This window comes from Girardinichthys multiradiatus, chromosome 6 (genome assembly GCF_021462225.1).
Source record: "Girardinichthys multiradiatus isolate DD_20200921_A chromosome 6, DD_fGirMul_XY1, whole genome shotgun sequence".
Lineage (NCBI taxonomy): Eukaryota > Metazoa > Chordata > Actinopteri > Cyprinodontiformes > Goodeidae > Girardinichthys > Girardinichthys multiradiatus.
Window position 1 is genome coordinate 5162325 of NC_061799.1, and position 70819 is coordinate 5233143.

A 70819-nucleotide genomic window follows, 5' to 3' on the forward strand; every position below is an offset into this window, starting at 1 on the left:
CAGGCCAGGCTCCGCCCCTTCAGCATGCTCAAAAATTCACAATTTTGATAAATTTAGATAGATCCCCCATCCTTTCTGAGCAATCTTTTAAGCCGATTGCTCAAAATCTCTAGGAGTTTGAGCCATTTTTGAAACTTTAAAATACTTAAATTTCATGCACGAATGATGACTCCACCAAATTTGTTGAGTTTTTTCATATGTTAAAGCCGTGAAAAAGGCAGTTCATTCATTGCCTGAATAATGATAAGAAGAAACGGAGCAATTACAATAGGCCTTCGCAGCGCCTAGCTGCTCGGGCCTAATTAGTTTCAAGGTCACATGTGAATTCTCTTTGTGGTAGAAGCAAGTGAACAACAAGCAATAAACTCTCTACTGCTTCCCTCTAGAGGCCATGACTGTGTATTTTATTTTTTCAAGAACATGAAAAGAAAAATGGGATGAAAGTGTGGGTAGAACCAGTTTAACTGAAATTAAATGAGAATTTGCCATATTTCATTCTGTTGTTATATCAATGAAATAAAATGAACTGCAACACAATGGCATTGAGTTTGCAAACATCCTGTCACAGCATCCTTATTAGATACCCACATCATAAATATGACACATTATATAATTATGACATACTGTCATGGCTATAATACATTCAATTCACCCATATAAAATAACTGCTATTATGACAAGCAATATTTTTTAAATTACAATTTCCATATTGTATCTGATAATTGACTCTGTCCCATTATTATGATTCTGAAACTAGAATTCATAATTCATAACTAATAATTATCACTATTTATGACCTATTTATGACTTCTGTTTAAGTGGCTGAGAGGATGCTGCACCTAAAATTATTCAACCAGCCAGTAAAAAGTAGATAAGCTGGCAAAAGTTGTAATTGTTTATGTGTTTACAATAAAAAAAAATAAACAATCAAAATAAAATTCTTTATTTTGAGGTGTGGTTTGATCACAACTAAAAAATAAGCAAAAGAAGGATTCTGTTCTGTGCAATGATGAATCAAAACTGGAGGTTTTCAGGCCTCTGAATTAGCGGTGTGTCTGAAAGAGAAAGAATAAGGCATTTGCCGAAATAACACAATGTCTACAGTGAAGCATGAAACAGGACAATGATTAAAAGTAAATAAGAGTGGCCAACATAGTCACCTGACTCAAATTTCATTGGTGGGGTATGAAAGGTGGTTGCAGCGCAGAAAACCAAGGGTATTAATGAACTGAAGGCCTTCACCCATGAGATGTGGGTTGATTCCTCAGAAACATTGTCAGAAGCTGGAGCATCATGTGTGCAGCTCATCATAACAACAAGAGGTGCAATAATAAGCACTAAAAATGATTGTAATGAAGAGGTTAAATAATTCTGAGAGAATCAGCCATTAAAAGCTGTGTTTATTTTGGAGAAACAACGTGTAACTCTGTAAAAGCGCTGAAACCTTAAGTTGCTTCAAATCAAGATTGTTTGAAGTGGCCTTTGACTGTGCTATCTAAACATTATTAGTTAGTTTTTAGGTCCAATTTTCCTTTCATTTTCTTATCAATCATTTTATCATTCATTCTATTTTTTTATTATCATCTTAAAGAATAATTGTTTTTCTCTTTAATTATTTGTGTTTGTAAATTATTTATTACCTTTATGCCACTGTAATGTACTTGTAAGGATTATGATTATTGATTATTTAATATTTATCAAAATTATAGTTAAAAATTATAATTCAGAAAAATAATTTTCTCAACCAGAAATCATTACTTATGAATAGAGATCAGATGCTCTGTGATGTTGTGATTATTGGCTCAAAGCACTTAATAATTACAAAATTTTCATTAGTAATTGATAATTATTAACCAAAACCACGCTAAATGTTACCGTTTAATCAACTGTTGCACCGATTGGCGGAGAACACTAACCTTATTTTGACAGATAAATCACTCTTGCTTAAAATAAACATAAATGCTTTCTCTTCATCTACGTGAACATTTATTATATCAACAGCCCGGATACACCTCGCTATTCTGATTCAATAATCTTCACCGAATCAAGCATGCACAAATTCTACACAAAGGGGTAAAATAACTAACCAATAAAAAATAAAACAACATTGAGTGTCTAGAAAAGTCAAACCAGCATTTTATGGGCAAAAATTGTAAGAGGTTTCTGGAATAAGAAGGCCAGAAATGTCACTTTGCCGATTGAAGACGTGAGTTTAACACGTAACAGAAGAAAAATCCCTCATAGTGGTTTCAAGGAGACGGATTGCCACCTTGTTTTGTTCTAGTCGACTGCTGACGGTCAGACCATATTTTTCCTTTTCGCCAAGGAGGCCAAAAGACGGAGATTGACCACTTTCTTGGAGTTTAACTGCGGACGCGCAGAGACTCTTCACCCCCCTCACTCTCCCTCTGCTCAGAGGAGACAACGACAAGTAAAATCCACCTTTTATTTTTATTTCTTTATAAGGAATAGCTTGGGCAGGGTAGAGGAGGTTTTAGTGCGATGTAGAATCGCCACTTAGAGTCTAATGTGTTCTGAATTGTATGTGCATGCCATTGTTCTTTTGAAACGTGATTACTGTTGTTTTCTGAGGCCGCCGAGTCTCGCAAAATTGTGCTTTCACTGTGCGAACACCTGAGAGCCGGTGCGCTGTGAAACTGGACTGCTATAATAACCTTATAGTGAAAATCAACCATTTTCTTTGTCTTCAACTTCATGTTTTATGAGTTGCCGCCAAAGGTTTTATAACCCTTTGTGCTCTTGAACATCCCCAGCAGTTGGGGGATGTTTCATGACTGCCTGTATCTCACTGAGCTACACTTTCTGGCGGGCTGCGCTCCCAAAGCTTCGTTCAACCATATTCCCTTTGTATTTTGCCATAACTGCCATAACTGCTGGTTTGATCTCATACACACACTGCTGTTTTTATTTTGTGTAGTTAGATATTTTACCCTTCTGTGTAGAACTTTGCATGTTTGATTAGGTGAAGATTATTGAATCGGAATAGCGAGGTTGATCAGGCAATTGATTCAATAAAGATTCACGTAGATAAAGAGAAGTTGTTTGTGTTTATTTTGTGCAAGAGTGATTTGTCAGTCAAAATAAGTTTGGTTTTACACAAGGTGGACGTTTGAGTGTAAATCAGTTGAATAAAATAAAACAGTTGATGGATGGAGATTGGGAGAAAATAAAAAATGAAAAAAGGATTAAAAAACAAGATTTAGATCAGAGAGAAAAATGGGTAAAATGTTGGAATGAATGGATTACGGAGTCTATGCGTAGGGAAAGAAAGTCCGAATTGAAACAGATGGCAGGGGGAAAAGATTTGTCCAGGGACGTTGGAAACAGGTATGACAATGCTGGTCGTGCTGTTGATGACCCCACGTTTCCACCTCCATATAGACCTAGTGATGCTTCACCCTCCTGTCTATATCCATCTTTACAGACGGAGTTACGGGCCCTCCAGATGGCAGACCTCGATCTAGACTCCCGTCCTCCTCCAGCAGCGGGCCAACCAGCAGCGGGCCAACCAGCAAATCTGCCCGCAAGTCAGCCAAGACAAATCGCCAGTCCGCTTCAGCATCAGCCCGTGAGTCAACTCACACATCCACCTGCAGTGCAGGCTGACCTCACCGAGCACAGCGGCCCCAGCGGAGCGGAAGGTGTGATTATGCACCAGCCTACAGATAAGCAGCGACCGGGATCATCAAAGGACCAGAAAATACCTTTCCTCTCCTCTCCTGTTAGCTTTCATGAGTTTACATGGTTACGAAGTGGAAGACAACGAGGAGAAGATAAAAAAGAGGAAGGAGAGTATCAATGCCCTATGTTGGAAGTAGCCGGAACAAATGAGCCTCAGTTGGTGTTTCGACCGTGGACTGCAGCAGACATCCAAGCCAGCGCTGCGTTACTTCCAGATCCCGTAGAAGACAGAAGAAAGTTTGCTACGGAATTTAAAGCTTTATGCCATGAAATGAGACCTACCGGCACAGAAATTCGCCGACTCCTTGCAGCAAAAATCAAACCTGGAGAGTTAGTTGGTCTGAGATTGCCAGATCCTGCAGTGCGCCTTGGCGTGACAACTGGAGATGAAAATGGTGATTTAAATCATCGTAATGGGCCATGGTATAATGCCATAGAACATTTGTGCACTGACTTGATCAAAAAATTTCCACAGATGAGTGATTGTGCCGTGCTACAAGTCAAACAACGTCCTGATGAGACTGTCGCTGATTTTCTTTACCGGATGGAAGAAGCGTTCAATAAACATTCAGGTATGGAGCGCCCCGCTGACTTTACTGTTTTGGGGCCTTGGGAAAAGATGCTGTGTGGATATATTATGGAAGGACTTCTACCTGAGATCGCAGCACAAACTAAGACTCTTTATGTTGGTTGGAGACATGGGGTGCGTTTTGAGGAGCTGAAAAGACATGCTTTACACAGCGATGATGTTATCAACGACAGGAAGAAGAAAAAAGCGGACAAAAGAGGGACTGATTTGCATAACGCTGCCCTGACCCTGTATTACAGCACAAATCAACGTGGTTCTTTTCCTCGAGGACGAGGCCGGGGACGCCGGGGCAGAGGTCGGGGAAGGGGACAGTGGTCCCGTTCCGATGCTTGCCATAACTGTGGAAAGTTGGGACACTGGAGGAATGAATGTCCAGAGAAACTGCAGCGGCCGGACACCGGTAACTGACGGGGGGAGGACGGGACCCTGGATCTGGCTGTCACTCGCATTGAGGAGGGGTCTCTTAAGGAGCGTGAGGTTTTTCAAAAACACACACAGTTGCATGATGATACTGATTCACATAGGTTGCTTACAGAGGCCATATTACACTTAGAAGGTGCCTCCGTAGTTTTACCAGGCACGTATCTCCATACACAGAACACTGCTTTTAAAAGAATGCCTATGTTTTCTATGATGGTGATAGATGAAGAAATTTCTTTTGTTGTAGAATCAGGAGCGACACACTCTTTTATCAGCTAAATGTTTCAAAGAGCAGCCAAAACTGAGTGGTCGATATGTTCATTCTGTCTCTGCTTCAGGTGAAACAGTTAGGGAAAGTTTTTCTGTTCCTCTAAAGTGTTCCACTCCACAGGGAGTGCAGTTAAAACACTCTTTTTTGGTGTCTCCTTTGTGTCCTTTCAATTTGATGGGTAGAGATTTGATGTGCAGATTAAATATTGCTATTATTTCAAACCCTGATGGACTGACAGTTCACACTCAGAAGGACTTTGACTATGACTACACTGCAGTACATTGGGCCCCAGATCAACAGTGGAAGCTTCCAGTTGGTCCTGTACCTCAACATTTTGTCACATTGGCAGTAAATGCTATGACACCTGACAGTGAGATAATGAGTGCACATGATCTGATTTTGATTATGAGGACAGTTGGTACAAAATTACAAATGAGAGAGTGCACCTCTCTGACATGTACTGGAATGATTGCACGGCAGTTTGTGACTTTGACCTCTGAACAGCTGCATTCAATCAGTAGGCCATAACACTGAAGTTACAAACGCTGGCGCAGCGAGAGTCTGGTGTATAACCCTCCTTCGCTTCCTGCACTTTCTTTTCCTCAAAACAATTGCTTGTTGCAGTTTTAAATAGTCTTTTTAGCAGCAAGACTCTGAAAACAGCGCTGGTTCCCGCTCTTTTTGATGTTTCAGTTACGGTGCGGAGGTGCAAGTAACCCCTTCTGTCCCAAATTCTCCAATTTTGCACGCTTGTAACCTGCGCACTTCAACCCCTACATGCACTTGTACAAAGTACACACTTCATAGAGGGGCGTAGGGTGTAGTGTTGATATTGGGACAGGGCTATAGTATGGTCCGCCCCCACTTGACCAGTATGTACGGAAACTAGAGACCCTCACCTTTCGAACGAGGCATGTCACGTGTTTGCTCAACGTTTTCCTGTGGCGTAATTTCCCTGCACAACGGAGGTTATAAAATCGGCATTCTAAGCTGCTTTGCGCACAGGCGTCATTACGCACAGCTGTAGTCCAAGTCAGCTTGTTGTTCTGCTTCGGCGGTGATTTTTTTGTTGGATTTCTTTTATAATAATGCCGCAGAAGAGGCAGATGACCACTCTGGAAGCGTTGGAGGAAATTACCAGGTTGAGCGATATTGACATAGTGGATTGTTCAGATTAGTGAGTCAAAATGAGGCTTTTTGAAGCATAGAATCATTTTGAACCATTGTGTCATAAAGTGGTTCACAACCCGAAGGTTCATTCAATTCCCTTGCGTGACATCTACTGGCAGTAGTGATTGTTGCACCAAATTAAGCCCTGGGAATATGATGCACCTCTTGTGTAAATAATAGCTCTTATGTATGTATATATGCATGTTGTACATATGTGTTTTTAGTAACTCATTAAAGATTCTGAGTAATTAACTCATGAAAAAATAATAATTTAAAAATAATATGAATTGTAGGGGATTACATATGGAAAATAGCCATTAGGCTAATTCTGGCTTCTTTAACTTGAATTGTCATTTGTTTTATGAAATTCCACTGTCCCATTTTAAATAAAAAACAAAAAATAAATAAATAAATGAAGTGACAATTTTTGATTTGTCATTCAAATTTACTTTGGGAGTGTGTTTGGTTTACTGAGTGTTTTTGGACATTGTGCTTGGTGTAATAAAGAGGGAGCTTGTGTTACTTCAGGTGTTTTTATTCAAGAAAAGTCATTTCTGCACAGTAGAAGGGCTCAAATGGTTTCTTTTTTTTTTTTTTGAGACAATTTCTCCAGCTTTGGAAAATACTATTTCACAGGGAACAAAGGAGGCTGGTGTGACTAGGAACTGTTTGGCTAGGTGGTATAGGTTTGGATACAGTGAAAGGCTGGGAGTCCTTCACTATGAAGTCCACAAGAGCTTCATCAAGCTCTTGCTTTCTGGATCCTAAATAAAATACATAAAGAAAAGTAACTTCAATTTAACTAACAAACATTTAACTGTCATTCTTTCTAATTCTGCATGTAAATCTATGTTATGCTGACCTTGATTGGTGGCACGAGGCTGAGGGTTCTCGTGTTTGGCTCAATAATGCCTCAGCATTGATGACGTATTATTATTATACGTCAGCAGCTGCGGGCAAAGCAAACACTGCACCTGTAAAACCAAGATAACAACCAGTGATACCATAACTATAACACTATTGCATAGTATAGGCTAAAGGCTTTCTAATAAACACTTTGATAGTACATTACCTTATTAGGTGGCACCAAATCTAAATATTCCACACTTGGGAACGCTTCCTAGATGGTTGCTCCATGACAGAATAATCCACCAAAACTCCGAATATCCAAAAACGAGAGCTATTCGTAACGTATAATACGTGTAGAACGGGGATGTGAACCGGGGCTTGAGAGCATCTTAAATACACTGAATCGCACCAAATGTTTGAAACTCCGCCTGTCAACTCAAAGCAGTCAGCTGACTCGGTCTGAATGAAGCAGTGAAGTGGTTCACACGTCATCGGGGACGTCACACGAAGCAAGCTCCGGCCCACTGCTTCACCATAACTACCCTGTCGAGTTTGAAGCGTGCTTTGAAGCCTCGGTGTTGGAGGTAACATCACTACTTCAGATACAGCTGTGGATTTTGATGAGGAAGAAGATGAGCAACGTCTGCTCATTGACCCGATTCATAAATAAGTAATACCGTTACTTTTTATTTCAAGCGTCTTTATATTACATGGCTATTATTTCAGAAAGAGATGATATGGCATATTTATTTCAGTTTTGTAACCAGAAATCTTAGCAATGACCCTGCGTACCTCCCCCCACTCCAGCACAACAAAGAAATACATACCAGTCCTGTATGGTGACTGGCTGAAAGTTTGTTATGAATCTGTTTTATTATTTAAACTTTACCAATTACTCTACTGTTTTATAACATTGCTGTTTTGTGTTGTTTGTCTATTTTTGGAGTACAGTAGCAAATAATTTATCATCTTGTAAACAGAAAACTTAGCTATGAACTAATCTATTTCTATATTTTTACAGCCTATATTTCTATTTCAATATTTTTTTATACATAACTGCTTTTTGTACATTTGTTGACATTGTTTTCCATTGAAATTTTTTGTTTTCAAAACTGACAAAACTATACAATTCAACTTGTTTTTTATTTATTATATTGATATTATGCTCTGCACAATGAGACATTTTGATGATACACAGGGTAAATGTCATGCCCAAAGGCTATGTCGTATGCAGAATGACTCCTACTATGGTAATCAGTACTTTTATTTGACCAGATTCCCTGTTATGAGGTGAAAAACACATTCGGCCCAGTTTTGGCACATTTGGCTAAATTGTGCCGAAATCCCAGCTCCGCTTGCCACATTGCCCACTAAAACCTTTGTGGAACATAAATGCTTCAACTGATTCCGTCCAAATTTGCTGCAGTTATAGCCACGATGTTTATGAATACAACCTGGGGGTTCTCCTAGGATTTCCAAAAGACTTTCATGTTGTTTTGCAATGTTTATTTAGAAAAAAATTAAAGCGAGGGCCAAAAAATAGAAAATTTTCTGTGTTTAATCATGAATAAATCAGACGGTTGCAACAGTGGTTCCACTAAAATATATTCATTTATGTCTTACCTTTACACAGGTACCAAAAGTTCGCCTGTAGTCCTCGTAGTTGTGGAGCTATACTTGATTTATTTAAGGTATGTAATTTCAGGCGGAAATTGCTCTAAAACCCATTAGGACTTAACAGGTTAACTGCAGTGCATGCTGGGAGGTGTAGTAGCAGAAGATACTGGGAGGTGTAGTAGCAGACAATCGTTCAACACACGTTTCCTATTATGTCTCTTTTTCTTTTTTCATTTACAGCACTTTGAATTGTCTTGCTACTGAAATGTGCTACATAAATAAACTTGCCTTTTAATATTTGTCATGTTGAGCTGTTTACCAACAAATCCACTATGCAGAGGCTTTTAAAGATTCTCATATTTATGCCTTTGAAACTACAAAAGCCATTATGACATGCCGTATGACACGTTTTCCCCTAAGTAAAGAAACTAGCTTCAATAGACTCTCACAACTATACATTTGAAACTATGACTTATATCACATCGTTTGCCACTAAACTGTTTTTTTTTTCTTTTAAGTGATGAAAATTAGCTTTTAAAGCGACTGGTACTAAAATAACTCATTGTTCCTACTTCAGATATGAAATAAAAATCTGCTCCTAGCACCTGGGTCTGGAAGAAATATTATTTGGAAAAACAAATATGTCAAAATAATAATGGTTTGGGGAAGTATCGCATGCATTCCGAATAATCCGTTTGTAAATGAAAATACCCGTTGATAGATGGTATAGAAATACAACAAACATATTTAGAATAGATTTATTTGAAGCGTGAATAATTAGAATAGACATGTCATTTATGAACCTGAAGCTCGCACGGTGTGTGTCGTCACCCAGTCACGACTCGTGCGCAGAACGTGTACATGACATGTTTATGTTCCACCCCCTCCTCCTATACTGTTACACATACCAGGCTGTCATACCAACAGCCAGCAGCCATGCCTTGAGCAGGCTCTTCCGTGCTCTGACGGCGGTCTTCCTTCACCTAATGGAGCATTTGGGCACCAGCTGGCAGACCGCGGGCATCGCAGCAGCTGATGCTGACTCTGCCGCAGACGTCGACGGCAGCGACGGGGCAGGGGGGAGGATGGAGAGGACGGTGCCCAGCGAACACCAGGACAGGACCAGCAACCAGCAGCAGCAAACGTCCTCAGCGCCGTCCGGGGTGCTCGGTGAGTTTCCCAGAAAAACGATGTAAAAGTAGTGCCCCCGCTGTGTGTACGCTGAGAATCAGAGGAAGCTGGAGATTTGTGTTCGATATGATGCAAAATGAAGATTACAAGCCACTATGCAAGGGTATTGTGATTGTGAAGCATCACTAATGCTAGGCAGACTTGGCTGAGGTGTTTTGTTCTTGGGCCTCAGCTTTCTGTCAACCACAGGTGCATTTAGAAAGCATTAGGTCCATGTCCTGTTGGCTGCTGCTGCTGCTGCAGCTGCTGCTGCTTTGAATAGTAAAAAGAAGAATATGTTGCAGCTCTTTTGCCTTTGCTGGTTACAGAAATAATACCAAGTGGAATTGGTTTTCTAACCTTTAGATGATATGTGTTGTGTGATGTTATGTTTCAGAGTCCTACCAGGTCATTTCTCCTCAAAATCATAAGATAGACAATTATAATGTTTGTTTTTTAATGTGTGTTAAAGTTTATTTCTCTGATTTATTTTATATCAGTAATGTCAATTCTGTCTATTATATCACTCTGATTTACCAAACATTATCTTGAAGTATTTTACGAACAGGTCTATTTCTGGATTGAATCAATTTTAATGCAATCCAGTCCAGTCAATGGTCAGGTCCAGATCCTGTTCTGTTACAGTCCAATAAAATCCGTCTACACTGATCAGACGTGACATTATGAGTATTGTTTTTAACATGCTCAAAAGTTGTTTCCCAGCTTGCTGCAAAAAGTGTCATTGAGGCATGGACTTCTCTAGAACCCTGAAGGTGTGCTGCAGTATCGAGCAACAAGATGTTAGGAGCAGATCTTTTAAGTCCTTGAAGTTGTGAGGTGGGGTCTCCATGTTGTTTATCTAGCGCACTCCACAATTTCTCATTGGATTCAGATCTGTGGAATTTACCAGCTAAGTCAACCCCTCAAACGTGTACTCCTCAACTCATTCTTGAAACTTTTCTGCTTTGTGCCAGGAAGTACTATGCTGCTGAAAGAGACCAGTGCCATCAGGTAATACTATTTCCAAGAACAAGTGTACATACTCTGGAACAATTCTTAAGTAGGTGGAACATCTGCATGGATAGCAGGACCCACTGTTTCACAGTAAAACATTGCTCAGACCATCCCACTGCCGGCGCTGGCTCTTCTCATTGTGCATCCTGGTGGCACAAGTTAACCAGGTCGGCGATGCACACTTCGGGTCATCAGAGTAATGAAAAAGACAACGTGAATCATCAAGCCAGGTCACCTTCATCCATTGCTCTGTGGTCCAGTTACATGTCCATTGTCGGTGCTTTCAATGGTCAGCAGGGGAACGCTGACTGTTCTGCAGCCCCATATACAACAAGCTGTGTATATGGGGCTGCAGTACACAGTGCAACCTTTGTGTACTGTTTATCAGAACCAGCTTTAAATTCTTCAGCTGTAGCCTATCTGTTGGATCGGAGCAAGTCAACCTTCACAGCCTTGCCATGTGAACCAAGTTGCTGGTTCACCACTGTTCCTTCCTGTTCCACAAATGATCAACATCACCACAGCCGACCTGGACACTGGTGCCCACCTTTCCAGCTTCCAACACAAGCACAGGGAGACAGTGGAGTGGAAAGGTTCCCTTTTAACTAGAAGAAATCTGTGAACCTGGCTCAGGATCAGCTCCCATTTTTACCAAGCAGCTGGGGTCCAGAGGACAGAAAAGAAACACGGAGGTAATTAGTATCAATTCTGAGCGAGAGTAGGATTTTGTATGAGTAAAGAAGAGAATAAAAAAATGCAAATGATCAAGGTAAAAGAATATTTTGCTCTTTTTGGTCCCGGTCTGAAAAATTAAACAATATCATTATAACCAAAGCAAGGTCAAAAGAAGACCTAAGGTTCAAATGGATCCATTCTAGCAAAGAGAGTTCTATGTCCAAGATATTCATATCATTGGTAGACAACTGTTCATATTTTATAACATTATTGAGCACTCATGTTTTGTGTAAAAGTCAAATATTATTCTGAGTTGGTTTGGTTTGTCACAGCTCCTGTACCCTTTCTTGTAGCCAGAAGTTTTCCAATGGTAAAGGAGTAAATATGAGTAATCAGTAGCTTACCGTTTTCTATCTCTTTAAACTGTATACTTATTTCCTATTTAAACAGGTCTTTATTTAGGAGATGCAAATTACAATACAATACAATAAGTCATCACAACAGCTCTACCAAATCTTTTTAGATAAAAATTTCACAAAGCCAGAATATTTTGTTTTTAAATAAAATAGATTTGATTTTTACAATTTGTTGCAACAAGTTGAAACAAAATGGGCTGCACAGTGGCGCAGTTGGTAGCACTGTTGCCTTGCAGCAAGAAGGTCCTGGGTTCAATTCCCAACCTGGGGTCTTTCTGCATGGAGTTTGCATGTTCTCCCTGTGCATGCGTGGGTTCTCACCAGGTACTCTGGCTTCCTCCCACAGTCCAAAGACAGGCTTGTTAGGTTAATTGGTCACTCTAAATTGACCTTAGGTGTATGAATGAGTGTGTGCATGGTTGTTTGTGTGTTGCCCTGCGATGGACTGGCGACCTGTCCAGGGCGTACCCCGCCTCTTGCCCATAGACTGCTGGAGATAGGCACCAGCTCCCCCGCGACCCACTATGGAATAAGCGGTAGAAAATGACTGACTGATGACTGACTGAAGTTGAAACAGCTGAGTAAATATTCTTCAAAGATGTTATTCCGTCCATTTTCCCTGGGATTGTAACCATGGGTCTATAGACATAACATGAGCACAGCTGGCTCTCAGCAGGAGGGATAAAACAGGCTACAAGTAGATGGATTTGATCATATAAAATTCCAGCTCATGCACACACACTGAGAGGGTCAACCTATAATTCAGTGAACATTTAGGAGAGCGGTCAGTCACTGCAGCTACAGTGCCAATAAGAAGCAGAGTTTGAGACACTGAGGACCACAGGCAGCAGAAATGGCTGTAGACACAGATGTATTTTGGGATTTTAGCGTTTCAATTTGTTTCTTCTTTTTTTCACTTTTCTATGGTACAATTGAAACATTTCATGATTCAAAGGAATTTGTTTGCAAAAACATCAAATTTGTGTGAAGAGATGATTTTTAAGTTTTGATCGTTCATTTTCCCACTTTCTGTAATTCGCTCTGACCTGCTGGAGATCAACTTCAGTGTCATATCCGGACTGATGGTTACCCGTTCTTGTCTTCTTCACATTAAGCAACACAGGTTCTTAGTTGGGTTAAGGTCTGGTCACAAATTCAAAGTTTAAATCTTCTGATCTTTGACATCCTCTGTTATGTGCCCCACCAAGCTGGAAAACACCCAGATCAGCACCAAATTGTTCCTGGGTTGGAAGGAGTTGCTCTTCTGCAGTGTTCTTGGACAGAACTGTGAGAGACAAGCTCTACTAAAAGAATTGTTTCAGGAAGTTTCACTCCTTACACAACGCAGGGCTAGCCATGGACTGGTTACTGGTATCAAGATTAACCCGGGTTTTATCCATCTATGGTTAGGGATGGAAAATGGATTTTAGTTTATTTATTGTCATAACAATAAGGTCTAACAGATGATGTTAGCAAAACCCCCAAAAATTGCTCTTTAAAGTATTTTTTCCACTGTTGTTTCCATAAAAACATTAATACATAAATACATTTAATTTTAAGTCCATCTTCCCCACCCCCAAATTGACCATCGAACTGTTGTTACGGTTTAAAGTCCTTTTAACGAATTGTCAGACGAAGTGGTGGAGTAACTTGTGTTTTCTTCAGCTGTATGCAGTGCTGGCTAGCTGGCTGAAAAGATGTTGTATTCAAACCTTGATACAATGAAACCACAGTATTTTTCTCTGGGGTTATATCGTGAGAATTTCATACTGGCCCATGGCTACACAGGATTTGTGGTACCTCTCACCTTTTCCTCTCCAAACTAAATATTTTCCAAAAGTCTCAAACATTCAGAATAAAGTTTGATAACAACAATTACCTTTGCCGCAGTCTGTCCATCTCTCCGTTTTTTAAAGCAATCGGTCTGCTAATTAGAACGAGGCAGGGATTCCACCTGGATGGTTTCACAGCTTCACCTGACCTAAAGTTAGCTAATCATTGTGCCTTAGGGCAGAAATGCAGCGGAAAGGATTTTTTTAGTAAAGTTGAGTAAACCTTTCAAAGCCTATATCATAAGACATAATGTGCATCTGATCACTTCTAAACAATAATCTAAAGACAACAGGAATTGACAGCACACAAACTGAAGCTGGAATGTTTGCAACCTGCAAAAATAACACCACTGATGTTATTTTAGAGACAGACTAGTTTGTTTGGGACTGCTTGCACACCGCTCAGTTTGCAGAGTTTTTGTTGGTACAGTAATATTTGCTCAGTCATTTGACCAAAGCAGCAGAATCATTATCTTGGGTGTTTCTGCCATTTTGTTTCAGAGAAAAAAGTAAGGATAAAAATATTCAGAAGAAACAACATCATTGATGAGTTACTAACAACCACCCAGTCATCTGTGTTCATGATCATCACGATGATAAAATACCGCCATCTGTCTCACTTTCTCCTTCATCAGCACCCACTCAGACTTTTCCTGGCCCTGTTTTTATTTTCCTTATATCCTTCCCTGTCAATCTCATCTTTTTTTTTTTCTTTTTTTTTTAGATAAACTGTTCGGGAAACAACTTCTGCTGGCCAGACACTATATCAACTCTCGCAAGTCCTGGTTAAAGATGGTTCCCACAGAAAACTGTGACATCCTCATGACCTTTTCAGGTACAGTATGCTCTGCTCGTCTCTGCTCTGACATGTCCTCCTATGGTAAAGCCCCTGCTGCAGAGAGAACGCTGCACACTGAATGGCGTTGGTGGCCAGCCAGCAGCTTATTTACATGCTTATAACCTAAAAGGTCCTTAGGGAATATTAGGTGCTATCCATTAACAGAAGCTGTTCTTTCTGTTGTATCGTTCAATGAAGGGGCATGCAATGTGAACCTGAAGCATCTCAATAAACAACCATAAACACACGACGTGCAAAGAAGCACATCCTGTTCAATGTGTAGTGTTTAAACAGTGTGCTGTTTACCTTTGGGCTGCTAAAGTCAACATGTATTATTTTAATCAATTGCTGTCAGAGTATATGTCAGAATTGGCTTCATTTTCTCTGACACTCTCTTTAAAGGGGCTATGTGTGCAATCATTTATTTTTTATAATTTCATATGAAAGAGAGAGGGATTCTGGACTAACCTTTAACCCTCAGTACCAACTCCTAGCCTGTTAGTATTCATTGTAATATTATAGTATCAGTGGCGTTATAAATTGCCTCTGCTCAACCGTGTCAGCAGCAGCTGTCTTATGATTGTTCACTTTACTGCATATGAACAGAAGAAAAAATACATGCACTGATTGGAGACTTGTTGAGACCAGTTTTAGTCAATTCTGATGTCTCTTTAAAAACTAATAATATAATACTTTTCCGAATCAATAATAATTCAGCTGTCTCAGCAACAAAATGTTTATGGTAAAATACATTTATTACACAAATAGCCCAAACTTAGAGAGCTAACAGGTCATGGAACAGATGTGAATGCACATAAAAATAAAAAAAGAACAGCATGCCCAATTAATTTCTTTAAAGGATTGATTCTAGTTCACTTTTATTTGCATACATCAAACTGTAGAAGCGAGCGTCATATAACAAGATATTCATGCTTTTCCACAAGAATAAATGGAACCTGTGTCCAACTTAGTATTTAATAGCCAAAGCCTCTCAGACAGGGGCCTAAAGCACACTTTCTGTTCTGATTGATCACTAAGTATTTACAGTTTGACCAGAGGCGATGTCCAATGTGTGTGTGAGAGAGAAATGAGTTAACATTACCCAGCTCTGGACCAAAACAGCCTTTTCTTAATATTTCAAAACAAACAAATGCTTGCAGGGTTGAGACTTCTAACTGTCTTCAGCAACTTATCCTAGTAGTTAGCATGATTAGCGCAGTCAGCATTGCTAACTGTAAACACCAATCTTGTGAAAAGATAAGACACATCAAAGTTGCTGTAATATTACACATATAACAGCAATGTTGATGTTTATTATCTAAATTATCAAGCTTCCTGATATGTGCTGAAGTCTCTGTTGTGGCTTCCTGAACGAAGAGCTGTAATGCCTCTATACAAAATACAGTTTCCTTCAGGAAACTTCTTATAGCTTTTGTGCTTCCTCTGACTTAATTTTAAACACCTCACTGATACTGAAAATGGTTGAATCTTCTTCATTCAGTAACAACTTTGTCACCAAGGAGTGTTGACATCAGCACAACCTGGCAGTGCTTGATATAGTGCAATAACTGATGGGATAAAATATCAGACTTTTAGTTTTGGACCAACTGATCACCGACCAGTGCCAATCAAGCATCTCTAAAATATACACAGAAACTAGTGAAAAACATGCTGATGAACTTCAGACAGATCTATTATGATTTTTTTCCAGATACAATAGATGACCACACTTTGCTGTGGCTCCTGAATCAAATTCGTGTTGGAATCCCACAAGTCAGCATCCAAGTCCGACAGCATAAACACACCCGGGCCCATGCCTTCTTCATCACAACAACGTATGAAAAGTAAGGCACACTCTTGTACAGTTGCAAGTAAGTATTTCAGCTTAGACTCCAAACATTTTATTTTGGGAAGAAATGAAATCCTGCTGCTCTTTCCCCTACAGCTTACTGCGAGGAGCTGAGCAGATGGGCATATACAAGACTGTAAAGCCACAGTTTGGTGGTGGGATGCGCCGCTTTTCCTGGGAGGAGAACAATATCTATGAGAACATAGAGAGCGAGCTCTGCTTCTTCACCTCACAGGTTAGAGGTCCAAACTTTGGTTCTTCATCATCAGTGTCAACTGGTAGTGTTTAAATGTTACACAGTCCTTAGTTTTTTTAAAATACAGTTGTATGTATTATTTTATTTAATTCAATAAAACAATATGTGCATGTTGTGTTTAGGAGCGTCAGAGCATCATTAAGTACTGGCTGGATAATCTGCGTGCCAAACAGGGAGAGATGCTTCACAACATCCACTTCTTGGAGGGACAGCCAATCAGTAAACATTTTTATGCTGCTCTTTATTCTTGTTTTAACCCATAATGGATCTTCTATACAGTCTTGTAATAAAAACCATAGAAATTCCTAAGGGTGTCTGATTGTGTTTCTGCTATAATTAGTGTACCTTTCAAAAGTATTCATACCCTTTGAAGTGTTTGTTACGTTCCAACCCAAAATCTTGGATTTATTTCATTAAGATTTTATGTGACAGATGAAAAGAAAGTACGAGAACAGAAGTCTCAAACAGGGAACTCCCTCCTAAACTCTGGTTACAACTGTTGCTTGGACATTTAGTTCCAGAGCTAATGGCTCGGGGGGTGATTCATCAGATGTTTCCTCTTCATGAGCAAAGGATACTCAACCAGCTGATGACGTCTTGGGTCCAGGCTGTATGTGAAAGGCAGCCCCTTGGTGAGAAAATATTACAGGATTACTTGGCATAACAGAGATATGTTGTTTAAAACCTGCTGATTATTCATAGCTTGTTCTCATAAACCATTTCATTGTAATCTACCCTGTAGATGACATCTGTGACTACTTTGGAGTGAAGATCGGCTTGTATTTTGCTTGGCTGGGTTTCTACACCAACTCCATGCTTTACCCTGCTGTCATTGGCTTTCTTCTCTGGATACTTGCAGAAGCTGACCAGGTATTAGAAACTTCTTTTGTTTTCTACCTTAAAGGGATAGTTCACAATTTTTTGAATAACGCTGTGTTAAAAGGTTATAAGCAGTTAATATCTTACCTGCAGCAGATGAGACTTGGCATCTTCAGATGACTTGGTCCTGGATCCTGATATAACCTGAACGTTTGAGAGGTGACCAGACCAAAGTTGAATTCTACCATCTTAGAACAACTCCGATCTTTAAAACATCATAGCATTTATGCTAATACTATTTTATAAACCTTTAACCTATGGTCATGTTTGTATTGGTCAGTTCTATACCAATAAGGTGATCATTTTAACACAGGAAATGAAGATTGGAGGCAGTGCACCAATGCTCTCCCTGTGTGAAACACATACTCAGAACAAAACGTGCACCTCATTACTGTTCAGAGTAACTAATCTGTTATAAGGTAGTAAATCAAATATACTAAAAACAATTATGTTCAGTTAAACCACAGAAATATTAGCAACTAGCTCTGAAATTAAAAGTCTATATCAATTGTTCAGATTCCTCTGTGGCATAGAAGAATAGTTCACTATACTTTGGTGCATTCAGTCGAATGTATTTTTGCCAGTTTGTGCTGTCTTGTATATGTTCTGATTTTATGAGCCCATTTAAAGAGTTTGCAGTTAAGTTTAGAAAATCAGCACTGTTTCTACAAATGAGAGCCACACACACCGACTGCATGACACCTGTGTGTGTTTCTTTATGACTTTATACATTTAGCATGCTATAATGGAGGATCAGAGATCTTTAATCTAAAAATGAGGGGGGGGAATATGAGTTTACTCCCCCACTTTTGAACGTGTGGGAGCAGTTGCTCCATTTGCTTCATTGTTATAGAAACCTTAAGAAGCCTTTCCATCTTCTTCAATCATTCTTTCTAAAATGTGTCTTCACCTCGTAGGATCATAGGAGAGAGCAGTCAACGTTCCATAGCTCCGTAGTTAAACAGGATTTCACTAATATTTCAAAACAAAGACAACACAACGACAGAGTTGGCCCTTTAAAGTTTTTATGTCAGCATTAAGCACGATTAGCATAGTTAGCAGTTTCAGTGTATGTTTCCTGTTAGCAGAGTTAGCAGGCCCTTTCCTAATGCAGCATGCCCCATAATAGGCAGACCTGGATTCTTTAAAAGGATAAAACACAGCATCTACTGTTATCTACTGACCTCTATCTCCACATGCAGCAGCCTGAATGAACAGCAGACATGCTTCCATAAAAATGTTTCTTTTCTTGAAGGTTCTTAGAGCTTTTTTGTTTCTTCTGCCCTCATCTTTAGAAACATCAATGATACTGAAAATAGCTTCCCAAATTATTAAACACATCCACACTGAGGAGTATTATTAGTGCCACCTGGGGGTGCTTAGGCATGATCACTGAGTTTTAGTTTCTGACCAACCAATCACGCATCAGAGCCAGTCAAGTGTGAAATCAGCCGTTTCTATCCATCAACAGATTTCTTGGTGCATCTCTATAAAAAAGTCATCTACTTCAGGTAATACATGACCTGCTCATAACCTTTTAACAGAACCTCACTTAAACAATTTCTGCATCGTCCCTTAATAACATGTGAAATTTTTAAACTTAGGAAAATATTCATATTTTTATTTTTCTAATCAACTAGCCTTACTGTGAGGAACAGATGAAATCAGAAGTCAGCTGAAGCTTAGGCTCATCAATCCTTTCATCTAATAGCCACTCCCAGCATGCCTTGTGGCATCTAGTTTGCAAGTGGTGCATTTCTGTCATTATTCAAAGAAACAGAAATCATTTTCTGATATTTACATATGCATTTGTTTCTTTGTTTGAAAAATTTAGAGCGAATTTATCCCAAAATGAAAACTGGCCAAGCAGAGACAGATGTTTGTGTAATTTTTTTTAGATTGTTTTTAGAGGGTAATAAGATACACACTAGCTCATTGAAAAGAGCTTCATGAGAATAACGAATTTGCTTTATAACACAAGCTCTTTTCCCATAGTATTTCATTGCATTTTTGCAGAAAATGATCCCCTAACGTCATGTCAAAACAGTCACTATAGGTGAAGTTGTAAAAGAGCAGCTAAAATGCCAAAAGTCTAACTAGCAACCTGGAAAAGAGGAATGGATCTCCTTGAGGTCATTGTATTAGTAATGTTACCTTTAAAGAGTAAAGCCATCATCAGTTTACATTAAATGGCTTCATGTGTAAGGAAACTGCCGAGAATGATGCTGCTAAGAAAACAGCTTTTCAGATCAAGACGAGGTAAGAGGCTCAGCTGCAGTGAAGAAGCATCAGTACCTCCTCAGAGTGTTCCTGAGGAGTGTCCAACAGAACCATGTTGCCACTATAGCACAGCTTGCTCAGCTTCAGCAGCAGGTGGGTGTGAGTACATCTGGAAGCGAGGCAATGACTTTCAGGAAAAATGGACACCAGCATACTGGTGCAAAGTCATATTTATGGTGAATCCTCCTGCTGATTGTCCATTTGTAGGTGAGCGCTAACATGGGTTGTAAGTCCTCCAAACATGAAGCCTTCTGATAAAATCTGAGTCCTGGGTTGTTTATCATCCTCACAGTTCTCTCCAAGAACAAAGAATAAAGAGTGGGATCTCCTCTGAGAGTACTTTCTCCCAACAACCCAGACACAGTCTGGTGATGACCTGAGGCTAAATAAAAACAGTGGCTTCAGGGTTGAAACCTTTTCAGATTACCAAAAATACTTCCAATATACTTGCCAAGATTTCTACATGTCAGCTGTTAATATGTATTTATTTAATAAAAGTTTCCACTCATTTAAAGCTATTTAGCCCGTTTTACTTTAATACACAGACTCATAAAAAGGAAGTGCTGATATTGCACACTTTCATTTATTTGTTTATTAACAAAAATGCTGGTTTTCAACACTTTATTTAGTGTTGTATTTCTCCCATGTGTGCTGCAGAGTCATACTCAGATTATATATTTTTACAGTGCAAACTTTTTAATAAACATTTTAGTACACATTGAACAAAGATGTTTAGAATTTTGGATAGGACTAGAAATATACCAAAGAAGCAATACATTTATCTGTCTCTAATTATCATTGGAGCCAGGTATTTATTTCACTGTTGTACTAAAGAAAACTTTGATGTATGCTTACCATAGCTTTACAGTTAAACATTGCATACAATGACAAAGTCTTTATCTTTCATTCCCACACAGACCAGCCAGGATATCTGCTGCGTGGTTTTTGCCCTCTTCAATGTCGTTTGGGCAACTTTGTTTCTGGAGCGCTGGAAGCGGCGAGAAGCGGAGCTGGCCTACAGATGGGGCACTCTGGACACCCCTGCTGAGTCCTTGGAAGAGCCCAGACCCCAGTTCAGGGTGAGAACTCTTCACAAAGGCTGCTTGAAAGTAAAAGCACAGGTCTCTGCATTACTTTGTTTAGTGATGACCCTGAAAGTTTCTCATGTCTTGGTGTTGTTTCTTCTGACAGTCTGCACATACTTATGACCAATCGCACAACACAGGGTAAGTTAACAATAGCAGGAAACAGCATTGGTGGGTCCATGTGCTCTGAAAGCAAGCAGAAAGGGGGCAGGGCCTATTATGCTGCTTACCCCCACCAACAAAACTAATGATGGAGGGGGGAAGGGGCTGAATGTTAAAAAAACACACAGGGTGTGTGGTGACAGGTCTGGCTAGCTCTTAGCTCAGTCGGTACAGCATGAGACTCTTAATCTCAGGGTCGTAGGTTCGAGACCCATGTTGGGCGATTGTTTTTCTCAGGTGGAGTTTCAGTGTGTTGCCTAAATTCAATTCAATTCAGTTTTATTTATATAGCGCCAATTCACAACACATGTCGTCTCGAGGCACTTCACAACAGACAGGTACATACATTCCTATTAATCCTAACAATTGAACAGTGCAGTCGGAGTTAGCTTTTTAAATTGGATAAAAAGTTTTTCTATCTAAGGAAACCCAGCAGATTGCATCCAGTCAATGACTTGCAGCATTCCCTCCTCCCGGATGAGCATGTAGAGACAGTGGACAGTCACTGGCGTTGACTTTGCAGCAATCCCTCATAGTGAGCATGCATGTAGCGACAGTGGAGAGTAAAAACTCCCTTTTAACAGGAAGAAACCTCCAGCAGAACCAGGCTCAGTGTGAGCGGCCATCTGCCACAACCGTGGGAAGGAAAAGTAAATGTTAATGGATGTAGCTCCTTTAGTCGTTTCACCTAGAAAGAAAGAACAGATAAACTCTGAGCCAGTTAGAGTCTGAAAGAGAGCACTATAATTAGTTACAGTAAAAGCTCAGTCAATTTCCATGTCTAGGAGAGAGAAAGGGTTAAACACTAAAAGACAGGGCCATGTGGATCATTGGTAGAGGGTGAGCATTAAGTTGTTGCCAGCAGAAGCTTGGACGATGCCCCTCTCCAGAAAGGTGTCACAGGCAGACACAGAGCCAGGCCAGGTGTAGCTTCTAGGAAGAGAAAAGAGAGAACAAAGTTAAAAGCTGAAATAACAGCAAACAATGCAAAATTGGAGAGTAGTGTGAGAATGTAGCGAAGAGGGTGAAATAAACAGACCATGTTGGTCTTACACTTGTGAAGTTTATTTTTATACTTCACTTTTATCTAAAACTTCCTGCTGTGTCTGCTGCTTCTTCTTCTGTGTCTCTACAGGGTGTGAAGCGCTGGAGTCCCATAACTGGCTGTGAGGAGTTCTACTACCCTCCCTGGAAGAGAGCTCTGTTCAGATGGCTGGTCAGCCTGCCGGTCTGCCTCCTCTGTCTTTGCTTCGTCTTCCTCGCCATGCTCTTCTGTCTCCAGCTGCAGGTCTCAGTTGGACACAACAGTCCACCAAAAAACAAGATTACACAGTCAAAATAAAGAATTCAGTATTAAAGTACTCAGTTTAAACAGCTGAAGTAAATGTAAATGTTTATATTCATATACAGTTCCTTGCAAAAAGTGTTTACACCTTTTTTCCCATTCCACAAACTTCAGTGTATTTTGTTAGGATTTTATGCGATAGATCAACACAAAGTTGTACATAATTGTGAGGTGGGAGAAGTATGACAAAAATGTAATAAAATTATTCAACTTCAATTCAATAATCAAATTCAATAATCAAATAGTTAGTCAAATTATTCACCAATGAAAATGTGAATATTCCAGTGAAGTTGGGACAATGTGTAAAACTTAAATAAAAACAGAATAAAATGATTTTCAGTACTATTGAACCTGTATGTAATTCAACATGCTACAAAGACAAGATATTTAATGTTCAAATTGATATACTTTATTGCTTTTTTATTTTTGCAAATTTTCACTTGTTTTGAATTTAAAGCTTGCAATGCATTCCCAAAAAGCTTAGACAGGGGTAACTTCATTGGAATTGGGGTTGTATTTGTATTCAGCCCCCCTGGATCATTTGTTTGTAGAACCGCCTTTCACTGCAGTTACGCTTCAAGTCTTTAAGGGTATGTTTCTACCATTTTTGTACATCTACAGACTGAAATGTATGGCCATTTTTCATTGCAAAATAGCTCAAGGTCAGTCAGAGTTCAACATCAATTTTTAAAGACTGGATTTAGATCTGGACTGGAGTGTTCTGTAGTCTCCATCATATTTCCAGGATTATCCTGTATTTAACTCTAATAAACCTAACATCAACTTTGGCCAGATTCCCTCTCCCTGCTGATGAAGACCATCTCTCCAGTATGATTCCTGCATATACATGCCATGGGGATCGAGTCTTCAGGGTGTCTAGTGCTAGTTGTCTCACGCACAGAGCGTTTTCTACATAGGCCAAAAAGTTTAATTTTGGTCTCATTTCTAGGTTTGCAGTTGTGTCATCCTCTTTCTGTGTTCAGATGATGGACTGAACAAAGGTCTGTTAGATGTTTAAAACTCGGGATATTGTTTTCTAACTTAACTCTGCTTTTATTTTTTCCACAACCTTCCTGCTGTGTTCCTTGGTTTTCATGATTAAGTTCATTTTCTAATGTTCTCCAACAAACCTCTGAGGCCTTCACAGAACAGCTGCATTTATACCAAGATTGAATTATACCAAAGAGGACTCTATAGAGGCTAATAGAGAGATTTTGGAAGTCAAGTGGTTGCACTGGATCTTTTCAGGGGTATCAAGTCTGCTAAATACAAATTGAGCTTACAGATTTTTATTTGTATAAGATGCTAGAAACTATGTATCATTTTTCTTTCACTTCTTGATCAGGCACTGCTTTGTGGTGGTCTATCACCTAAATTATTTATAATATTCATTGACGTTTGTGGTTGTAGAGTAAGTATGAACACTATTGCAAGGCACAACATCCCTCACTAGTTCCGATTAAGTTGTTAGCCTTCATTCTTCTAATAACATTCTTCACTTTGCAGGAAGTGGTGATGGAGATTCAGGAGCTGCCTGGTATTACCAGGTTCATCCCTAAGATACTCCTGGCCATCACTGTAACTGTATGTGATGAGGTGTATAAGAAGATTGCCTACTGGCTCAATGACATGGGTAGGAAACTGAAAAATCCTTTTGGTAAATGAAAGAATTCCTGTTGTGTGAATATTAGCAGTTACTTGATAAAAGGAAAGGAAAGGATGGCGTCACTCTTTTTTACTCCAGCAGAAACAGAAACAGGACACAGGACAGCCCTTATACTTATCTCTAATGCCTTATCTTTGTTCATCCAGAGAACTACAGGCTTCAGAGTGCCTATGAGAACAATTTGATCATCAAGATGGTTTTTGTAAGTTCTCCTGTTTTATTTGGTGGTGAAATAGACACGGTTTTTGAAGATAGTTTTATTTTTAATTTCTTCTCATGTTTTCTTGTTTTTCACAGTTTGAATTCATCAATTCTTACCTCAGCCTTTTCTACATTGGATTCTACCTCAAGGACATGGAGCGACTGAAGGAGGTAAGAGCTTCGGGTTAAAAGAGCTTCATTTAGAAGATAGCTGTAATTCTGAATTACAAAAACATGAAATTCTTGAGCTGTCATTTGAATTTGTTCGGGAATATTGCTAAATATTGAGCTTTGGCAAAAAACATGTCCAGTCCTGTAAACAAATAAGCAGATTCCATCAACCTTTAAACACTTTGACTTCAACAAAACTGCTCAGCAGTTGTTGACTGGACAGCTATCTAGAGATAGATAGCTGTCTAGTCTTCTCTGCTTCTTTCATGGTTTTGTTTCTTTTGATGAACCATCGTTATCAGAGCTCAAAGTGCACAATTTCAACATGGTTTTAAAAGAACCAGGCAGTACAAGAAGTCAGTTCTCTAACTTACAGTACAGACCAAAAGTTTGGACACACCTTCTCATTCAAAGAGTTTTCTTTATTTTCATCACTATGAATATTGTAGCTTCACACTGAAGGCATCAAAACTATGAATTAACACATGTGGAATTATATACTGAACAAAAAAGTGTGAAACAACTGAAAATATGTCTTATATTCTAGGTTCTTCAAAGTAGCCACCTTTTGCTTTGATTACTGCTCCGCACACTCTTGGCATTCTGTTGATGAGTTTCAAGAGGTAGTCACCTGAAATGGTTTTCCAACAGTCTTGAAGGAGTTCCCAGAGATGCTTAGCACTTGTTGGCCCTTTTGCCTTCACTCTGCGGTCCAGCTCACCCCAAACCATCTCGATTGGGTTCAGGTCCGGTGACTGTGGAGGCCAGGTCATCTGGCGCAGCACCCCATCACTCTCCTTCTTGGTCAAATAGCCCTTAAACAGCCTGGAGTTGTGTTTGGGGTCATTGTCCTGTTGAAAAATAAATGATGGTCCAACTAAACGCAAATCGGATGGAATAGCATGCCGCTGCAAGATGCTGTGGTAGCCATGCTGGTTCAGTATGCCTTAAAGTTTGAATAAATCTCCAACAGTGTCACCAGCAAAGCACACCATCACACCTCCTCCTCCATGCTTCACGGTGGGAACCAGGTATGTAGAGTCCATCCGTTCACCTCTTCTGCGCCACACAAAGACACGGTGGTTGGAACCAAAGATCTCAAAGTTGGACTCATCAGACCAAAGCACAGATTTCCACTGGTCTAATGTCCATCCCTTGTGTTCTTTAGCCCAAACAAGTCTCTTCTGCTTGTTGCCTGTCCTCAACAGTGGTTTCCTAGCAGCTTTTTTACCATGAAGGCCTGATTCATACAGTCTCCTCTTAACAGTTGTTCTAGAGATGTGTCTGCTGCTAGAAGTCTGTGTGGCATTGACCTGTTCTCTAATCTGAGCTGCTGTTAACCTGCTATTTCTGAGGCTGGTGACTCGGATGAACTTATCGTCCGCAGCAGAGGTGACTCTTGGTCTTCCTTTCCTGGGGCGGTCCTCATGTGAGCCAGTTTCTTTGTAGCGTTTGATGGTTTTTGCGACGGCACTTGGAGACACTTTAAAAGTTTTCCCAATTGTTCGGACTGACTGACCTTCATTTCTTAAAGTATTGATGGCCACTCATTTTTCTTTACTTAGCTGCTTTTTTCTTGCCGTAATACAAATTCTAACAGTCTGTTCAGTAGGACTATCAGCTGTGTACTGTATCCACCTCCTGCACAACACAACTGATGGTCCCAACCCCATTTATAAGGCTTGAAATCCCACTTGTTAAACCTGACAGGGCACACCTGTGAAGTGAAAAACATTTCAGGTGACTACCTCTTGAAGCTCATCAACAGAATACCAAGAGTGTGCGGAACAGTAATCAAAGCAAAAGGTGGCTACTTTGAAGAACTTAGAATATAAGACATATTTTCAGTTGTTTCACACTTTTTTGTTCAGTATATTATTCCACGTGTTAATTCATAGTTTTGATGCCTTCAGTGTGAAGCTACAATATTCATAGTCATGAAAATAAAGACAACTCTTTGAATGAGAAGGTGTGTCCAAACATTTGGTCTGTACTATATATAGACAGACAGACAGACAGACAGACAGACAGACAGACAGACAGACAGACAGACAGACAGACAGACAGACAGACAGACAGACAGACAGACAGACAGACAGACAGACAGACAGACAGACAGACAGACAGACAGACAGACAGACAGACAGACAGACAGACAGACAGACAGACAGACAGACAGACAGACAGACAGACAGACAGACAGACAGATAGATAGATAGATAGATAGATAGATAGATAGATAGATAGATAGATAGATAGATAGATAGATAGATAGATAGATAGATAGATAGATAGATAGATAGATAGATAGATAGATAGATAGATAGATAGATAGATAGATAGATAGATAGATATCTCAAGTGGAGCATTATAGCATTAGTTGTAATCCTCCACTTGTGAAAGTAAATCTGTTGGGCTTCTTCTTGGCACTCAGACAACAATTCTGAGTGCTAGTCTGCCAGACAGGACTTGTAAAAAAAAGAATAAGAAAGACAACACTTAAACCTTTATGAAATTGTTGAAAAGTATAACATTCAGATTAGTTTATTTATTACAGAGAGCATTTGTTTACTTATTTTGGGATAATTTGGGCCCACAGCTTTTTGCATTTTCACTTATATCCTCATTTGTAAGTTACTTTGGATAAAAGCATCTGCCAAATGCATTAAGGTAAACACATAAACAGACTGATTTATATTCTTGTAAAAATCAGGCTGTAACATCACTACATGTGAAATCTTTTACTTAACCTTTGTACATTGCAGCATAAAAAATACTTTTGCTACACATTATTTATTTATTGCAATATTTTCTGTATGCATTTGATTGTTCACCCTCTACCAACCAAACCTAACACTGCTGACAACCACCCTACCCCAGACTGGGCATAAGAACAAAAAATGTTGCTCTACCTAAAGCAGCATTTTTGAGGACACTAAGGAAATGGCTTAGTGTGCTGTGTATCTGTGGTAAATGCCGCACAACTACACAATATGTAGATGTTTCTTTAGTGATAGCTCAGAATGCAATTGACCAATTATAGTTTCTCTTATTGGAACAAATGTCATGCAAACAAACTTTTATTAGTTACCAGTAAAAAGACAACCCTTCAACAATAATGTAGCAGGTATAAGTATATTGGAATTCCAGTTCAATGAATAGGGCTACAACACTGTAGTGAAACCTCTGCAAAACCTGTAACAGTAAAGATCCCCTGAATAGGCGATCTAATTATTTTTATTTCCCATTGTGATCTTTGCCTTAAAAAATCTCCTGTGTTTTAGTGTTTTGTGCAGTTAAACTAGCCAACTCTAAAAAGCCCAGAATTTTAAAGCCTTGATCCAAACACCACCAGTACCAGCAGCAGGACCTTCTGAACTAAAGTAAACTGATTGAGTTTCCACCTACTTACCTGATAACAGTTAACAAATGCAGGGTTGAACACAATCCAGATATAACAATGGCCTTGTTTTTTCATTGCATGGTCATTTAAAAAAAGGCACCAACAAAAGTTACTCTGCATGATTTTAGACCCAACTGTTCGGAGTTTGCATTTGTGCTGAAAGTCTCTGATAAGCATATCCTAAAACTATCATCAGGTGAGCTCAAATATCCAGGATGATCATGTAAACACAGACCTGCTTCTAATCCAAATATGACTAACTGCTCAAGATAACTCTCTGAACTGAAGCTGGCATTTTGTTCCAGTTAAAGTAGGATCCTGAATACCCCAACAACTGTAGAGCACACAAACTCTGGCCCAAGAATCCACAGAAGAATTTCTAAGAGACTATTTATTTTATGAGCACTGCATATGGGATTTTAAGATGTTTGAGGATGTGTGGAATGACAAGGAACAGTAAAGAGGTCAGAACATGAAAGGAGATTTAGGAAAATGAGGGAATCAATGGGATGAAAAGCGGTTGTAAATAAGGTGAGGGAGATGAAAGAGGTTATAAATCAGAATGAGGAGGATAAAAGACAAATAAAGATGAGGAGGATGAAACAGGTCATAAATCGGAATGAGGAGGATAAAAGAGGTCGTAAAGAGGTTCCTGGAGGATGAATAGGATGAAAAGGGAGTTTTAAATAGGGATGGAGAGGATAGGTAAGATGGAAGGAGCAGTATTGAGGGATGAGGAGGATGAGGGGGACATTCCCAAAAAATCGCGTGACACTTTGAAAAACAAACAGATCTAGTTTATATACAAAAATATATAGTCAATACAATTCCGCGAACCCCCAGGAGGTCCAGACCCACACTTTGGAAACTACTGATCTAAGGGAACCCACCCGATTAAAGGAAACCCAAGAGGATGAGTGGGATGAAACAGGCTTTTAAAGAGGAATCAAGAATCGGAGTTTGATTAAAAGAGATTATAAAAAGGGACATAAGGTTATGAGGAAGATAGGTGCTGAGCAATAGCAAGTAGTAACATGGTGTGGTGAGGTTTGGAGCCTCATATAATGTGTTCCATATGGATGAGCCAACTAGAAGAAGGCTAACTAGGTGATTGGATGCACAGTTGTGACATGGCCATGCTCCTGAGCCAAAATTAATTAATAACATTCAATTAGATGATGAAGTTTCTCTCATCCATTCTTCAAACACTGCTGTAACTGTAATTAATGACATTTTTTCTGTTATATATCAAATGTGAAGTTTCTGTTTTCCTTTCAGATGTTAGCTACTCTGCTGATTTTCCGCCAGTTCCTGCAAAACATCAAAGAAGTCCTTCAGCCATATCTCTACGAACAAAGCAAGCTTGGTGTCTTCACTCCAAAGATGTTGTGGGAGCTCCTCCAAGCAATCATTCTCAAGTATGGGCGCCTGGCTCTGGGGAGGGCACATGCCTCAATGACATCCTATTCATTTTTGAGTCCCACGTGGATGTCAAACAGTCACGCAGCAAACTGCAACCAGGAGCTGAGGAGAAGAGGTGATCTGAAAGCTGGTTTCAGGCTTTCAGAGGAAGAGTGGGACATGGATGACAGTGTTATGAAGCATCGCAAAGTCAGCTTTACAGAGAAGCTGGACTACAAGAATGTCAAGACGGAGACCTACGCTGTGGAGGACAGTTTCCTGGAGGACAGTCCAACACTGGTGGAAGATGGGATGGATCCATCCAGTGTTTTTGACAGTTGTGATGAGGATAGTGATTGTGAATTGTTGTCTCAGGTAGTATGGTCAACACTGTTTATTATCTATATCTTTCTCCCTAGTGGTCAGAGTCTACTGGCATCTTAGAAGATGTGTGAATAAACAACGTTTTGCCATTCTTTTCACTAAAGATGTCTCAGTTATTAGCACAGAATGTATCATGTGAAATGCTTCCTTCAACAGGAGACCAAGGAGACTGTTAGTGTGTCCTCTTCAAAAGAATTCGACTATTTCTATCAGAGAAGAAAGAACGTAGGTGAGGGTAAAGATGACAAGAAATCTTGGATGGATCCACCAGAAGAACCTAAAACTGTTGCTTTGACCCAGGCTGAGATTGAGAGTTGTATGCAGACATATGAGGTAGCATTCCGGATATATCCAAAATGTACTTCCAGAATCATGTCTACCTACACTTATGTGTACACATTGAAATATTGGAATAATCTTTTATTGTTGTGATTTGATGTGATTAGGGAACACTTCAGGACTACCAGGAGATGTTCATTCAGTTCGGCTACGTGGTGCTCTTCTCTTCTGCCTTTCCCCTTGCAGCCATGTGTGCTCTTATCAACAACATTATTGAGATACGAAGTGATGCCCTGAAGCTCTGCACCGGCCTTCAGAGACCCTTCGGACAGAGAGTGGAGAACATCGGACAGTGGCAGGTCAGTGGCTTTCAGCTTGGAGAATGTCAGTAATGTCTTTCGGGTTCCTATCTCAGCAGCCTGTATATTTGTCTGTTTTTCTCAACAACAGACTGCAATGGAGGCCATGGGCTTAATAGCCATAATAGTTAACTGTTACCTGATTGGTCAGTGTGGCCAGCTTCAGCGTCTGTTCCCCTGGCTGAGCCCTGAGATGACCATCATCTCCATTGTCTTACTTGAGGTATTTACTCTAAAGTTTCATGAACATAAAGAAGTTCTTCCTCTTAGTCCATAATCATAAACACTTAACATCTGACAAGTTTTATGGTGTATGTACTTATTTATCCATCAAATCACAGATTGTGAAAATGAAGTCTTTGTACTCTGATGTGTTGTGTTGAGTTTGTCTCTTGTGGTCTTGTGGGTTTTTCAGCACTTTGCAATCCTTCTAAAGTACATCATCCATGTCGCCATCCCTGATATCCCTGGCTGGGTGGCAGATGAGATGGCCAAGCTAGAGTACCGACGAAGGGAAGCTTTCAAGGTATATAGCTATATCATAGCTTGAAAGACCTTCTGCCAACACAAGGCCAGCTGTTGGCTGCATATTGGGTAGTTTGTGTTGTATTGTTGTATATCTCTGTTCATGTGTCCCTTGGTCTCATTAACCTGAAATGCTCTGTGGTTGAAAGTGTGAAAATGTACTTACTCCTATTTCTGATTTCTTCAGTTCTTACTTGTTATACATAAGAGCAAAATGACCCGATTAACTACAAAAAATGGTTTTTAAATGATGATTTCATTTATTAAGGAAAAAAGGTATCCAAACCAACCTGGCCCTATGCAATCACCCACCTCCCTTGTTAAAATGTGAATTAACTGTATTCAGCCAAGTTCAGTTTCACAAGACAAGGCTGATTACTGCCAGAACTTAAGGTAGGCTAAATTATCTCAAAAAGCAACATATCATATCCTGGTCAAAAAAAGAACAGATGAGAGACAGTCATTGACATCTATCAGTTTGGAAAGGGCTTCTAAGTCATTTCTAATGATATAAGACTCCAGTGAACCATAGTAAGAACCGTTGTCCTCAAATGGAGAAAACACAGACAGTAGTAAAATTTCCCAGGAGTGACTGGTCTACCAAAATTATTTTAAGAGTGCATCAAGAAAGTCACACAAGAAACCAAAATAACATCTAAGGCTCTGAGGTCCTCATTTGCCTCAGTTAAGGTCAGAGTTCATAATTCAACAATAAGAAAGAGAGACTGGACAAAAATGGCATCTAAAGCAGAGGTCAAAGGTGAGCACTGTGGCTGACCAATCTATCTTGATGATGCCCAAGACTTTTCTCCACCTCTGAATGGCTCAAAACAAAGTAAAATGAAGGATTTAATGACTTGTATGAATTGAGATGCTCTAGTGTGACCTTTAACAGACTGTTACTTCTTGAAAACGCTCCAGAATGGCAGAATTAAAACAAGTCTGCATAAGGGGTGGGCCAAAGTTGCTCTACAGTGATGTAAATAACTTATTTATTACAAACACTTGATGGCAGTTGTTGCTACTCAAGAGTGGCAACTACTTATTAGGTTTAGGGTGTAATTACTTTTCATACAGGGCCAGGTTTGTTTGGATAGATATTTTCCCTTAATAAATAAATAAATAATAATGAAGTCCCTTAATTTAGGCCATATTTGGCTGATATTAACATCAGATTGATGATGAGACACATTTAGGTGGGCCCAAAAGCAAAAACAGAAGCAATCTGTAAGATTTCACTGTATGACATCTTCAGTAGTTTAAGTGTTCAAGCATTACAGACAGTTTAAATACTTTTATTCTAGAAAATATATAACTAACCATGTTTTTTAATTTTTTTTATATACTAGCAAAACAGCTCAAATTCACAGTTAGGAAAAATAACATTAAAGCATTAAATACTGTACTAACTTAACCGCAAAACCTGTTAACCATGGTCAGAAGGCCGTGGTTTTGTGCTTTAAAGTCCTTGCCCTCGTTATTGCCATGGCTGAGACAAAACCTTCAGCATAAAACTCAAATTTGTAACTTCTTCATGCAAAGGTTGGAGCTTCATCAGTACAGACAGCAGCATTTCTGCTCTCCTCTCCTCTCCTCTCGCCACGCCATCCTCACATCAGAACCCCTTATTTTTAACTTCTTATTTTATAAGTTAAGACTTCTGCCTCCATGTGTCTTCACCAGAGATGAGATTTCCAAAAAGCTTCTAACATCTAGATCCAGTATGTTCCATGACAGACGAGAGATTGGATGAACAGATGTCAGACATAGCTGAAGGCTTCAGCTAGGGTACTTTAAATGTTTTCTCAGGGAAGGTGTTGAATAATGTAAGGATGTCGGATTTGTTACTTTGTCCTAAATGTCTCTCCTTTCAGAAACATGAGCTGCAGGCACAGCAGCACTTCCAACAGCAGCTCAGGCGCCGGCGGGAAGAGGAGGAGCTTCACCGTCAGGCTCAGCTGCAGGCAGAAGCTCGTCACGAGAGCGACTACCACAAGGCAGATATGCAGCACCAGCACCACCACGACAAAGCACAGGGAAGCAAGCCTGGGGACAAGCCCAAAAGACCCAACTCTCTGCTGGGAAATAACAACGTGATGAAGCTGAAGCAGATTATTCCTCTTCAAGGAAAGTTCTCGTCCGGTACTTCACGGTCACCAGCTCAGTCCCCAACAGGAGGCGAAGCAAAGCTCCCTGGGTTTCTGAAGTTCTTAAAATCACCTGAGGTGAAAAAAGAGCCAGCAGTGGCAGTAGGAGCAACACCAGGCTCTGCGGTAACGTCTTCAGCCCCCCCTGGTGCCCAGGAAAGGTCACAATCCCCAAACAGGACATTTAGTCCAGGAAAGCTGTTCAGTTTCAGCAAATCAGAGGGTACTGTGGTGTGTGCTAATGGGACACAGCAGCTGACTCAGGCTGCTAATTGTCAACCCAACAGGGCTGATTTAAACACAACCACAGAGGAAATACCCTCAAATGAGTCAGATAAAGGAGAATCAAGACTACAGACTGATTTAGAAAACCCAAAGACTTAATAAATGATCAGCCACTGCAATGTCATATTATAAAGGGAGTAAAATGTCCAAATCATGCACAATTTAGAGGCACTGATGCACCCATGGTTTAGAACCTGTTAAACCACAAGGACCACATGTAATGTCAGCAAGTGTTCAGCTTACACTCTTGATGCAACTTCATAAAGTGTGGCACTGTCTGTATGTACACCTAATTATCTAACCTCCATGTAAAAACTGTACAGTAAGTTTCACTGATTCTGTGGGGGTTCACTAACATCTGCTTAAAGCTAAAGGACAGGATGACAACTTGTTCTGAGACAGTACCAGAGCCAGAAAGGGTTAATGTGGTGGACCTTTGCTTCAGAATCCAGAACCAGGACACTAGAAAGGCATTCTGTTTGTCAAAGAACAAAAACAGCAGCTTCCAGGTCCAGGCTGGTTTCTCAATTTGATGCCAGTATTGGATGCATGTTTCCATGTGCATGCGTGACATGTTCATTGTGTTTTTAGTTGCAACGCACGTTCAAAGCCATGGATTCTTCTGCAGAAGGTCAGATATAGTCACTGTGACCATGAAAAAAAAAATCTATTTTTCAAATCTTTAATTTTCTCTTAATTAATTTTACTACATAAATTAGTGAATGTAACGCTGAAGCAAATAAATGTCACTCAAGTCAATCACCCTTGGCGAGATCCTGCATGGGATGATTAGGTGTTGCTTTATGAGAGACCATGCTGCTGGGTTATAATGTCTCCAGGACAGAAATGTTAACAAAACCTTAAAAACGCTTCAGTTCAGAAGCCAAACTCTGAGCTTTTGGGTTATCCACAAGTGTTGAAACCTACAGTGAAGATAAAAAAAAGTACACCCCAACGTTCTAGGGTTTCATATATTTTAGGACATAATAAACCTGATTGGATCTTTTCCAGGTTAACTCTAAACTGAACCACACAAAGTAAACTGTAGAATACATACTCCGTTTCCATAATGGAAAAACTGGGGGGGAAAAAACTAAGTGCGTGGATTCTGTGTGTATCCTCTCTTGCTTCAGACTCTGGGATTCCAATTCCCAAATGAAGTGCACACTTTACTTTCTTCTGAAAACATCAACTGGGCAGCAGTCCAGTTCTTCTTTTCATTAGCCCAGGTAAGACTCTTGTAGTTCCTACAAGTGGATCTTGATGTGCTGACTCCATTCTTTCAAGACTGGGGTTATCCTTGTTGCTGTCACTTTTTTCTTCCACTTAATTTCCTATGAATGTGCTTGGATACAGCACTTTGTGAACAACCAGCTTCTTTACCATGACATTTGTCAGTGACTGTCTTCCATCTAGTCAGCAGTCCTTTGCGGGTGTTTTGAGTTAACAAGCTGATTACGGTTTGAAACCATTAATTTTCAATATTTAACATTTTCAAAGAATTCTAAGACACTGGATTTATGGTTTTTCTGATCTGTAAGCCATAATCATTAACATTACTAGAAATGAAGGCTTGAAAATATTCACTATGTCTAATGAGTCTGCATGAATTTCACTTTCTGAAATTAGTGAAACAAAAATGAACTCTTAATGTTTTTTAAGATGTATCTGTAATCATGAGTGGAAAACATTGAAAGCAGTTGTCATTCTTCACTGGAACAGACTTATCTGCAAATTCATGCAATGCTTCACAAACGGTACAATTGGAAATCTGTTAGACCATAATGCACAGTGCAATGTTTGGAGACAACCTAGCAGCATACTAGCACAAACACATCACAACAATGTCAAGTATGGTGGTGGAGGGGGGTGATGATTTGGGCTTGTTCTCCAGCTACAAGGCATGGGCTCCTCGCCTGTGGTCATGTCAGTCATCAGTTCCATATATGGGCGGGTTTCTACATAAACTGTGTAATTTTTTAACCCGATAAAGACCATGACCTAGTACATAAAACCCCAGAGGTGAAGTAGGGTGTACTTTTTTTCTCCAAAGTGTCATGGTTTATGTCACTTACTGTATCTCACAATGTACTTTCTACAAAACCTGACAGTGCGCATGTGCAATAAACTCCAACACATTTCAAATTTGTCATGTGGGAGTTGCAAACTGTTCTACTAAGAGCAAGGGTAAAAGTGAGCCGGTACGGTCTGGTTCTGCATACCACTAAAAGATTCTGCGCTGGTACACAGTACCTGGAAGAGGGAACAAATGCTGTCTGCTATGAAGCCGTCATCCAGAACCATTTACGGCTGCAAAAATTCACGAGCACACAAAGATCAGATCAGCTACCAATAGGCAGTCTAAAACATAAATTTAGCTTTTTTCCCCTCATTCCAAATTGTTTCTGAACTGTTCTGCTATGCTGGAGCCTCAATGCTCTTGCTTAGCTTCTCTCCCCTCGGAGCTCGAGGCTGTTGTGAACGGCCAGCCTTTAAAACGAGCCCCGCTACGTTTAATGTCTGTCTGCTCGCTGCTAAATACCCCAGTTAAAAGGTAAAGGGAGAGTAACTAGTTATGGTTCATGTTATTTTGCTGAATTACAGCACAGTACAGCTCGAAAACACGCCCAGAGATTTCACAGACACTACACGAGAGCGCATGCGTACTTACCTCCAAAACAGAACGGTTGCCCAGGAGATCGTTGCGTTCAATTTAACGGACTGGGAGATTTTACACAGGTGGTGCACAGACATAAAAAACCTCCGCTTGCATTAGGACAGGATGAACAATAAATCACTTACCATCTTACATACTTTTAAATAAAATCGCGAAAACAACCGAACGGTCAAATTTGTAATTTAAATGAAATCAGAACTTGACCACAAAGCAGAGAACAATAACTTGTTTGTTCAAAAGAAAAGAAGGAAACTGAAGATGAAAAGTTATGCATCAGAAAATGGTTTATCATTGTTTCATACATGGCAGTTCTTTAATAATTGAAATATATATATATATTCTACATTGTCAAGTGATTCTAATTTCTGCCTTATAGAGACAGCCTACAGTAAAGTAAAATATTGAAACATTTTAATTAGTTTGAGTGGACTTTGCTGAGAGAGATCTTGAGTGGGCCGCAGATGAGAGTAACAATATATATATATGTATATATATACACATATTTATATATATATGTATATATATATGTATATATATATATATATATATATATATATATTCTAGCTCCGCCCCTAAGTAAGTACCGGCAAGAATTTAAAACTGACTAAGAGGTAGAATAAATGCTTGAAGTCAAATATGCCAAATGTAGGATATGCACTGGACTTGCATAAGCAGGTAAACACACAATCCAAACTTAGGAGTAATAGTCGATAAATAATCATTAAACAACACAAACACTATGGAAAGAAATGTTTTAAAGGTGCAAAGTTTCTCTTTTCAGAACATGTTTATGTTAACAAATGAAATAACATTACTCAAGGAGACCAAGAAACAAGGTAAAACTGCTTGCAAATGTATTCACACCCCTTTACTTTTGTCACATTAAAACTACAAATATATTTTAATGGGATTTTATGACTGACTGACCAATACTGTCAATCAGTCATTTTCTACCATTTCTTCCATAGTGGGTGGCAGGGAAGCTGGTGACTATCTCCAGCAGTCTACAGGCAAGAGGTGGGGGTACACCCTTGACAGGTCACTAGTTCATAGCAGGGCAACACACAAACAACCAAGCACACACTCATTCATACACCTAAGGGCAATTTAGAGAGACCAATTAACCTAACAGGCATGTCTTTGGACTGTGGGAGGAACATGCAACATGCAAACTCCATGCAGAAAGACCCTCCTGGCCAGGAATTGAACCCAGGACCTTCTTGCTGCAAGGCAACAGTGCTACCAACTGCTCCACCGTGATGCCCACCAATACTAAGTAATATGTCTATTTGTTCAAGAGCATTGGTGAACCATCGGGCTGCACAAAGTAAGCATTTCTGAGAGAAGCAGCCAACGGGCTCATAGTAACTCTAGAGGACCTGTAAAGATACAAAGCTCAGGTGGGAGAATCTTAAAAAGACAACTATGAGTTGTGCAATCAACAATACTGGAGACTATCACTCTGAAATATAGTAGTATGACCATCATGCTGTGGGAATGCTTTTCTTTAACAAGAACATGGAAGCTGGTTAAAGTCCATGTGATGATGAATAGAGATAAATACAGGAGAATTCTGGCAAATTGGAATGGTTTAAATCAAAGCAAATACATTTGTTAGAATGGCCCAGTCAAAGTCCAGACCTGGATCTTGAGAATTAGTGGTAAAACTTGAAAAATGATGTTCACAGAAATTCTCCATGCAATATGACTAAGTTTGATCTATTTTACAAGATATGCAAAGCTAGTAGAGACATGACGCAAAACCCTTTCTGGTGGTTGTACAAGGCATTGCCTCAGGGGGACTGAAAACAATCCACACCACGTTTTTCGGATTTCGTAAAACGAAAACCACACATCTCTTCTCTAAGACGCCACAGTTATGCACCATTTTGTTTAGCTCTACCACCAAAGGTCCCAATAAAAATCATTGATGTCTGTTGTAGCGTGCCAAAATCCAAGGATTGTGAATACGTTTTTAAGGGACTGTAACCCCAAAATACACACAGCACAGATATCCACAAGCTTATCAACAAGTGTGCATGCCAGTCAGAACTTATTTTCCACAATATGACTCGATGTATGGGACCATTTAAAGTAGCCTCCTTTTCACTGGTACCTACTCAGCTCAGCTCCACTCACTGGCACATTTGTAGCACGGACTAACAGCAAGTCTAGGTAGTAGTATAGATGCAACTTAACTTAAACACAGCTGTATGCATTAACAACCTACTGAAGTAATATTTTTATCTTCTTGATATAAACTTTACACCCCTGCTTATAAAGTTTTAAACCACAGAGCATCAAACTCTTATGAAAATCTACAGAACCAATCTGAATCCCCTCATATTTACTTAAATGTGAAATCTGTTTCACTAAACACTGGCTTATATTTCTTGAATGCAAAATACCATTAATTAACCATCATTTAAGGCAATAAATCATCCCTTTCCACGAGGAAACAAAGCATTACTTCCAGCACTCAAATCTTTTTATGTAGCAAAATCCATAACAAAACCCTGAATCAACTAATCATCATAAACCACTGAGAAAATGATGCCATCTTTTCCTAAATATAATCAAAACATTAAAGATAAAACACAGCAGTATTGAACTTATTTCATTACCAAATCCAATAGTGAAAAATACCTGATTGAACCAAAACCGATGGAATCATTGCATATCTAAGCTCCTAAACAGCAGCAGACAAGCAGAACTTCACATGCTGCATACAGACAAGAATGTTTAGGAGCACGTGTTAAAGGAACACAAAATGCGACTGAGGGCAAAGGAGGTAGAAGTATGGTAATTTTAAGACTCCCAGCTCTGCAGCAGAGACATGGAGGCTTGGTATTTAAAGGAGTTGCTGCAGAGCAAAATCTGGCTCAGTAAACGAGGAAATCTGGACTGACACTGTAAGACCACTGAGACAGCTGTGGTCCAAAACAACGAACACGGTTTACTTCACTGCCACATCTGCCAACATTGCATGTTTAAACAGGAGAGTCTCTGTAAGCGAAGCATCAGCAGCACTTTATGAATCCTCATGCGGCTCCTTGCTGTCTGTTCGCGGCATCTTTCGTGGAGGCGCCATGTTTTCTCCTTCTGCTTGTTCCTGCTCTCGTTTTTTCACTGTATTCTGGAAAATTAAGAAGAAAATTCATGTTACCAAATCATTGACTCACAACACATCTATACTCAACATGGACAACCAGTGACTAAAAATTTTGTTTTATGGTCAGAAGTCTACAAACACATTTGCATTTGGGACTTTTTGTCATTTCTTTTTCCTAACTGGATTATCAGTACAGCTTCAATTTAATTGAATCTCAATTCAGTTTATTTATATAGCGTCAATTCACAATTTCAAGGCACTTTACAAAGTCAGTTCATTCGAATCACACAGATTTCAAGTCGGGTAGATACATTCCAATTAATCCTAATTATCGAACAGTGCAGTCGGATTCAGTTATTTATTCACAGTATAATCGGTGTACTGATTATACTGGTCTATCGAGCCATTTAGAGTAATTCAGGGAATTTAAAATAATGCCACGATGAGTTTGAATTTACTGTGGATTTTCTCTTATCCAGACAGTGTCAGAGTTATACTTACAGGCTCAAATATATAAATACACTCGCTTTAATTGTTAGGCAAGAGGTGCTGAAGTTTCTAGGTCCTTAATTTAAAATGGCTGAGGTCTATTAATCTCTCACTAGGGATCACCATTCATTGCAGTCGGTAGCTTCTCTCAGCAGCATAAAAGGGCACTCATTGGATTTATCAACATATACAACACTGGGGAAGTCCAAGGAATTCAGTGAAGGTTTAAGAAGACGTACACAAGGAAGAACTTTGAAGCAGTTCAAACAATTGTACATAAGCACAAATAATTTTTACTTATGATTAATATGTCATCACTTTACCAAGGTCTGGAGAATGATTTAAACAGTCACCTCAGATGAAAAGAACATTTGTTAGGATGGCCGGGAACAACCCCAGAACACCAGTGTCATTATTCACAGCAAGGTTTTACATCCCCATAAACACCTTCAAATAAACACCTTCAGGCTTAAACTAAATTTGTATCTGCCCACATAGACAAGTCAAACGTCTTCAGGAGGAAGGTTTTACGCTCTGATGAGACAAAGAGGGAAGTACTGGTGGGCCACAATGGAAAGAAGATATTTTAAATGACTTTTAAAAAGTGAGGGTTTCAAACAAGAACACTCTACACACTATCAACACAATGGTGACAGCATCATGATGAGGGGTTTTACTGCCAATGGCTATAGTGCTTGACACAAAATGGATGGAATAAAGAAGAAGGACTGCTTTCTAATTCTTTACCTTTCCTAAACCGTTTTTGTGGGCAGCGCTTAAAGGCTGGGTCAATGTCTGGAAATAAAAATACTGATCCTGCCAGCCAGAATAATGGTAAACGCTTGTTGATGACTTTGACGGTGTAGAACCACATTTGAGCAGTATGTATAATTCTGGTCCTTGCAAAATAATCCGCAACAAACTGGAACTTGTTTGCCAATCCAGTTTTTTTTTTTTATCATTTGAGCTGTGATTCAATGCTGTCTTACAGAAAAGTGAAAATAAATGATTGAAGCCCAGGATTCATTATATATTTAAAGAAACGATGAGTGGAAGTAAACTGCTGTTTTCCCCTTATCCCAGCCTTAAACATTTACCTTTTTATCCCACTGTTGATGTAGATACCGCAGTAGGATGTTTGTCTTCTCTGTCACAATGACTGAGTAAAATAACAACACAGTCATGAGCATGAAGCATTAAGAAGTGCACAGAATGACAGAATGCTGGTGAATATGGATGTTCTCATTTTGGAACTTACTCTGTTCAGATGGATACTCTCGTGTGGGAAGATACACTGGCGGCCGACGGTTCTAGGAGACAATGCTAACAATAAACTCTTACAGCAGAACCAAAAATAGCAATTATCTTGGTAAAACAGACAAATTGATTTGGCCAAACAGGAAGAGCACTTACTGATGCTTTACATACAGAGTCCGCATGGAACCTGGTGAAGTTATTCTTGTTGTAGACAGGAAGCCCCTTCAGGAAGTTTCTCTGCCAGGCGTGCAGGACAAATAAAACACAGGCACTAAGTCCCAGGTTATTTCATAACTTCAGACTGTTATTAGTGAGCTAGACCCCAGAAACCCAGCAAACTGTAACAAAGTATTTATTCTTCTATAATTTATCTGAGCACCGACGTGAAGCTACAGTAAACCAACCTTCTCCATTTCTGTCTTCGTGTGTCCAATAGCTTAACGCGGTGAGAGTGAAAACGAGCTAGCAACAAAGCTTCGTTGTTTCAGTCGTTTCTAAGATACCGACTTGTTTCCCCTCAGACAGCTTCTCGGCCATAAACCATAAACCTGGTCTGATATTACTGCATTACATCAACTGTATTAGTTAGACTGTCAAAAATCTACAAAACCCCACAGATATATGTACTAAAGGTGTCTGCGTAGTTCCTAGTTCACTACTCCATCTTTGTTGTTTATCTGTTTGGAGGCGGCTACTCTTTAACCTCCGCGTCACCTTATTGGTTTAACGACAAAACCTCTCTGAAGGGCGATACGATGATTGGCCAAACGGTGATTACGTAACTTTGCCTCTGAGCCGGTAGAAGCTTCCTGCACGTAGTTATGGGAATGAAAAGAACCCCTTTGACTGCAGTCCATTCTAGTTAAATTATGACTCGGGCAAATTTTGGATTTCTAAGTTTTAAAGGCTTCAGTTTTTAATAATACAAACTAGCATGAGATAATGAATTTAATAGTGAAATTATAGTTTAAACGTAATTCATAAGTCATAAATTTGACGTTTACTCAATGATAAACACGATTGTATTTATTTTTACTTATATTTAAATTGAACTTGCTACTATACTCAACTATTATGCATTTCAGGATTTTTTTTTAATGTCATTATAATGGAGTACACCTATTAATGATGGCTGGCTATCTTCAACTTCTCCTGGAAGTTATGTAAACATGAGGCTCTGCTCCCTCCCTTCCCTGAGGACATCTGTGGACCTGCTCAGAACTTTGTGGCCGGTTGATGAACATTCCAACGTACCATCAAGGACAATGGCCTCTGTGACAGTGCTTCATGGACTTACTTGCACACACTCACTTGCACACACACACATGCTCAAGATAAACATATGCACCCCCTCACACCACCTTCACCGTTCCCGGCATGATGTTGTTTTGTAAACTTGTTGCTTCTTTGTGCTGAGGTTTTTTGCAATCTCAAACTGTATCCTGCTAAGGATAAAGTGTGAAATATGATTTTTTCCCTCTACTTTCCTAATGTGGCCTCTTTTCTCTAACAAGGGCAGCGCCTGTGAGTGGGCAGCAAAGCCTTGGTAACCCGTCTCCCTTGTCTTGTGTCATGATGTATGTTTGGATGGGTTGTACTGGAATTCTAATTTCCCCTTGGGGATCAATAAAGTATCTTTGAATTTGAATTGAAAAAAAAACAAATCCAGTTTCATAATTTGAATATTTCAACAAATCATTAAAACAAGATTTTTTAATACACATTAATATGAGGTACAAAAGCATTTAATTTCCCTTTAGGATCAATAAAGTCTTTTTGAATTTGAATTGAATGCCACCCAACTAAAACAAGTAGGTCCTTATATCAAAGCTCAGTTGGGGCCCCTTTTGCAAGAATTACTGCATCATTGCCGTTCCAGCAAAAGCAGACAAGGCTACCTTTGGCAGTGTGGACAGATACAAGGTCCTGTTGGGAAATGAGATCAACATCTCCACAAAGCTTGTCAGCAGAGGGAAGCATGAAGTGATCGTCAATGTGCTGGTAGATGGCTGTACTGACTTTGGACTTGATAAAACACCAACAGAAGCAGCTCCCCAAATCATCACCAGCTGTGGACATCTTCTCACTGAACCTCAAACAGCTTGGATTGCCTCTGCACTCCTCCTACAGACGGTCTTGTTTACAACAAATTAAATGCAAACTATTGCTTTATGAATTGAATAAAATAAATCTGCTTTTTGATTAAAAAAAAAATCTTATTTATTGAGATTCAGCTGTACTTCCACAGACAGAATGCCAATAATTTCTACTTCCAAACCTTACCCATTAATGCTTTTCTAATGGTGCCGTTTGGTAAATAAACAAAGTTGTCATGATCTGAGGGTGAAGCACTTAGAGGACCAACAAGAGTTAGACATAGATCCAAACACTTCTTAGAAACCACCTATTAAACACTGCTGTCACTGTGTTACAGAATAACAAAACTTATTTTCCAAAAACATTTTATTTAGACACATTTCATCATCGAACCAAATCTGATGATTCGGAACAAAACCTTTGGAAAGGTTGGTGAAACAATCTTTAATCATTTGATGGCAGTTCTTCATTCTGATCAGAGGTCAGAACTGTTTACATTATCTTCTCATGTTAAGAGTATAACCCAAAACCACACCAGTATCACCAGTTATTATTTCTCAGTGGCTGTCTGAGCCCCTCCCACATTTCAAAGTCTTTTAGAGCCTCCAGTCAGTGAGAGAGGGATTTCCGTCCCTTCAACATACGCCGCAGGATCACCTCGATGCCGCCCTTCGAGCTCAGCCTCTTGATCCAGCCATGCGTTCTTTTCCGTTTTATGTTCTTTGGCTGATACTCTGTGCCTCTTTTACGGGTCCGCACCTGCTGGTACTGCCAGGGGTGCTGCTGGAACACTTCGCCACCCTCAGCATGCATTGGGGGCGGCCCCAGCAGTCTGGAAACCTGAGGTCTCACATCTGCGCCGGACACAAACCAGCTGCTGAAGAACCTGAGGTGACATGTGCCATTTGCTGAGAGAGGCAGTGTAGGGGTGCTGCTGAAGAAGCACAAGTTAAAATTTAATGAGAATATATTAGCCTGGAACTTAAAACACAATCTAGCTGTAAGGACTTTATCATGACACTGGGGGTCTTACAGCCAGGCATTAACTGAGAGCAGAAATGCTAATTAAATCATTTCCGTTTTCTTACAGGTCAGCAGATCAGATGCTTATAGAAAACCCAAAGGTGGTGCTGCAAAAACTTTTAATAAGGGAGCTGTTTTATGAGTTCAATTTATTTTATTTATTTATTATTTTATTAATTTATTAATCAAAACTGCCAACTAGGCAAATTGTATTCTTATATTTGTGGCGACTGCCCTTATTGGTCTTTTATATTGTACCAATGTCTCTGTGAACTAATTTTATTATCAGGGAAAGATAACCTGAGTAACCACTACATGCAGTTTTCAAATAATGATTTTAAGAGTAAAAAAGTTATCTAAACCAACCTGACTATGTGAAAAAGTCATTTCTTCACATGTAAAATAATGAAGCATTTATGACTGACCACATTGTTTGGACAGATGAGTTTACTTTTACTTTGACCTGACCTCTGCAATCAATAAACCACTTAAACAGAACCTATGTGGCAACATGAAGTAGGCTGAAAGATGTCAAAAAGCAACACATCATGTCCCGATCTAGAGAAATTTAAAAACACTTGAGAAAAAAAGTTATTCACATCTATCAGTATGGAAGGGGCTATAAAGCCATTAATAATAAGGCTTTGAGATGCCAGAGAACTATGGAAGCAAATCGTTACCATATTTCAAATGAAAAAGTATTTCCAGAAATGCTTTTTCATTTTAAGAATTATCTCAGGACACTATCCTAATTGCGTGATTAACTAATAATTCCAATTTCAACAAAGTAGGTCAGACACATTGATTTTATAGTATTCTGTATTTGTATGAACTTCAACCATTTAGAGTAATTGTGTGTAGGTGCGTGGGTAGGTAGGCGTGAGTGCGTATGTGTGGGGATATGTGTAGAAATAAGTGTGTTTGTGTTGAGTGGGTTGTATGCGAGTGGGAGTTTGTAACCTTGAGTACATATGTAAGTATGGCGAGAACGGTAGAAGTCCTGCAATCAGCAGCACCTAACAGCAGCAAAGGGCAGGTAGACCGAAAGGCTGCAGAAGTCCCAGGCAGCCTGACATAAAGCATCACCCCAAAGCAGCCATACGCCCAGCGCAGAAGCAAGTCACCAGCAAGGCAGAGGAGCAGTAGACCGCAGGTCAAAAGAGGAACAGAGCAAGATGCAGGGTTTTGAGCCCCCCCAGCCACACCACCATCACCACCCTGGGGGGCCATTTCCCTGAGAGGTATAGAGGGAGGGATGCCCACCAGAGCCCAGTGCAGCGCCCACATGCCCCTTCTTTATATTATTTGATATTTGTTAATAAATTCTTCAAATTTATACAGGTTGCCCTTTTCATCCATTAACCAGCTTTGCTTCTCCATCCATAAGGGACTAAATATACACAAATACTCACGACTAAAATTTTGATATAAACACAAATTTACACACAATGCTAAAAACAAGCACAGGGCTGCAACTGAAGGTTATATTTTATATTAAACTACAAACACTTTACTAACGATGGTGGACACAGTTAAAGAGGTGTAGAACGACCTAGTGTAGTTCTCTCTGTGTCTTAGAGAGAAATAAAGTAGTACCTCACTTTAATACTGTGCTCTCACATATTGATATACATTAATATTAATATATATCAATGCTTTTACATTACCAGTTGTAAGCAGCAACAATATCTTCAGTGTCATTTGGTTGAAGCAGGTCCCTGTGCAAGCTAACAGGACCTTAGGCAAGCTAATGTTTAGCCAAGCTAATGTTTAGCCAAGCTAATGTTTAGCCGTTAGCATCTGTACTTAGCATCGTGCAGAAACACTGCGACCTTCCTCCTGTCATAGCGAACTATCTTACCTACGCAGGTGGGTTACTCCACGCAATCGGGAAATTGACGATAGAATAATGTTCATTCTGAGATTCTTTTCTTTTTATGAAATAGAGTTTAACGGCTACATGTGAACACCGAATGTCACGGATAGCCTGGCACTCTTCAAGAAGCAAGTCGATTGGCTCAGATTTTAGCCAAAGGAAATGATTCTTGCTACACGAGTCAATAAGGGTGCGTACCATTTGTCACCCGGGGAGTAGACCGGCGCACAGGGTAAACGGAGTTTGCGCACAATTCTAAATGGCGCAGCACTAAAAACTAATCATTCTGCAGTATATGATGAATAAAATCCATGATGTACATTAGCCAGGAGCTATATGTTCGTAGTTCACTAATGCTTGTTTACATTGTTAATTACTTTAATGACATATTAGTTTAGATCCCGCTCTAATACTCGCACTCCGTTTCATTATATCTTATTTCCGAGTCATTCTGATTATGGTGATTATTATTATTATCATTGAAGACTGAAGGCTTCAGCAAAGTAATGTATATGACACATACATAAGCATAGAGCCACCAAAATCAAACGGGTTAGTTTCTGTGCCAGCGTGGTGGAAAAAAAGATCTCTGCCTATTTCCCTGAACACATTCGGGTTCCACTATAGGTTCTAACAACGGAGGGCAGCACACCATGTGCCCCTTTAACTTTTTCACACTTGTCATGTTAAAACCTCAAACTTATGTGTATTTCATCTGTATTTATAATCCTTCTGGCGGGAAGGAAAACAAATGGTTTTATATCATTGTTTTATAAAACATGATCTGAAAAGTGTGCCATACATTTGGGCTCAGCCCCTTCTAGTCAATGCTTTGTCGGATCACTTTTCATCAGAATTACAGCTGCAAGTCTTTTGGGGTTCACGTCTGCATTGGCCTTGCGCAACTAGAGGTTGAAATTTCAATGCATTCTTCTTTCCAACATAGCTTAACCTCAGTCAGATAGGAGTTCTACCTTCACCCCAGTCTCAACAGCTGTGTTTGATTTGTTTGCCATGTAGGCCAAGATCTTCAAGTTAACCTGAAAAATAGATTTTTTTTTATTATTATTAAAATGTAAAACAATGATTGTGATTTAGCTGCTCAATAATATTGCAAACATTTAATATTTAAATTAAACATAGAAAGCAGTTTGATTTTTTTAAGAGAAAAGATCTGTAAATCTTAGATCCAAATCACAGAAGGGGTTCCAGACGGTTCTCTTAGTAAAAGAAAGGCATCCAGCATCCTAAACCTTTTGGTCTGATTGTTTTCTGTTTTCTTGAACTAGTACACTTTTGTTTATCTGTTCTAAGCAACAACAACAGAGTAAGGGTCACTATTCCTTTTAAAATCCTTGCTGTATTTAGCAAGGTTTAATTCATGGGTTACCTCAAGTGTGCTTTTGAGTAAAAAACACCGGATGTTTGTGGCCCCATTTATTATAAAAGAAAAATAAAAACAATAAAAACATGGTTAGTAAAAAATAAATACTCTGTGTTGGGTCTAACATTTTCCATCCAATAAGATCAGAATTTGTTGTGATCTTTTTGAAAGGCCTCACATCAGTGAAACTTTCACCCTAAAAATATGTAAAAAAGTGTCCAGTTGCATAAACCACCTGTGCTGGCAGGCTAAATTCTTGAATTGTGCTCATTGGCCTCACAACAACATTCAAGGGGTTGCCAATGGCCCAGGGCCTGCACTTTAGACACTCCTGATCCCATAGGTTTTCTTCCAGGATTGCCTTGTGCTTAGCTCCATTTACCTTTCCATCAAATCTGACAAGCTTAACTGACCAGCTGGAAAAAAAAAAAACACAGCATGATGGTGCCACCACCATATTTCACCATATAGGTAAAGTGTGTTCATTGTCATGTGCAGTGTCAGTTTTTCAACTCACTATAAATTTCATTTTTGGTCTGATCTGACTAGACTACCTTCAATGTTTGTTGCCCATTTTATGGCATTGGTGGCTTTCTGTCAACCATAGCTTTCTTCTTGTGACTCATCCGTAATGGCTAGATTTGGTGAGTGAACGACTAATACTTGTCTTCTCAATAGATTCTCCTGATTAAGCTCTGAAGAACGATGGGTCTCTTGGCTGCTTCTCTAATTATTGCTCCCCTTACCCACGATACCATTTTAGGAGGACATCCATCTCTTGGTAGGTTTGTAGGTCTGCCATATTCTATTATCCAATAATGGAATAAAACAGTAAAACTTGGGATATTGTTTTAGAATCTAATTCTGCCCTAAACTTCTCCACTACTTTCTGTGTTCCTTGGTCTTCATAATGCTGTTTTGTCTCTAATGTTCTCTAACAAACCTCTTCACAGAACAGCTGGACTTATACTGAGAATCAAATTACACAATTACACAGACTCTATTTACTAAATGACTTCAGGAGGCAATTGGTTGCATAAAATTATATTTAGCGGTATCAGAATGAAGGATGTTGAATTCAAATGCACCTCACACATTGTATTTTTGTGAGGTGCATTTGGTGTATGAATACTTTGTGTCAGCTTAGAGGTCATATGTGCCTTATGTGATGCAGAAGCAACAGTGACTTTCATATTTAACATTGCCTTAGCAACAAGGAAAACTGCATCCTCCCATTGGCTTCTCATCAGCGTTCCTCCGTCCTCTATTAGCCCTCCCCGCTGCCACTCAGCAGCTAAAATGCGCGAAGATCGCCCGTAGTGCTGCGGATCCAAGGGCAGTAGGGCTGGGTCGGGTTTGGCCCTGATACGCAGTGGATGCTGAGGGGAGGGGGGTAAAAAAAACACCGCCGTTTCTTATTGCTATGGGTATCTTATTTAAATGCAACTGGCACGATTTAAAGGATGCATCCTGTACTTCCACTTCAAGTGCGTTAGTGTCGTGTGATGGCAGTCTGATGAGACTGAAAAGCACTCACTGTTCTGCAGCATCTCTGTCGTAGACGGCCCTGCCACAGTGGTCTTTTAGAGGCGGTTACGCACAAATCATCAGTCATTGTGCAGGTAAGGAATTAATGTTTGTTGCGGTATTTAAGCAGGGTTTCACAGTGCATGTACGTATTTGTATCATTTGTTGGGCGATTGCATATGTTCGTATTGTGGATGCGCAAATGCACATTTCAATAACATAAACGCTTATTACGTACAGGACTTTCTGAGATTATTGAAGCGCAAAACAAAAAAAAACTTGTCTGAATTCCTTTCATTGTTATTTTTGTATATATACCCACACACTGGTTTTCTACAGAACAGCCCGTGGTGTTTATTACTCGATGTTTTGAACTGGTTGTGATTCCGCAGCGCCACTAATGCAAATCGTGCATTAAACAGAAAGTAGGTTAAAATGGTCTCCTCTTGCAAAATAAGTTACGCACGTGCAGCGCGGATCCCACGCACAGCCGCAGCTGCGGCTGAAAGCGCATAGTGCGCATAGTCAAATGTGTGTAAGTGTCACAAAAATGGCGATATGGTTCAGGAGTCTCTACTGTTCACAGGTCAGTTAAAAACTGCAGAGACATGCAGATCTGAGACTAGTTATGGATGAGTAGGTCAGGAGGAGAATCCCTGAATCATATTCCAGCGCCACTGCTGTGTTTTTCTGCATGAGTGATTATTGAAGCTGCAACTGCAAGATAGATAGATAGATAGATAGATAGATAGATAGATAGATAGATAGATAGATAGATAGATAGATAGATAGATAGATAGATAGATAGATAGATAGATAGATAGATGTCCCTTAGTAAGATGCAGAGACAAGATTTTAAACAAAATCCTATTAAATTGTGGAAGTGGTAATAATAGAACTTGTTTTAATTGGTTGTTTTTTTTTATCACTGACCCAGTTTTTAGCCATAGTCCATAAACTTTCAATAGGTTTAATGTTGGGCTGGTTCAGGAAGCTGAATGTTAATCTGCTTCCAAAACCAGACAGGATGTGTGTTTGGGATAATTGTGTTTGGAACTCCAAATTATGTCAAAGTATCTGCCATCTGACTCAAACGGTCATCATGAAGTAACATTGGTTAGGACATTCAAGAACCAAGGAGCCAAGTCAAGCAAGTGGAAAATGCTGAAACACCAGGGTCTCTATTCACAGTGAAACAAGTTTTGTATCAACATAATTTGAGATGACCAAGGAAGAAGTACCAATTTCAAAACTCTGTCCAACCTTCAACACCACGGCATGATACTGCCCTCACCATGCTTAATTGGAGGGATGATTCAGGGTGATGTGCCATGTTAATTTTTTTCCACTAACAGAACAATGATCCAAAACGCATAACCAAACTGGTTTTGGATAAAGCAGGCTAGCATTAATGGACCTGACCTCAGCCGTATTAAAATGTATGGACTATGCTTAAACGTCAGTGCCTGGGAAACCACGAATAAAATGAGTTCTACCATATATGATAAGAGGAGGGGTCAAATATCCAGTCAGAATTATGCAGGAAGCTTGTTGAGATGTCTATCAGAAGTGTGTGGTGCTACTTGCTAATGAACATTTATTTATTTACATGGGGGAATGTATGTCTGTTTTTGTGCCTGTATGTATAATAGTGACTCTGTGTGGATCAGAGAAAATCCACAACAAACTCAAATTTGTGGATTATACAATTCCATGAAGGTGTTATGTAAAATTACACTTCATATTCATCATTAAAACCTCAAAATTATTTTGACATTCCTGCTCATGATGGTTGAATATAAACTTCTGACAGTTCACTTACAGACATGCACATATAAATACAGCCTATTTTACTGTTATTTTATTTATTATATCAGAAATGTCCAGTTAGTCACATATGATTCAAACATACATGACACCTCGTGTACTGTGGGCAGCACTGAAGTGCAGCCTGTATATTGTCATGTTCTTTCTGGGCTGTTTCCATTTCCTTCACCAGCCTTGTGTACTCGTGCAACTCTCCGTGGTCTGATTCCTGGAGATAACCAGCTTGTTTTTGTATCAAAACCTAGAGACAAATATGCTTAGTTTGAACGCCATCCAAATTTGTCTAGTTAATTGTATCAGGAAGCCAAATATTGGAACTGGAAACAAAAATAGTTGGAAAACTACTCTCATTCTGTTATGAGACTTGGAGCTCACAGTCATAACCCATGACTAGTGTTTACTATTTATATTCTGATTCTGGCCATGTAAAAGAAGAGGCTATTAATAGAGAACATCTTAGTCCATTTGTCAATGTTCAGTTCTGACTGACGCTGAAACTTCAGCACAGCAGAAGCATTATTTTATGGTTTCTGATGAATGTGGGCAACTTGCTTTATCACAGAGGTGAGTGTATTACAACACGTGGTCTGGGCTTCATTGGTCCGGTGTTAAACTGACGTTTCAACTCTCTCTCAGGATTTTAATGGATTCAATTTCAATATAGAGCAGAAGTTGACTTTTGTGGGCGTGCAGTGTCAGCTTGTTGCATATACAATGCTGTAGAGATCAGGAGAAATATAAAAGCTATTGTCCTGTTTGGTGTGACTCCAGAATGTATTCAGATATCAATCTTTTAATTGTGTGCATTTTATAAATAATTTGTTTGGATCCAAAACTGTTTTCAGATTTAAAGTTATACAATTCGGTCATTTATCAATTTAAAAAAACAGGTGGGGTTTTTGCCAGTTTGATGGCTAATGGAAACATACATATAAACACATTTCCAGAAGTAAATTTTTCCACCTTTCACCATCTCTTTTAATTTTTCCTAAAAACTAGAATATGCAGTGCTGACGTTTTTTGTATCACACAGTTTTACCCAGCCTGTGATTCCATCCCTGATGCTTAGCTGTGGTTTTGTATCTGTGTCATCTTATCTGAGCAGAAAAGCACCATGCTGACCAGCATTACTGATGGGATCCTGTGCTGCTTGACGGGGAAGACTACCAATCTGGTCTTGCCTCTGGAGTCCTCAGAGCCCTCTGATGGGTTTGAGTTTGTGGAGGTGAAACCAGGGAGGGTCCTGCGAGTGCGGCATATCAAACCAGAGCATCAGCACATATACAGAGAAAAACAAGATGCAAGGAAGGACAAGACAAATGTTGACTGTGATACTAATGGTGATGCATCTCCTGAAGACTCCATTGATGATGATGATGCTGGCACCAGCGTCCATTGCAAGAGGAAGATCACGGTTTATCGCAACGGCCAACTGGTGATTGAGAATCTTGGTGATGCTTTGCATTCTGAGATTCTGCAATGTCAGGATGGAGATTTGGAGCCCTGCAACACTGTGGAGGTGGAGCTTTCTGACTACAAAGAGATGCCCTCATCTCCTGACCCCAACCCCACTCCTCCAGTTCCATTGCCTTCTGGAGAGCAGAAGCCTGCTCCACCTCCCCGCCGGCGCCGTCGCAAGCCCAAACGCACTGTTCTTATTGACTCAACAAGAGTCATTTCAAGCTGCAAAGGGACAGATTCAGATGTAGCGCTTTTTTTTGTGCATGGTGTGGGAGGCTCTCTGGACATATGGAGCAGCCAGCTGAACTTCTTCTCTCGTCTGGGCTACGAGGTGATTGCACCAGATCTGGCAGGGCATGGGGCCAGTACTGCTCCACAGATCGCAGCAGCTTACACCTTTTATGCTCTGGCAGAGGACCTCCGGGCCATTTTTAAGAGATATGCTCGGAAACGCAACATTCTAATAGGCCACTCATATGGGTGAGTCTTATTTATTACTTATTTGGGCTAGGAGCAGTCTGGAATTGTGAAGCACTTGAAAAAATAATTAAAATTGCTTTTTCAGCTGCAGTTTACATGTTACTGCGATGCTTCAATTATGTCTTTACATCTCTTCAGAGTATCATTTTGCACGTTCCTGGCACATGAATATCCTGATCTGGTCCATAAGGTGGTGATGATCAATGGAGGAGGACCTACAGCTCTGGAACCTAGTCTTTGTTCCATCTTCCAGCTTCCATCATGTGTCCTTCACTGCCTATCACCTTGCCTGGCCTGGAGCTTTTTGAAGTAAGTACTATAGTTTTATGTTGCAGAATGTCGACAGTTCTTGAAGAAAAACGTAAAAATTTTAAGAAATGGTAAAAATAAAACAATTTACAGTTACATTTTTAACTACTCACACAAACACTAAGATCTTACAAATTTGCACATTTTAGTAAAATTTCTGGTCTTTTTCTAACGTTCAGAGCTGGATTTGCTCGTCAAGGTGCCAAAGAGAAGCAGTTGTTGAAACAAGGCAACGCCTTTAATGTGTCTCCATTTGTCCTGCGAGCAATGATGAGTGGTCAGTACTGGCCTGAGGGGGATGAGGTCTACCATGCCGAGCTTACTGTTCCCATCCTGCTGGTTCATGGCATGTGTGACAAGTTTGTACCCATGGAGGAGGACCAGCGCATGGCAGAGGTACAGTAAATCTACATGAAACGTATGCATGTTCAGATAGGAGATTTTCAAAGTATGATTCCCTTGAGTAGAGGTATGACAGTCTTATGGTATCACAATATTTACACTATAATTTAAAAGAAAAATTTATTTCAGTTATTAATTTGATTTGATAAAAACACTTAACCAAAAATGCAAGCCCCTACCAAATTTAATATTAGTTTTAAGCTGGTTATTGCAAGGAATACAACAACTTTCTTTGGGCTTGGGGGCATGGCATTGTCCTCTTTTGCCCCCACTCCAGTGCCTGTGCTAGTTCCATGGGGAGTGGAGGTGTGGGGATGGTCTGGGGGTCTCTGAGGGCATCATGGAGGGACCTGCGTGGGGCTGGTCCCCTTGGTGGGGTGTTGTTTGTGTGGGTGCTCGGGCCACATCCTGGTGTGGTGGGCTGCTGTCAGGTGTTCTATGGTTCCCGGTGAAGTGTCAGGCCAGCCGTGTGCTGCAGGGGCTACGCAGCGGCGATGCAGGGCTCTGGTGGGCATCCCTCCCTCTTGACCTCCCGAGGGCTAGCTCACCAGGTGGGATGGTAATGTGCCCTCCCTCCCTTTATCCTTCCTAGTCCCAGCTGCAGCAATGGGCTTGTGTCTGCCCTCGTGCTGGGGATCTTGGAGGGTGCGTCTCCCCTCAATCATGCCCTGCTACAAGATCTGCTGGGCGATCTTGCTGCTGAGAGTCGGTGGGTGCCCTAGGAAACCGGGAGTACTGTGTCCTGAGCCTGGCCTGCGTAGAAATGGCAGTGTGGCTGAGTCGGGGGGGGGGGGGCTCAGTGCCCTAAGTTTCATACTGTGCCTCTTTGTGGACTGCTGCTCCTGTCTCTACCTGACCTACCTCTGTGCGAGCGTATGGTTGCCCTGGGGTGACACCTTGTGTCACTCTGCCTGGGGCTGCTGCAGCTTCCCGGAGCTGGGTCCACCTGTCCTTTGCTGCTCTTGGGTGCTGTGTTTTCCAGGCCTACTACCATTCTCGCCACTTTAACAACTGTGCACCTCCAGGGGACAAACTCATACACCAACTAAACACAAGCACACTTATTTCCACACATACGCTCACCCACACACAAATACCCACGCACCGACACACAAATAATCCAATAATCCCTTTTGCTGTTCTGTTTATTGTAGAGTAACACAGGTATAACAAGCTGACAGTGGTTTTGTTTTCTGACACTGATTGTCCATTTTTTGACTGAAAATATTCTTAAAGTGCTGAAGGTATCTTTCCTGTAAGAGAGACAATTGTGTAGGAGCCTTGTTTGAGCCAGATGATGCGCAGTGCTCAGCAAAAGGTGGGGGGAAAGCATCACTAAATTACTCTACACCTTAAAACAAATAAATTAACTGATAAAACTAGCGTAAAACAATTACATACATTTTGCTTAAATAGATTTTATTCAATATTTCTGTGTAGAAATTCTGTCAGTTTAGCAAAAAAAAAAAATTAATAAATGTAAACACCATTTTGAAATGTATTAGCTATATTACAAATGTTCAACATAATTGTACTGAACTTAATTTAATTCGGCATAGTGAGTTTGACTCAAACTAATCTGTTTTAAACTGATATAGTAAAAAATATCTATTCATAGTTTATTATTCAAATGAAAGTATAAAACATTCTCACAATCTACAGTTCAAAAGCAAGATGTATTTGAAATGTCTCAGCCCAGAATCATCTTTATTAATGTAAACTTTTAAAACCTACAAACTGATAAATCAATAGTTGCAAACTATTATTCGGAAACCAGTTTTATGGATGTGGAGGATTCTCTTTCAGAGCAGACATTTCTGCTGGATCCTCAGGCAGCAGGATCAGGTCACCTTCATCGTTTCTTTCATGAAGTTGTCTGGTTTGTCCTCCACATTAAAAAGAAATAAAATGTTACTGAAAAAAGAAATAATGCTTAATATGTATACTTTAAAACTTAATTAATGTTAAAACAGCTATTTAGAAAGCTTCTCAACTACAGTTCTTAACTTTTACTGAGTGGATTTATTCATTCATGATGCAACCTACAGACACACATCACCCTCTCTGTTGCTGGACACCGTTTATGAGAATAACAGTTTACTGAACCAACATCTTATAATAGAATAGAATAACAGAATAGAATTCTGATCAAAATGTCAGAATTTTACTATTATTCAACATTACGTTTAAAAGCTCTATTAAATGTAAATGCTTTTAATGACTAATATTTAATACCCCCAACATAAACATTTTTATGGCATATGCTACACCTACCTTTTCAAACCATGGTCTACCTTAATACTGGTTACCAGCCCATGCCTGAAAAAAGTATTAAAATTAAAATTGGGTTTGTGTGTCTCATCCATTTTAGTTAGATGTTAACAGGTTTGCATGCATTGTGATTCTGCTTCCAGATCCTCCTGTTTGCATTCCTGAAGGTCATTGAAGAGGGCAGTCACATGGTCATGATGGAGTGTCCTGATACCGTCAACACCCTCCTCCACGAGTTCTTCCTCTGGGAGCCTGACATGTCCAGAAAGGGGGAGGCTGATAACACAGTTTCTATCTGTGACACTATTAACACACTGAAAATCAAAAAGACTATGGACAAATAACCCTTCTAGACTCCTTCTATCACATCACCAAGCAGAAGGCCTTTTATCTGCAGCTGTCGTATTATTAAGGCTTCTGGGCTGAAAGCGATTCCAAGCAGGACCACATCTTAAGGATGTGGGTGACCACTGGTGCTCCAAGATAAAGCAGCGAAGAACATTACATGAGAGGAAGGGACAACACACAGTTTCTTTTTGACCTCTGCACTAGTTTGTGCTCCGTCTGCAAAAGGTCTTGGTGCCATGTGCTCAAAAGAACTGCCATTTGTGATCTGTGTATGAAATGTTTGTGATGAAAAGTGGACAGTTACACAACACAAAAGATAAGATATCATTATAATGATGTCGGGAGTTTCTCATCTGTACTCTGTTTTACAATAAATATGATAAACTAATGGCTGAATCCATTTTAGGTCAGCTGTACAGGGGATACTGGCTTTAACAAAGCTGTTAATGGGACAGTTTATTGCAAGATGAAAGCGTTGGTAATGATGATGTTATCACTAACCAGTAGCTGTGAGAAACTGAACTGAAGATAATGTACCAATGATAAGTATGATGATACTAACAATATACTAAAGGAAAATGCAATAGACAACTGCATAAATTAACAGGAAATATAAAAAAACACAAAAATATTCCTCAGTTCTATTAACCACAATCTTACAATGTGCTGGATTCCCCATTTCAGACATGATTAGCAGATCCACTGATTAGACCTTTTGGGCAATAAAAGTTTTTCTGCTTCTCTTTGTGGTCTAACCTGCTATTCTAATTTTCTCAGATGATCTTTTATTAGGACCGTAAAAAACAATTTACAGAAGGTAATCAATTTCCATTTTATCCCCATTTATGTATCAAGTCATATGTCCCAAAACCTTATTGGATTTTTATTAAACTCATACAGTTAATTAAGTAAATGCTGATGCATTTAGTGACTGAAAATGGTGGGACTTTAAAAACGTTTTTATGTAATTTGTTGATCACCGATCAGAGCCAGTCAAGGAAAAAATGGCCAATTCCGATTGATTGGTTAATTGTTTTATCTCCCTTAACAATCACGACATTTGTGGTTAATAGAAATTTTGACAAAAATAAATCTCTTCATACTAAAATCTGATATAAACCCCACACAAAAAGCCATATTTCGTTGTTATGCACAAATCTACTAACTGATCAGTTCATGATTTCTGAATATAAACAGGAGGGTTATTACAGACAGGTCCAGTATGGTTTACTTTCATTCTAATCAGTACACTCCATTTTAATCAAACGAGTACTCCTACTAACATATAAGTATTGTGTTTAATGTCACCCTCCAGTACAAGTTATGGTTGCAATGACATGCCATGTCTTAACAGTGATGAATGCAAAGTACGAGTGCATTACTCTCCTGGCTCTCTTTGCCCTAATTTTTGTGTCAGAGTGAAGATAATGTTCCTCAGTGGAAGCTATTCATTCATGGATGTTGTTTGTCTCACAGTGGGACAGGACGGTGCAAGTATAAGCATTCTCTAGCATGCTCCCTGACAGTACATATCTGTTGGTTGGATAGTTTACTGTTTTGTGTAGCAGAGGGTGTACATAGGTGAGACGAAATAATGGGCCACCATGATTAATATATATAAATTCCCCAAAGGAGGAAGAGTTAGACGCTAAATATGCATTTTGAGAGAATGTGGATGCAACATACATTGTTTTTATGCAATTTAAGGAAACAGGAAAGAAATTGTCTTGGGACTGATGTCTCTAAAACATTATATTCTACATTCTTTATGGACTTTCCAAAAATCCACCAATGCTGCTGATGTCTCCTTTGGTGTAAAAGGTGAGTAAAAGTGTGGACTACAGGGTGCACATGTACTTTCTATTATGCTACAACTGTGCATATACAATTTGTCGTACGTGCTGAATTCTTTTCTTTTTTTTTGTCATTAACAAGCTGTGCAATGTAATTGTTACATTTATTAATGGGAATGGTAATGCTGTATATGCACTGCCTAAATGTAGATGCATATAACATTATATAACCCATCAAAACAGTCGGATTCAATGTATGAATGTGCCTTTCCTGGCATGAAATAAAATGTTCAACATCTAGATGGCATTCTGCATGTTTGTGCTGGAAGTGTTATAATATCTGTCTTCAATCCATCACACTGATACATTTAGAAAAATCCAACCTTTAATTTAAGCCCATAAAATACTATTTTAAGAAGTGATTGTTTTAATGACCCCTGCTGTCAATGATTTGTATGACCACATTTTAGCTAACAGGACAATGTTTTGTCTTCTCCCGTAACATATTCTATGCTATAACTGACACAGACTGTGATTTAGCTGTATTAGATTAAGGGCATGGAACCAGTTTATTGCACCTTTTTATGTTTTACATTTTGTCCCCCAAGCAGATTAGATGTTTCTCAGTTAAATTGTGCCCAGTGAATGTTGCATTATATGTGGAAAAAGTTTTCCCTCACCTGATAAAGATGTTAGAGTCCAAGATTCTAACACTCATAGTTACGGATGACTTTGTTCTGACAATGAAGAAAGAAGAAAATCTGGATTCATTTCAGGCAAGGCAAATTTTATATATATATATATCACATTTCAACCATTAGCAAATCAAAGTGCTTATACTTATATATATATATACATACAATATAGTATAGAGAGGGGTTGGACTCTGTTCTACTCTGGAGTGGCCCACGGGGAGAGGCGGCGGGCTGGTGTGGGTTTGCTTGTTGCCCCCCAGCACAGCTGTCTCGTGTTGGGGTTTACCCCAGTGGATGAGACGGTCGTATCCCTGCGCCTTCGGGTTGGGGAGAGGTCTCCGACTATCATTTCAGCCTACGGGCCGAGTGGCAGTGCAGAGTACCCGGCCTTCTTGGCGTCCCTGTCGGGGGTGCTGGATAGTGCCCCTCCCGGGGACTCCATTATTCTGCTGGGGGACTTCAACGCCCACGTGGGGAACGACAGTGACACCTTGAGAGGCGTGATCGGGAGGAATGGCCTCCCCGATCTGAATCCGAGTGGTGTTTTGTTATTGGACTTCTGTGCTAGTCACGGATTGTCCATAACGAACACCATGTTCAAACATAAGGGTGTCCATCAGTGGACTTGGCACCAGGACACCCTAGGCAGGAGGTAGATGATCGACTTTGTTGTCGTATCATCAGACCTTCGGCCGCATGTTTTGGACACTCGGGTGAAGAGAGGGGCTGAGCTGTCCACTGATCATCACCTGGTGGTGAGTTGGATCCGCTGGAGGAGGAGAAAGCCATCCAGACTTGGCAGGCCCAAGCGCATAGTGAGGGTCTGCTGGGAACGCCTGGCAGAGCCCTCGGCCAGGGATGTATTCAACTCCCACCTCCGGGAGAGCTTCGACCAGATCCCGGGGGATGTTGGAGACATAGAGTCCGAGTGGACCATGTTCTCCGCATCTATTGTCGATGCTGCTGCCCGTAGCTGTGGCCATAAGGTCTGCGGTGCCTGTCGCGGCGGCAATCCCAGAACCCGGTGGTGGACACCGGCAGTAAGGGATGCTGTTAAGCTGAAGAAGGAGTCCTATCGGCTGTGGTTGGCTTGTGGGACTCCTGAGGCGGCTGACGGGTACCGTGAGGCCAAGCGTGCTGCGGCCCGGGCTGTGGCAGAGGCAAAAACTCAGGCCTGGGAGGAGTTCGGTGAGGCCATGGAGAAGGACTACCGGTTGGCCTCGAAGCGATTCTGGCAAACCGTCCGTCGCCTCAGGAGGGGGAAGCAGTGCTTCGCCAACACTGTTTATAGTGGGGGCGGGAGACTGCTGACCTCGACTGAGAACATTATCGGGCGGTGGAAGGAGTACTTCGAGGATCTCCTCAATCCTGCCATCACGCATTCTGTGGTGGAAACAGAGGCTGGGGACTTGGGGTTGGACTCTTTCATCACCCAGGCTGAAGTCACCGAGGTGGTTAAAAAGCTCCGCGGTGGCAAGGCTTCGGGGGTGGATGAGATCCGCCCTGAGTACCTAAAGTTTCTTGATGTTGTAGGGCTGTCATGGTTGACACGTCTCTTCAACATTGCGTGGCGGTCGGGGACAGTGCCTCTGGACTGGCAGACTGGGGTGGTGGTCCCCCTTCATAAGAAGGGGGACCGGAGAGTGTGTTCCAACTACAGGGGGATCGCACTCCTCAGCCTCCCTGGTAAGGCCTACGCCAGGGTATTGGAGAGGAGAGTCCGACCGATAGTCAAACCTTGGCTTCAGGAGGAGCAGTGTGGTTTTCGTCCCGGCCGTGGAACACTGGACCAGCTCTATACCCTCTACAGGGTGCTCGAGGGTTCATGGGAGTTTGCCCAACCGGTTCACATGTGTTTTGTGGACCTGGAGAAGGCATTCGACTGTGTCCCTCGTGATGCCCTGTGGGGGGTGCTCCAGGAGTATGGAATCGGGGGCCCTTTACTAGGGGCCATTCGGTCCCTGTACGAGCGAAGCAGGAGTTTGGTCCACATTGCCGGCACTAAGTCGGACTTGTTCCCAGTGCATGTTGGACTCCGACAGGGCTGCCCTTTGTCACCAGTCCTGTTCATAACTTTTATGGACAGGATTTCTAGACGCAGCCAAGGGCCAGAGGGGGTTGGGTTTGGGGACCAGTGGATTTCGTCTCTTCTTTTTGCAGATGACGTGGTCCTGCTGGCCCCCTCTAGCCAAGACCTACAGCATGCGCTGTGGCGGTTCGCAGCCGAGTGTGAAGCAGCTGGGATGAGGATCAGCTCCTCCAAGTCCGAGGCCATGGTACTCGGCCGGAAAAGGGTGGCTTGTCCTCTTCAGGTTGGAGGGGAGTTCCTGACTCAAGTGGAGGAGTTTAAGTATCTCGGGGTCTTGTTCACGAGTGAGGGAAGAATGGAGCGGGAGATCGACAGACGGATCGGTGCGGCTGCCACAGTAATGGGGGCGCTGTGCCGGTCCGTTGTGGTGAAGAGAGACCTGAGCCGAAAAGCAAAGCTCTCAATTTACTGGTCGGTCTACGTTCCTACCCTCACCTATGGCCATGAACTTTGGGTCATGACCGAAAGAACGAGATCTCGGATACAAGCGGCTGAAATGAGCTTCCTCCGTAGGGTGGCTGGGCACTCCCTTAGAGATAGGGTGAGGAGCTCGGCCATCCGGGAGGGGCTCGGAGTAGAGCCGCTGCTCCTCCACATCGAGAGGAGCCAGTTGAGGTGGCTCGGGCATCTATACCGGATGCCTCCTGGACGCCTTCCTTGGGACGTGTTCCAGGCACGTCCCACCGGGAGGAGGCCCAGGGGACGGCCCAGGACACGCTGGAGGGACTATGTCTCTCGGCTGGCCTGGGAACGCCTTGGGCTCCCCCTGGAGGAACTGGAGGAGGTGTCTGGAGAGAGGGACGTCTGGGCGTCTCTTTTGAGTCTGCTGCCCCCACAACCCGGTCCCGGATAAGCGGAAGACGATGAGTACGAGTACGAGTAGTATCCCAATCAAGCACTTTGCTGATATCCTACTTCTAAATCTGATACAATATTAAACTGAACAGCATAGCTTTTTTGGATATGACAAAGTGACAAATAAACATTTCCTTTTTTCAGTTTTTTAAAAACATGCCCTACATATTCTCTGTCAGCAAAAGGGAACATAATAAAGTTTAACAACACCTGCTTTACAACTCATTAGAAAGAAAAACATGCTGCAAAATCTGTTGAGCTGTAAATGAAGACACAGGTAGATGCAACCAATTTAAGACCCCTACTTATACTGACTGCAGCCCATAACCATAAGATGGTATCTGCATCTGCGAAATAAGGGCTGCCTTTCTGGCCAAGTTTCCTCCTACACCTTTGGCTTTGCAAAGGAGCACCTAACATGGAACAAGTGGAAGAAATTTTGTATTTTCTGATTTGAAATTGTTTCATTTGGATGGTCCTGATGGCTTCTAACATTACTGGTATGAAAATGAGATTCAATTCAAATTCAAAAATACTTTATTAATCCAAAAGATGCTGCTGGAAATGCTTTCAATAGAACACAGTGGAGGGGACTTCATCATGATGTCTATCAAACACATTGTCTCCGAGACCTTCACGCAGACAGTGAATGTGCCAGCAGCGAATGTACAGCGGAGATATTTCACCCACCAAAGAACAAAAATGTGATAAATGTGACTATATTTTGAGCAAAGAAGGGTTTTTGATGCTTTGTGTCTTCAGTACATGTAGAGAATCATTAGACAGGTAGTCCTTAACCTCTAGAGGCTACTAGCCACCTAGCAACTGATGCTATGTAACGTAAAATTTTGCCAGATGGATTATCTTTTTAAGTTGTTACCAGCTTGTCAGACCTCTGGGACTACCGTTATCATAGCTGAGACCTGCTTGCAGCAGCAGAAATAATGATACAAGACTTCATACCTGACACAAGGAACCAGCTGGAACAAAGGCCACTAAGGAACTTATATACAGTCAGAACCACCGGGGGAACCAATGAACAGGTGTGGGTCAGACTGCAGGGAGACATAGGGAGTGAAACCAACACAGACAACCAACACAGTTAAAAACACAAAACTAAGGGTAAACTAAGGACCAGACCAGGAGAAATAAACAAAAACACAGACACTGGCTTGATATAACAAGGAGAGAAAGAAGGATGAAGAGAATACCAGATAACATCCTAGAAGACTGCTTGTACACCTGCAGAAACATATATAACAACAGCAATGTAACCGAAAAGTGCACGGTACTAATGAATGCAAGGTGTATTTAGTGGTAACTGCGGCTCAATATAGAACGTCTGTGTATCGATTAACACCTGAATCTAAACACCTGTGTGTGTATGTGTGAGCGTGCTTGTGTATATAAGGTTTCTCCATACAAATATACAATAGCAAGTGTGAGGAGCCACAGACCTGCCCCCCTGGACCCGAGACAGACATGAAGAAGATCCGAGCCACAGACATCCAAAGGCACTGCAAAGCAAGGGAACCATGGGAGGGCCACCGCTTGGACTACTTCTCAGACTACTGCAACCTCCGAGAAGAGAAGAGGAGGGCCCTAGGGGAATCACCCAGCAGCCACAGTGAAGAAGCCATACCCCCGAGACCCCGGGGCACATCACCCCCCAAGCAGAGGCCCGACAGAGCCAGGGGGCCCAGGCTCTGGCAAGCAGCCACCGGGAGTGAGCCGGCACACATCAAACTACCCAGCCCCAGACATCGAGAACACAGTCACAATCACACATTCCCACCCTCATGCGTACATATGTGAAACACTCACACCCAACATAAAGACACACACCAATGGACGTCGTACTCACTCACACTCCCCATACATACTCTATACTCCCAGTTCCAGGTACCAATACCACAAAGGGGCAACCAACCCCCAGACCCCGGAGGTGGTCCTCTTCATTCCGAGGTGGAGACAGGCAGACCTCCCCAGCCCCAGCCAAGACTAGAGCCAGCATCACGCCAAACCAAACGACCCCGGCCCAGACCTTGACCCCCTGCTCCTACCCCAGCCCCCAACAACCCCCGTCCCGATCTGGAGAGGGGGACATGAACAAAAGAGGGGTCTACCTGGTTCAAACAAACCCGCCAACCAGGGCCGTCCCAGGACGAAACAGTCCCAACCCCCCAACGAATTCCGATCTCAACCCCATGAGTCAACCCCCCACCATCAGCTCCAACGTCACCGCTCAGCCGACCCAAACGCCGGCAACCTTTTAAGTAGAGCTGTAAAATGTGTTATAGCACAATCAATACAATAGCTGGAATATCTGTCACAAATTAATGCTTGGATTTGGTAGACTGCATGCAGAATTTGCATGCTTGTGAATATTTTTTACCAGTTTTGGACCTTCACTGCCCTCAATGCACAAGTTTTAAAAAACAAAGAAATAAGTCAGGAAGAGGTGGGTTAATTGTATCTGATACAATGATTGCAATGTTTTGCTATCACATTTTAATAAAATGTTTTACTGAAATTATGAAGTTCTATTTTCAACAAATTTAACCAAAACAATTATAATATTCATAACCATAATGTATTTACACAAAATAATCATGATACTACATTTTCATATTTTTGCAGGTCATACACAGTCGTGGCTGCATAAATAAGAGTGACCAGTATGCCCTTACTCTATGTGCCAACAAGATAACTATATATTACTGTACGGCCATCCCTGTTATTTATTTAGTTAAATATTGTCTGCCACCTCATATGGGGCAAAGCCTAATGAGCCAAAGAAGGATCTATGCTGTCAAAACCAATTGAATAAAATTTAAATGACTTTTTATTTTAATTCTATTTTAACAGAGCTTAAACTAACATCTGCTAATGGGACGTTCTTCGCCTCAATTATGACGAATACACTTTAAAAATGTATGCAACTTGGCCTCAGTTATAATTATGCTAGTATTAACTATTACAGCAAACTATGCTACTCTTTGTTTTAAGTGCAACAAAATGATTTATGAGTAAACGTCTAAAGATGCTTTCAAACCGTAGGTTGTAAGCCATGAGAGTCGCCGTCTGATTGGTTGAGCGTGTCCCGTACGTCTTGTGGTAAACAACTTGCGTGATGCGTGTATATGCGTAGAGGTGGTAATGGAGGATTGTAATGTACTCTTAGGGGGCTAGTTAGCAAGCTATCTTCTCTATGGTATGCTACTACCCGCCGTTTTAAATAACTACAATTTATTTGCTACTTAAGCGACAGCATTCGGTCATACCTACAGCAGGAGGTATGTATCTATACGTTGGCGTTGCTTGGACACAGAATGTGAACTTCTGTACTCAAAATGCTAATCCGGTGGTTATAGCCTGTTAGCCATAAGACCGGCTGTGAAGCTAATGGAGTTGCTATGGGTCGAGTGCGGGCCATGTTCTGATATAGATACAGAATTTGCTAACGAGTACTTCAGCTCAGACAGTCGTTCAAACGGAGGAATAATTTAAGTGTATTTTTTCAACTGCCACAAGAATGCTAAAGCTAGGTTTAGCCAACATGCACATTACCGTCCCTTATGGGATGTAACATCTGATACCGAACATAGTCCCATCCCATGTCGGGCTGAATAGGATAAGAGTGCCGTTTTTACAGCCTGTTCAGTTAAATTCAACGCTGTTTACAAAGTTGACGCTTACGTTGGCATTGCTATATTTGCAGTATTAGCTAAATGGAACTTGCTAACGTTATGTCAGGCGTCGCCACATAGTATTTGACTGATCTAGCTTGTTTGTTTAGCATGGTAGCTAACCACATTTCAGGGACATTTAAATAGACCAGCTCTTAACCAATCAGGAGCGATTATTGCTGTACGCGGCAACATCCTGGTTGAGCTTATACTACTGTAGCATCAAAATAACGTGGAACATGGAATACTAGCATATTCAGACTATCTTTTATTCGTGCCACTTACTAGATTCCTAAAAAAATAGTTTTTGTCAGAGAATAGTTGGCAAAGGACAAATGGGTCTAGCGATTGTGATTTTCTGCTACAGTAAATCTGATTCCATGTTCAAATCAATCATGTTTTATAACAGAGAGCGGTTGAAAGATTAAATGATTGAACAGAGCAACTTTGCTGTAGTACATTAGGTGTTCATGTTATTCGCTTTAAGTTTTGCTCTCTTTTACTCTTACATCTTTGTGCTTTGTCTGATTTCACTTTTAAACACCTCATTAATACTGAAAATAACTATCTTTAAGTCCTCCCGCCAGTAACAGCATGCACAGTGTACTGTAATGTTGTTACTGGAACCATTATCAGAGACAGATCAGATTTCTGAGTGTCTGACCGGCCAGTCAAGATGAAAATCTTCTGATTTCCGTCACCAGCAGATTTCTTGGGGGTATAAAGCCCAAGTATCACCAGCGACTGTGGAAATAATTGTATTTTCTCCCCACAATTATTTTTGGTTCCATTGGACCTGCATCAGACTAAAATCGTAGCATTTTGGACTTGTCTAAAACACTTTAGTCATGCATTACTGAATATTATTTTTATACAATCGTCCACAGTCTAGAACTGTGTCTCCTTATCCTGCTAAAAGCTTGCTTTTTTCTGTTTACCTGCTAATAGTCTGGGACATTTTTTTATTAATTTTTTTAAACCATTTTTTTATAAATGAAACAGGTGATATTGAAACATCTGCTTGCAGGAGTATGGACCTAAAATGATTGATTTGTATAGAGAAACCTCACCCAGTCTTTAAATCTACTGAACATTATAGTACAGCAGAAGTGTGATCTTTGAACGTTTACTGAAAGAGATCTGTTAGTGATGTTTCACTGAGAAAATCCATACCAGTTTTTAATTGTGCTTTTATAGAACCAGCTCAGAAATTGGTTGGCCTGGTTAAGCATCGAACAGCATTGGTGGAGAAACCCTGTTTGATACCTTCATTTGTCTGTCTATCTGATTCCCTTTTCTAACGTTCCCAATTTGCTTGTACTTGTTATAAATTCTAGGTCCGGCTGAGTGGGAACAACCAGAATGTTGGGCTTTATGGTGTGAAGAATGAGCCAGTCTTAGAAATCGAGCTATTGTTTCAACGTGACGCTCTCTTTTTCACATGCTACTCTATGTGTAATTATAAATTACACTATTTATTTTTAGGGTATCTTTTACAAAAATATAATCAAATTATTTATTGTATTACAAAATATATAATTAGATCAGTACAATAAAAGAACAGAAATCTGAATTACCGTCTGATTAAAAGAAAAAATGTCTCTCTTTTTGTTGTGTAGGAGCCCCTCCTGAGATAAATGATGGCGTCAGATACACTCTCTCAAAGTCATGGTTCCAAAGGAATCATGACGTTTTATCCCACCATTGAAGAATTCAAGAATTTCAGCCGCTATGTTGCATATATAGAGTCCAAAGGAGCGCATAAAGCAGGATTAGCTAAGGTAACGTCTGATCTCAAGATTTAAAACAATAAGATGCAAATAGTGCCACTGCTTCTTTAGATAAGCTATATTTTGCCAGCTAAGACATCTGCTGGCCCTTCCTTCAGATTGTTCCACCAAAGGAGTGGAGGCCTCGATCTTCTTATGAGGACATAGATGATTTGGTGATTCCTGCACCCATTCAGCAGGTGGTGACTGGCCAGTCGGGCCTTTTCACTCAGTACAACATACAGAAGAGAGCCATGACTGTCAAAGAGTTTCGCAGGATTGCCAACAGTGACAAGTACGACTCACATGCTTGTAATGCTGATAAATGCTTGTTTAAAGCTGGTCTTAACTGCTGCAAATGTCTTTTTCAGGTTCTGCAGTCCACAGTATGATGATTTTGAGGAGCTGGAAAGGAAGTACTGGAAGAATTTAACATTTAACCCCCCTCTGTATGGGGCAGATGTTAATGGAAGCTTGTATGACCCTGTGAGTTGATACTCATTAGATGTTGCTGCTGTGGTCATCATAAGTACAGATTGCTAAAATTCTGGTTGATATGTTTATAAGTGTTAATGTGATTGGCCAAGCTGATGTTGAAATGTTATTATTCATATTTGCTTGTGTGACTGCTGTAACCTAATCTTGGAACGTGTTCTGGCAGGATGTAGAGGAATGGAATATTTGCCACTTGGGAACCATTTTGGACACTGTGGAACGTGACAGTGGTATAACTATTGAGGGTGTTAACACACCCTACTTGTATTTTGGTATGTGGAAGACCACCTTTGCATGGCACACTGAGGACATGGACCTTTATAGCATCAACTACCTGCACTTTGGGGAGCCCAAATCATGGTAAAGCCTTCCACAAATTTCCTTCGAAAGTAACTGTAAATGTAAAGGTTGTTGACATCTAGTGGAATACATTGCAGATTGCGGTTACAAGCATGCTAGGTTGACTTTTAATGTAAACATATTTACATTTTTATGACCAGAGATAGGACTCAGCTGGTGGTTCTGTGTGTCGATTTGGTAGAATTGCAACACAGGGCCAACACAGTGAGGCATGAGTTACACAGGCCTCCAGTCAATGTAGTCCCATGTTGACTTGCACCTTGCAATTTTGTTACTTCCGAACTTCCATTTTAACCTTCTTCCCTCATGTTCATGGATTATAGAGAAAAAGAGTTAGAAAAATACAAAAACCGGCTTCTCACTTGCAATTTTCAGCGTTTCAGTGAAAATTGTCACTGCTATGCTGAAATTTAGGCCGATGCGCTCATTTATTATGAGCGTATGGAGCGTAGCGTGACTGACTTCTGGGCTCCCTTCGCGTGGGGTTTTTATGACGGCTATAGCGCATGTGTTGAGTCTGTTCCCGCTTCCTTTCACCCTATGTGACCGCTAACGGTAAAGCTTTCTAAAATCATGTCAGCTTGGAAGGGTGGGTTTAAACGGCGTCATTTCATGACAGGCCTGACGGAAGAAAATCTTTTCTCTCACTGAGCGTTTAATGGTCTCTTAATCATCATTGATCATCCCATATCGCAGCAAAAATAATGCTGGAATAGACATTCTTGTGATGTTATAGAATCACTAATGTTTATGAACTTAGTTTCTTCTTACACAAGAGGAGGACCCTTAATGTGATGTGCATTAAATTACAGAGCATTGTTTATTAAAAGAGGCGTAACAAAAGTGGAAAAAATTAAATTGATTTACAACCTAAACGTTTTTCTCATTTGATCGTTTGTAGGTATTGTATTTCCCCAGAGCATGGGAAAAGACTGGAACGTCTCGCTAAAGGTAGGACAGCACGGCGCTGTGTTCTATAGAGATACATTTTCTGGAAAACTGTTTCAATGAGGTTCTGTTTGCTGTTGACCACAAGGCTTATTGAAGTTAATCAGATTTAGGGATTTTTTTCACCAAACTGTAACATTGCTGGTTCAGAGTCAGATTATGCTGAGCATCTCATCTCGGAGCTGTTAGATATTGCTGGTTTTATAGTGAATGCTGCATTTATGATTGCTGTTTGCTATTTTTTATGTAAACATGGTCAGGTATGGGAAAATGGCAATCAGGTTCTTTGCCTGAACCAATTAAAAACTGGCTTTAAAATGTCAGCTTATCCTGAGCTAGATCATAGTCCAACCTTGTATTAAAGAGGCGATTGAAGAGACCATTATCTTATTAGTCAGGCTACTTTCCAAAGTGGTTCTTTAATTTGTTCTTTCTTCTCTTAGGTTTCTTTCCTGGTAGTTCTCAAAATTGCGAAGCCTTTTTAAGGCATAAAATGACTCTAATCTCTCCTTCAATACTGAAGAAATATGGGATTCCATTTGAAAAGGTAACTGTTTATTTCTATTTTTAAATAGCAATTTGTATCTGTAGACCAAGCTAAAGGGTCAATGTGTAGTTGCTAATTAGTTCATCACTGCTTCTGTAGATTACTCAGGAAGCTGGTGAGTTCATGATCACTTTCCCCTATGCCTATCACGCTGGATTCAACCATGGATTCAACTGTGCCGAGTCCACCAACTTTGCCACGGAGAGATGGATTGAGTATGGCAAGCAAGCAGTTTTGGTGAGGGCCAAAAAAGGCATGCATACTTTTATTGATTCCTTTCGTGTAGTTAATTTAACCCTTGTCTGTTCCTGCCTTTTCCTTCCCTCAGTGCTTGTGTCGTAAAGATATGGTGAAGATTTCAATGGATGTTTTTGTCAGGAAATACCAACCAGACCGCTATGAACAGTGGCTGGCGGGGCGAGATACGGTCCCCATTGACCACTCACAGCCCACCCCTGAGGCTAGCGAATTTCTGGGCGACTCCTTTAGCAACAACACTAACAGCTTCAACGAGAGTGGTTGTGAGGATGGAGAGAGGAAAAGGTATGTCAGTAACTCCTGAAAGAATGTAAATATATGTGGGTCTATTCGAATGGCCTATACAATAAAATGTATTGCCAGCTTATATGTTTTAAGACATTTGTTCATTCAGTAATATGTTCTCTACAATAGACCCTTATTTACAAAGCCTTGCAAAAGTATTTTTTATATGCCTTGAACGTTTTTACATTTGTAATGTTACAAACTTGAACTTTACTATTTTTTTTATAGGGGATTTTATGTGATAGACCAACACATTCATTAAACAACACCTAAGACACCCATTTAACTCCAAATGAGCTGCAGAGATCCACACCTCATGTTGGAGAACTGTTGATATGACAAATATTAATCATATACTCAATGAATCTGTTCTCTGTTGAGGAGTGGCAGGAAGAAAGTAATTGTTGAAAGAAAGCCATAAGAAGTCCTGTTTGCCACAACCCATGTAAGGGGAAACATCTACCAAGAGCAGGAAGGTGCTCTGATCAGATGAAACCTAAGCATGTGTGTGTGTGTTGCTGTTTTGGCATCACAGTGAGAACCATTTTCTCAATTTCACCATCAAATTGAGGACCGTTTGTACCAAAGTTAGGACATTTTGCTGGTCCTCACGACCTATTTTGCTAACAGTTAGGTTTAGGACTAAGGTGTGAATTGAGTTTAGGTTAAGGTTAGGGTTAGGTAAGCACTGGTAATGGTTAGGTTTAGGGTTATTGTCAGGGTTAGGGCATAGAAAGGGTTGAAAATGACTGAAAATCAATGGAAGTCAATACATGGTCCTCACTACATATAGCAAAACAAGAGTGTGTGTGTGTGTGTGTGGCAGAAAACAATAAAAGCACTATCCCCACTGTGAAGCACAATAGTGGCAGTGTCATACTGTGGGAATTCATTTCTTTAGCTAGGGCTGGAAGCTTGTCAGATTAGATGGAAAAATTGATGGAGCAAAATGCAGGGAAATCCTGGAAGAAGACCTGTTAGAAGCTAGTAAAGACTGGGGCAGAAACGTGTGATTATTGTCATTTTTGCATGGAAGAAGAAAATATGCAAAATTGGTTGATAAAAACATAAAACGCATGTAGGTCTAACTGCTGTGAAATGTGGTTCTACCAAGCCAAATTTTAAACCATGTAACCTTGTCGTTCGACTTTACACTTATGCACCATTTAGTGTTGGTCTGTCACAACAAAGATGTATGTGCAATGGATATACATGCATTTTATGTAGCTACAAACTTCTTGTTATGCACCACAACA

The 70819-nt window shown here is 40.4% G+C and overlaps 5 protein-coding genes and 1 long non-coding RNA gene across 10 annotated transcripts in view; 3 read left to right on the plus strand and 3 right to left on the minus strand.

The window, feature by feature from the left end:
* Positions 1-6758: 6758 nt before the first annotated feature.
* On the minus strand, positions 6759-7414 carry LOC124869428. The gene is made up of 3 exons (XR_007038582.1): positions 7225-7414; positions 7015-7126; positions 6759-6916 (listed from the first exon to the last, which is right to left on the minus strand). It is a non-coding gene; the product is annotated as an uncharacterized LOC124869428 (long non-coding RNA).
* Positions 7415-9494: 2080 nt separating this feature from the next.
* On the plus strand, positions 9495-33999 carry ano8a (anoctamin 8a). The gene is made up of 18 exons (XM_047369364.1): positions 9495-9788; positions 14450-14560; positions 16275-16407; positions 16509-16647; positions 16791-16887; positions 17184-17300; positions 17411-17538; positions 20745-20906; positions 22210-22362; positions 23926-24052; positions 24232-24287; positions 24383-24457; positions 29139-29636; positions 29802-29978; positions 30092-30283; positions 30375-30506; positions 30699-30809; positions 32683-33999. Exons 1-18 carry the CDS (start codon positions 9605-9607, stop codon positions 33337-33339), a joined length of 3249 nt encoding a protein of 1082 aa, XP_047225320.1. The 5' UTR covers positions 9495-9604; the 3' UTR covers positions 33340-33999.
* Positions 34000-36655: 2656 nt separating this feature from the next.
* Positions 36656-41504, minus strand: LOC124869272 (DET1- and DDB1-associated protein 1-like). Its single transcript, XM_047367029.1, has 5 exons — positions 41180-41504; positions 40932-41012; positions 40777-40828; positions 40616-40677; positions 36656-39053 (listed from the first exon to the last, which is right to left on the minus strand). Exons 1-5 carry the CDS (start codon positions 41186-41188, stop codon positions 38949-38951), a joined length of 309 nt encoding a protein of 102 aa, XP_047222985.1. The 5' UTR covers positions 41189-41504; the 3' UTR covers positions 36656-38948.
* Positions 41505-43220: 1716 nt separating this feature from the next.
* On the minus strand, positions 43221-45929 carry mrpl34 (mitochondrial ribosomal protein L34). 2 transcript variants are annotated; one of them, XM_047368813.1, is made up of 2 exons: positions 45757-45929; positions 43221-43803 (listed from the first exon to the last, which is right to left on the minus strand). In XM_047368813.1, the coding sequence occupies exons 1-2, from the start codon at positions 45810-45812 to the stop codon at positions 43482-43484; spliced, it is 378 nt and encodes a 125-aa protein (XP_047224769.1). In that variant the 5' UTR covers positions 45813-45929; the 3' UTR covers positions 43221-43481. The 2 variants fall into 2 exon arrangements, with proteins under 2 accessions (XP_047224769.1, XP_047224768.1); XM_047368812.1 differs by having other exon boundaries at positions 43221-43806; positions 45757-45928.
* A 2477-nt stretch (positions 45930-48406) lies between these two features.
* On the plus strand, positions 48407-57873 carry abhd8a (abhydrolase domain containing 8a). Its single transcript, XM_047367954.1, has 5 exons — positions 48407-48777; positions 51615-52450; positions 52589-52759; positions 52939-53155; positions 55576-57873. The coding sequence occupies exons 2-5, from the start codon at positions 51624-51626 to the stop codon at positions 55774-55776; spliced, it is 1416 nt and encodes a 471-aa protein (XP_047223910.1). The 5' UTR covers positions 48407-48777; positions 51615-51623; the 3' UTR covers positions 55777-57873.
* A 6484-nt stretch (positions 57874-64357) lies between these two features.
* kdm4ab (lysine (K)-specific demethylase 4A, genome duplicate b) overlaps positions 64358-70819 on the plus strand; it is a 24792-nt gene continuing 18330 nt past the window's right edge. For 3 of the 4 annotated variants that reach the window (XM_047367949.1, XM_047367952.1, XM_047367953.1), the window contains exons 1-9: positions 64358-64508; positions 66521-66682; positions 66790-66965; positions 67042-67156; positions 67332-67525; positions 68427-68476; positions 68917-69020; positions 69120-69257; positions 69349-69563. In XM_047367949.1, coding sequence (XP_047223905.1) covers positions 66539-66682; positions 66790-66965; positions 67042-67156; positions 67332-67525; positions 68427-68476; positions 68917-69020; positions 69120-69257; positions 69349-69563 — 1136 coding nt within the window. In that variant the 5' untranslated portion in view covers positions 64358-64508; positions 66521-66538. Of the gene's footprint in view, positions 64509-66243; positions 66357-66520; positions 66683-66789; positions 66966-67041; positions 67157-67331; positions 67526-68426; positions 68477-68916; positions 69021-69119; positions 69258-69348; positions 69564-70819 lie in introns of those variants that run through there. The other variant, XM_047367951.1, reaches the window with a different exon arrangement.

What these genes read in the sequence shown, in the direction of transcription:
- ano8a (XM_047369364.1), top strand. Translation starts at nt 9,605, where the DNA reads ATGGAGCATTTGGGCACCAGCTGGCAGACCGCGGGCATCGCAGCAGCT. An exon ending in TCTTCTGTCTCCAGCTGCAG is followed by an intron (nt 22,363 to 23,925) that starts GTCTCAGTTGGA and finishes TTCACTTTGCAG; the next exon opens with GAAGTGGTGATGGAGATTCA. An exon ending in GTTGTATGCAGACATATGAG is followed by an intron (nt 29,979 to 30,091) that starts GTAGCATTCCGG and finishes TGATGTGATTAG; the next exon opens with GGAACACTTCAGGACTACCA.
- LOC124869272 (XM_047367029.1), bottom strand. An exon ending in ACTCTGTATGTAAAGCATCA is followed by an intron (nt 40,829 to 40,931) that starts GTAAGTGCTCTT and finishes ATTGTCTCCTAG; the next exon opens with AACCGTCGGCCGCCAGTGTA. An exon ending in AGAGTATCCATCTGAACAGA is followed by an intron (nt 40,678 to 40,776) that starts GTAAGTTCCAAA and finishes TATTTTACTCAG; the next exon opens with TCATTGTGACAGAGAAGACA.
- mrpl34 (XM_047368812.1), bottom strand. Translation starts at nt 45,812, where the DNA reads ATGAACATTATTCTATCGTCAATTTCCCGATTGCGTGGAGTAACCCAC. An exon ending in GGAGTAACCCACCTGCGTAG is followed by an intron (nt 43,807 to 45,756) that starts GTAAGATAGTTC and finishes GTGCTTCTTCAG; the next exon opens with CAGCACCCCTACACTGCCTC.
- abhd8a (XM_047367954.1), top strand. Translation starts at nt 51,624, where the DNA reads ATGCTGACCAGCATTACTGATGGGATCCTGTGCTGCTTGACGGGGAAG. An exon ending in CTAATAGGCCACTCATATGG is followed by an intron (nt 52,451 to 52,588) that starts GTGAGTCTTATT and finishes ACATCTCTTCAG; the next exon opens with AGTATCATTTTGCACGTTCC. An exon ending in CTGGCCTGGAGCTTTTTGAA is followed by an intron (nt 52,760 to 52,938) that starts GTAAGTACTATA and finishes TCTAACGTTCAG; the next exon opens with AGCTGGATTTGCTCGTCAAG.